The sequence below is a fragment of the Mus musculus genome, chromosome 7 (assembly GCF_000001635.26).
Source record: "Mus musculus strain C57BL/6J chromosome 7, GRCm38.p6 C57BL/6J".
Classification (NCBI taxonomy): Eukaryota; Metazoa; Chordata; class Mammalia; order Rodentia; family Muridae; genus Mus; species Mus musculus.
The window spans coordinates 137609557-137681645 of NC_000073.6; the positions used below are offsets into that span (position 1 = coordinate 137609557).

At 45.7% G+C, this 72089-nt stretch overlaps 2 long non-coding RNA genes across 2 annotated transcripts; both read right to left on the reverse strand.

The window, feature by feature from the left end:
• Positions 1–20959: 20959 nt before the first annotated feature.
• Positions 20960–44477, reverse strand: 4930570E01Rik. Its single transcript, XR_001778308.1, has 3 exons — positions 44421–44477; positions 39722–39819; positions 20960–22084 (listed from the first exon to the last, which is right to left on the reverse strand). It is a non-coding gene; the product is annotated as an RIKEN cDNA 4930570E01 gene (long non-coding RNA).
• Positions 43224–44336, reverse strand: Gm51411. The gene is made up of 3 exons (XR_003946893.1): positions 44144–44336; positions 43682–43753; positions 43224–43476 (listed from the first exon to the last, which is right to left on the reverse strand). It is a non-coding gene; the product is annotated as a predicted gene, 51411 (long non-coding RNA).
• Positions 44478–72089: the final 27612 nt, after the last annotated feature.

Consider the following 72089-nt stretch of genomic DNA (forward strand, 5'->3'; position numbering starts at 1 on the left):
CATGAGTCCCAAGATGGAGACGAGAGAGAGAGAGAGAGAGAGAGAGAGAGAGAGAGAGAGAGAGAGAGAGAGAAGGAGGGGTGGTGTAGGCTAAGATTTTTTAAAATCGACTTTTAATAAGGGTTCTCAAATGTTTTGACCCTCCCCCCAGCTCACCATCCAAAGTTAGGGGAGAAAAGAAGATAAATAGGACAAGGGAATATGGACCTATTTACAAGTTGTTATGAGTCAGCAGGAGCCACCAGGACCAGCCAGAAGGCCGGGAAGTTCTCTGCCGTGCTTCTCTCAATGAAGTGAAGATGAGCAAAGATAAAGACTCCAGACTGATGAGGCACTGCAAGGCCGGCTATGCAAGCACTCTGTCACTGTCCACTAGGTCCTATTTATACTCTCTCCAAACATCACGTGTCGTCCCACAGGTCTTGCCTCAGCAAAATACCATGTGAATCTGCATCACATGACCCACCCAGAAACTTCCACTTCAGAGAGTGGTACACACCAAGCTTCATTTAGGGCAGAGGGCTGGGTCCTGGGCTAGTTTGAGGGGGAAGGGTGGGAGGGAATGTCCCAGAAGGAAGGCTGGCGCTTCAGGGGAAGCTCTCCAGGCTGCCTGGGACCCAGCAAGGGCAGTAGCTGGAGCTCTGTGGACTCCTGAGCTCTCTCCAGAGGATCTGTTTTCTAGTTGAGGATTCTCCCCTCAGCACCTTGCTCTCAGCCTAACCATAATCTGAGTCAGGCATTAAGACCTTGGCATTTGCGCCCCCCACCCCTACCCCGTAGCCACTTCTGTGGCCTCTGCCTAGCATCTCAGCTGTGCCTTCCCAGTGCAGAAAGGACAGAAAGCCACAAGGCCAGCCTTTCCCCCTTTAGTATAGGAAAGCTGCTTACTGTGGGTCCCAGGAGGCAATGCTCATGTATGGTATAGGACCTCCTGGCCTTTTCTCTATTCACATCATTAGCATTGCCATTACAATTAAAATTAATATTATTATTAATATTTATGGACACCAAGCATTTTTATTAATTGCTACTGTATTAACAACTAGTTTAGTTGTGACCATTATGCAATTATTTTGAATTAACATACTAGTGGAAACAACCCATATTAATGCTGCATAAATACTAGTGACTGTTGGTCTGCTGTCCTGGGGTCTACTCAGCCCACTTTGTGGAAGGACTGAAGGTGACCATGCCTGTCCTGGAGCCTCAAAGGCACAGCTTTCTCTACTGTGAAGTAGAGGTCCCCTCCTCAGTGTCGTTGCTGTTCCTGCTGTTACTTCAGGTCCTTCCCACACCTGTGTCTCTACCTCCCCTGTAAACTATTTACTAATTACAAACGACTTCTACAATTAAATAAACTGTTTCAATTGGGAGAACATAGGCTATTACCATGTAAAAACCTGAAGAAGAGGAGCGGGTATGTGAAGGTTCCCTTGCCCTGGAAAGGTCATAGGTCATGACCCCAGACAGCTAGGGTCAGTGGGGGAAAGTTCAGGGTGGTCTTGGCTTCTCTTCTCCTGTGATCCTATCATAAAGGTCACAAAGGTTCCTGTGCATTGAGAGTAATGGCTGCTTGACCACCCATGGCCAGCTCAGGGGACACACTGACCGCAGGACCACAGCTTAGACCAGAGGTTCTCAGCCCTAATGCCGTGACCCTTGTTGCTACTTCATAACCCTTATTTTGCCATTGTCATGAATTGAAATGTAAATATCTGTTTTCCAACGATTTTGGCGACCCCTGTGAAAGGTCACTTGACTCCCAAAGGGGTTGTGACCCACAGGTTGAGAACTGCTGGCTTAGACTTTGCTGGTGACAGCACTTGGCTGTCTGTCTTGCTTGTTCCTGGACTCTGGGATACAATTGCAGGTGCCACAATACTGTTGAGACTCTGGTCTCCAGAGGGTTTTACCAATTGTAACTCCCAGGACCCTCTAACAGTGTCCTCTCACACTCTGACAGCTGTGCCATAGGAACCACAACCGTGGGTGGGGCAATGTCTGGGACAGGCGCTAGCCTTCCACTGTCCTCCCAGCCGTCTGCATTGGATCATTCTCCCGGGCCTCCAGCTCAACCAGCTTCAGGCCCCAGCCCTAACATGGAAACTGGAAACTGGTGTGTGTGTGTGTGTGTGTGTGTGTGTGTGTTGCTCTACCCCCCACTCTCCAGTTTTGGAGGCATGGGGCAAGCAGGCGAGATGACCGAGTCTCTGAGTTAACCAAGCACAGCAGCCATTCAGTCCCCACTCAGCGCAGCACCAAGCAGTGCTGGTTTTGGTGTGCATGGTAGGCACTGGATAAACAGTTGTTGAATTAACAATCTAACGAGATAAAGGGCTATTTTTGCTTCTGATTCTAAAACAACAGGGATTTTTAAGGACAATTAAAGTAGTTTATGCTGGAGGCTAGCTGCCTCTTGGAAGGTTGCCAAAGATAAGATTAAGGACAAAGCAACATGTCCAGGAAGCTGGACGCTGGCCACTGCCACCTGCTTGCTGTCAGTCACCTTAAGGAGGCTTCCAGTGCGGAGTTGAGGGCAAGCAATGGTTCCAGGATGCTGGATGCTGGCCACTGCCACCTGCTTGCCAGTCACCAGGCCCCAGCCGTGGGTGTCCACGCTCACACATGTATGACAGCTTCAAAACAGCAACAGGATGATGTCCAAGCTATGGTCTCCCTGATAGACCTGCCACAGGCATGTGAACCCTGGACTAGGGCAGCTTTGTAACAGCACGGAGGGTGTGACCAAGCTGGGGGGGTTTCTTTCCACTTGACTTGCCATACCCCACTGAACTCCAGAGCTTTGGTACAGCTCTTATCCGCATCCATGCAGAATTGGAATGCCTTTGCCTCCATGCCAGCATCCACACTGAAACTGTGTGCCTTTTCATGAGAAGTGCCAAGCTTGGGGGCTGCCATGCGCTGGTTCTACCTCCCTACCTGCTGTTTGTTAAGGAGTGGTGGGGGCTCTCTGCTCTTGAACCGAGGGTGACTTGTTCTGTCAAGACTTCCTCCTCCCTCCTCTTTTCAAAACTTCACTTCTCTGAGCCAAATTTGGATCTTTTGCTAGAGGAAGAAGCCCCGTGAGCTGGTGTTCTCAGGTGATACCCAGCCTGTTGCTTGCCTGGCAGGAAGGGGGTTGATGGTGGCAAATACAAATGATTCTTGAAAAAAGACCTTGCCTATTGGTCTTAACTTTCGACACAGCCTAGAACGACCTGGGAACCGAATCTTCCTGAGGATGTATATATTTCAGGTTGGCCTGTGGGCATGTCTGTGGGGGACAGTCTTGACTGTTAATTGTGGTGGGTAGTGCCACCCGAAATATGGGCAGCACCTTCTGTAGGGTCAAGTGACAGGACATGGAGGAAGGCAGGTTTTGCTTCCTTGCCGCCTGGTTTTCACTCTCACTGGTAAAGTTCCTTTACCCTGCTGCTGCTGGCTGCTTCATTCTCTAATATTGGAGCCAGCTTCTTTGGGCTTCCAGTGTGGATGTAAGAAAACAGATCTCCAGGAATTCTCTGGTCCGTCAGCACTAGGTTGAAATAGCTGAGGTAAACAGCCCTGTGAACTGAGCAACCACAGGGTGCTCGGCCTCTCTGGCATGAAACAGATTGTTGGACTACTCTGAGCATATTGTGTAAATAAACCGATGAATTCCCTATTGGTATATATCCAATATTCATCCTATCTGTTCGGTTCCTCTAGAGAATCCTGACTAATGCACTTAGGATGGAGGTTGAGCGCACCCTCACTTCTGTGTGGAGGACAGCCAGGGCCATTCAGGTGCTAACAAAGGTGCTATGTGCAGTATGAAGCTTGAGGAAAGCCAGAGTGCTGTGCTTGAGTCATCCGTGCTTGCAATGACGAGTCCAGGACCAGGGTTCTGAAAGGAAGGGCAGCTCCTTGGTAGTGCAGCTGCACCTGTGACAATGAGCTCCAGCACACAGGCCCACGTGGGTCCTTCTCAAAGACTGACTCACCTACTAGATCCAGTGGAGACCCTTTGATCTTTTCTCCTTCTTCTGGTCCTGATCCCAACCATCACATCCCATGGAAGGGAGAGGGTGAGTAGGAGGGTCAGAGTGGGAGGAGGCTAGTGATGTGTCTCAAGGAATCACTGGGTTGCATCAGGGATCTCTGCCTTGTGGGATGGCTTCGGAAGCTCCCTGACTGGGGACAACCTTGGGCTGTTGTTCTTTTGAGTGTCACCTGGGAAGTATGGTACCTGGCAAGGTTGTCTCTCTTGAGAAGATGAGGACTGACTGGAGAAACTGCAAACCTCCCTGTGAGGGACAGATATTAGTGTGGGTCTAAGGGACTAAGGGTCAGCAGGGACTAAGGATCCAGTAAGCAAGGAGGCAAAGATGGGGCTGCTGCCTGCATTGAGAGAGATTGATTCAATCCTCTGATTGAGAGAGAGAAGGAGAGAGAGAGAGAGCGCAGAGGAGCAGAGGCAGAAGGGACATTCAGCAAAGAACACAGCTGTCTCTAAGCGGGACAGCTTTGACATTTGTCAAGAAAGAATCAGACTGAAACCAGCTGGTCACAAAGAGGGGAACTGGTTTTTTGGTAGTATTCTTGTTTTGTTATTTATGGTTGCATTATGCTTTTTCCAACCAATCTTTAGAGTCACACAGCACAATTTATAAACTTGTGAACATATGAATATGTTATGCATAGGCACAAAATTAACAACACAGAGCAGTCATGGTCACACAAAACCCTCCTCAAGCCAGCTCCAACCACTGTCTCTCCTGGCTGGCGCCTCTTGCATAAGCAAGAGCTTGGGGCCTGCTCTGTGTGATGGAAGATCTATTTGGCATAGGCAGTGCTGTAGCCAGCCTGGAAGCTCTGGAATCGACTGGAAATGGCCTGTGTTTGTGGCTGCAGATCCTGCTTATTTGATTACCCAGGTGCTTTCTGGCAAGTAGCTACGTTGTTGTATTGGGTGGGTAATATCTGCCTTCCCGATGGCATGCCATACCTCAGACTGAAAGAATCATCAGTTGCCACCTGGGATGTTCATGCAAATGTACGGGGCAGAGGGTGGTTAACAGGTTGGATTGTGGCTCCCAAAAGTCTTGTCTGCTTGCCACCTTTAGATGAGTTGATTTCGGTTAGCCAGGGAACTCAAGATGAGCTTATCCTGGGTTACCTGGGCTTTCCATTTATTGATGAGTCCTTGTGAGGGGGAGAAGGAGGGAGAAGAGGAAGAGGAGGAGAACTGGGTACAAATGTAGAAGGATGGGTCATGTGATAATAAAGATACCCTGGAGTGATGGAAAGGGACACTGAGTTCTCTCCTGGAGTGTTCCTCAGGAGTGTGACCCTAGGAGGTCCCACCAACCACAGTTTTGGCTTATCAATTCTGAATCCATGAGAAATTTGTCATTAAATTCTAAGTTTGGGCTGACAAGATGTCTAAGGTAAAGCTTTTGCCATGCAAGCAGGAGAACAAAAGTTAGAATCTCCACTACCCACGTGAAAAGCTGGGTAGGTTTGGGGACCTGACCAAAAGGACAGCACTCAGGAGGTGAGGACAGGGAGACCCCAGAGAAAGCTGCCTAGCTAGACTATTTGGATCTATGAACTCTGAGTTTAAAGAGAGACCCTGACTGAATAATTAAAGTGGAGAGTGACTGACGATGACCCAGCATCAACCATTGGCACCACATACACGTATGTGTACATACATATGCATGCCCCAGCACACATAAACCTGAAAACAATGGACCCTAAGTTTGTGGTGATTTGCAATGGCACCCCTCAGAAGCCAATGCAGATGACCAGTGTAGGTAAAGTTCTCAGAACTCACACATTTTCTCCCACCTCCCTGCTTGTGGTCCCCTTTCCTGCCTGGGCTTCTCTTCTCATCTTGGTTTCTGAGAAAGCCACTGGCAAAGTTGAGAGTGAAATCGCTTCTCAGCAATGAGCAAGGCAGGCAGAAGGAGAGAATGCTGTCATGGGATGAAGGGCCTTATCCATAAACTGGAGGACAGTGACGGCTGAGACAGGAGTTCAGAAATGGCTGAGGGATTGGCAGGAAACTCTGGGTTGGGTTTTGGATAGGTGGGTTCATGCACTTCACTGAGGGGTTGGCTGTGGGCAGCTAGTATGACCTGGTGGATCTGAGAGAGAGACTCAATGATGTCCTGCTAACCCATCTTTCCAAATAGGCATCAGGACTTCGCAGCTGGCTTAAGACCAGAAACGGATACTGATTGATGCCAACTGAAACGGGCCTGGAAGCTAATCCTTACTCAAACCCTGTGCAGAGCAGACTGCAGCAGCTCTACATGTCTGTCTGTGTCAAGTGCATCTGGACCTGGAAAAGAGGCAGTCAAGCACACATCTGTTGACTCCTCAACTTTTCCATGAAGGTCGGACACCTAAAAAGTGAGTTTGGTCTCAGGTTTCTCATGATGTACATTCATGCTCACAGCAGATGCTCATCGGATGCTCATGGGGTCCAAGGCTTTGCTGTAGGTGGTTGGAACACAAAGCTCACTGTAGAGGTTTATAACACAAGGCTCTGCCCTAGAGGCTTGGAACACATGTGCAAATGTCAGACAAGCCGGTGCCTGGCGTTCACATAATGACTGTCAGTGGCAAATACATGACAATCAAACAGGATCAATGTGGGAAGCCACATGTGCCATTGCAGAGTGGCGCTGACTACTGCTGGCCACCACGCATAAGTTTGGACAAACAACCAATGTGTACATATGCAGTAAAGTTTTTTGCAAAGACACTGCCTGGCCCGGGCATGATAATGAGGCTTTGAGAGTATAACCAATCAGATGTGAGACATGCAAATGAGGTATGATAATGAGGCTCTGTGAGGTACACAGAGAGAGAGTAGCCAATCAGATGAGGAACATGCAAATGAGGCTTAGTGCATAACCAATCCGGGGGTGAGACACGCCTCTCCTAGGCCTATATAAGCAGCACCAGTTCTGGGCTCGGGGTCTCTTTGTCTCTGCAATTAAGCTTTCCCAATAAACGTGTGCAGAAGGATCCTGTTGCAGCGTCGTTCTTGCTGGTCGAGTCCGGTGAGCGCAAGAGATCAATATCACCCCCCACACCCCAACCCCCACACATGTCAATTACAGGGAAGCCAGAGTAGTGATACTCAAGCTGTGTTTGCAACCAAGTCAACTGAGAGAGCGACACCTGGACACGGACATGTGTGAAGTGACAGAAATAGCTGTGCAGAGACCTGGAAGAACAGCATCCCCTGAGACAGAATGACACGGTAAAGGCCCTAGTTTCTGGAAGGTCTATGGCTGGGATGTCATCTGGTGATGTGCTAGGTTCAGGGGCAGGGATGCCGGGGGCGGGGGCATGTAGCCTCTCTGCTGATAGGATTGCTGGTTCTGTTCTATTGGGGGAGCCATCCCAGGAATCTGTAGAGAGTGGATGATACAGGAGCTACAGGGACGTCCTTTGGGAAGCTAAGGCAACCAGATAGGGAAGACCTGAGAGTATCTTGAGTGATGGTGGGCTGTGGGGCAATGGGCTATGCATAGACAGCCTGATCTCCAGTCGAGCTGAGGTCTTGAACACTGGTGGTAACCAGTGGGTGGTAATTTCTATCTACATGGGATGGTAGGTGTTCGATCACGTCTCCTGGACCCTGGCTCCTGTCAAAGTTACTGTCCCCAAAGCCCCCCACAAGAGAAGCATGTGGCTAGTAGTCACGTAGACAATGTCTCAAGCTTCTGGCATTCTGGCTAGACTCCTCCACAGTTACCTAGCAACAGCAAGATAGCAGCCCACTATAAGAGGGGCTGCTTGGCCCCTCCTCGCTCTCTTAATCTTTCTCTGTTCTTACTCTCTAGCTCTCCTTCTCTCTCTCTTTTCCCTTCCCACCTCTTGCTCTCTAAGCTTTTACCGGGCTTTCTCTCTCTAAGCCTTCATCTTTCTTACTCTCTAGCTCTCTTTCAATCTATCCCTTTCCCCTTCTCTCCTCTCAGCTATGATCGGTCTCTCTCTCTTTTTATCTTCTCTCTTTCCCCCTGCCTTTCTACAATAAAGCTCTAAAACCATAGACTGTCTCTGTTCATCAAAGTCCGGACTAAAGACATTTGCCTGTGTAGGAACCACCCAGCATCCCCCCTCTCCCTCTGCCCTCTTCCCTTATCTCCGGGGTCTAGTGCCACCTTGGGGCCCCTTTTCTGTTCTCAGGTCCTCCACTGTATCCAGCATGGGATGTTGGAGACTAAGAATCTGGTACCAGGGGCTGCCCCTTGTCCATCCCCCGCCGTGTGGGGTCAGTGGCTTCACACAGCTAGATGCTCACCCGGGGCCACGTGGAAAGCATCGGACAGTCCTCCCGGGTCCACCTGCCCAGAGCACCAGAACTCTGGCCAGACGTGGGCTCTCTCCCTCCCCCCTCTTCCCACACACCCACGCCCCGCAGTGGGCAGCTGGTAGAGGATGGGGAGGAGTGGGAATCAGATGAAGGAGGGGAAGAGAGTCACTTACTGTAAGCCATGTTGGTGCTCTGTACTTTGATGGGGAAGGCAGAGTCTGAGGAGGTGGAATCTTGGGACAATTCCTTGGGGAATTTCTCCCCAGGCACACAGTGCACGGAAGGCTTGCTCATCTTTCTGTGATTACTTCATTTTGAAGGCAAGAGCCACATTCCTTGCTTTGACAGACTTTCAGGCAGCATCTGAGCAGGGCCCCACCTTTTGCAAGTAGCACTCGCTCCCCTGTTCCAGCTAGGCAGACCTCAGTGAGACTTGTAGCCTCCACAGAGTAAAGAACGGAACCGGTGGCTGAGTTTAGCAACACTGGTGCATGTTTAAGGGACAGGCAGATGATTACTGCAGCTTCCCCAGGGAGGAGGACAACCTCCTTTCCCAGGAGGGGCTTGGAGGCAGCAAGGAAAGGTGGTTGGGTTTCCAGGGCAAGTGATGTGAGGGTGTGGAGGGCACAGGACAACAGTTTACCACAGCTGGATGCTGAGACAGACGCTCAGCACTCTTCACTGTGTCCTGGGCAATCCTCTCATTTTTTCCAAGGTCCAGTCTCCTTGGCAGTGATCCAAAAGGTACAGCCCTCATGACTCGCAGGCAGTTCACGGCAGAGGGGAGATGGAGGAGGAAGAAAAGGCCAGCCTGAGGCAGCCTGAGGACTCTGAGGATGCAATATAGCCACACACCTTCCTTTGGCTCCTCAGAAGCAGAGACTGTATGACCTGTGGCAATGGCAGGTGAAGGCGTTGGCCATCACAGGGGCAGACGTACCTACTATGTGCTTTATAGTGTCCAGGGCCAGGATGCACTGCTCTTAACCAGGCACAGAGCCAGCAAGATGGGCCCCCTTAAGATGCACAACTCTGAGCTTCCCTGAGAGTGGGAGTGTTAACAGAGCCTTCCTGGTCCACAGCAGCTGAACATGCTGTGCAAACTTATGCACTTATGCAAATTACAGTAACCTAGATTTCTGCCAGTGCAGACCTCACTGCCCCATCTCATAGTCTTCCCTCCACAGTTGATGCTGAGAGAGTTACAGACCCACAATCTCTCAGCCTCTGGACCCTCTGTTGGCCTCTCTGGTTGGGCCTCTGGGATTCCTGAGGAGACAGTGTTCCTACATGGCTGATCCCTGGTTTAGAGAGCTAAGAGAAAGCCTGCTCAGGGGACTAGACCCCCCTTTCTTTCAGTGTTCCCCATTCTCTTCCCAATTCATGACGTACCCCGTACTTTGTTAAGTATCACATCTTGAAAAAAAAAAAAAAGCTAAGTTTCATTCAACAAACAGGGTGGATTTCCCATGAAGTGTTTGATTGATAGGATCCCTTCTTGGTTTTACAGGGGCCGTTCCTCTGATACCGTCCTCCCACCATTCATAATTTCTTACAGAGCCCTAGTGAGCAGTGACTCAGGTTACAAATCCCATTTCCAGATGAGAAACTGTGCCATGAGGGGCGTGTTCTGGAGTCTTGCTGGAGTGATCGACTGTGGTGTGACCTGAGATCTGTTTGGTTTCATTGGCCATAGCTCCAACACTGGGCCTAGTCCAGAGAGACTCTGCCCCTGTGTGTGTGTGACCTGTGTGTGACCTTCATGTAAGAAGGGAGAGAAAGAGAGCATGTTCCAGGGTTTGAATGTGCTGAAATGTACTCCCGTCCTTGTCCTCAGACTAAAGGGACATGGCTTTGCGTTCCCATTCTCACCAGCCAGCAGTGGCTGCCTCTCCCTAAGATTATGTGGAGCCATGGGCCCTGTGCTATTCATTAAGGTGTTAATGGGGACAGGAAATAGAAATTTCCAAGATTTGATGAAATTAAGACTTTGGCATTAGCTCAGAAGGGGGTAGGAATACATCAGCCTACATGTTTGAAGAATTGGAAGCAGAAAAGCATTGTGGTCTATGCTAAGGAGACTTTGGGGTATAATATTATTTAAAACCAGCTAGTTTACTGTGGTGTCTGGGCTGAAATCCCCGCTCTTCGAAGGCTAATGAAATCAGGGCTCCAGAGCTGACTAATCTCTCTGTTCTGATTAGAATATTCAAGTGCTCTCCTCAGAAGCAGGTCAAACCACTGCTGCCACAGAGAATCCGGACTGGATCCTGCTGAGCTGATGTTGGGGTGTGTGGGGGCATAATCAATATTGGCAGTGCACAGGGGATGGGATGGGATGGGATAGGAGGTCACTAGTTGGACAGGGGTAGAGTACAGCTTCCTTTGCTGGAAGGGCTTCATGAGAAAAGCATGTCTCTCATTCTGTATCCTCCTCCAGGCTACACCAGCCACAGTGATGGCGGGAGTCCAGCTTATTACCTGTATAATTTATCTCAGGTGCTGTAGAAGTATCCAAGACACAGATCCACACAGCTTCTCTTTGATTGATGTGGAAGATTTAAGGAGACAGGCAGGCTCATCACAGAGGGGTCTAATGGAGAGGTGAGATAATTAGGAAAGAAACAGGAGAGCCCAAATTAGAAAAGAGGCCAGAGTGAGGAGTTATTCAGTTGGTGTCAACCTACATAACAGAGAGATTCTCTAGGTTGGGAAGAGCAGAGCGTTTGCAGGGGGTTGGGAGGGGAACACGTGCTACAGCAACCCATGCACGCGTTCAAGGGGGAAGAGGCAGGCAGACGTGTTTAAAGGAAGAAAGGAGAGGATTACATCAGATATTTTGAAATAATAATCCGAGGCCACAAGGAATCCCTGGTGCCCAGAGAAAAAGCCACACAGTGTTAAGCATTCTAGAGCGATTGCTGACTGGCTACAGAGATCTGGAGAGTTACAGGCTGGAGCCCAAATAATCCTGGGATATCTTTGAATAGCCACTCATCGCTTACTTTTTTGTACGACATAATGTCCTATGACCTTTAAGCAAATTCTTTGGGATGTACAAAAGATCCCTGGCTTCCACCAATTCAATACTAAGAATGTCATCAGGTGGTAACTGAGACTATAACAGAGATTTATCTGCTTGGCTGCGTCCTGCCTGCCTGATATTCCCACCAATGCATCTGAAAAATACCTTGATTTATGACTTTTTCTTGTTCTGTGACTATTAAACAAAATCTTTATGACTGTTCCCACACTGAAACATGGCATTTGGAGTAACCAAAATCTACGTTCCCGAATCACTATAGGAAACAGGGCTGTAAGGGCTAGTTTATATTCAGATTACATGTTTATATAGTATGGAGATCTGTCACAGGCCAGGATGGCTAACACTGGACATCTAGGGGCCTGTGAGTCAGTTAAAAAAAAAAAAGATGGCTGATACTGGATATGTGGGTAACCCAAAAGCAAATAGTGATGTGTTATATAACAAGTGTGTAACCATGAGGCTGGGGAATGGCCTATATTTAAACTGTAACACAGGTTAAGGAACAAGCAGAATGGCCAGCAGCTTCCAAACAGAAGAGGGTCAGGGCCAGACCTCTGGGACTCCACAGGGAACCAGTTCTGCCACCAACTTCACTTTGGACTTTTGATCTCTGGTGGTGTCAGGATAAATTCTGTGGTTTAAAACCACTAAGCTCTGGGCTCTTGGTTAGGGCAACACCTGGGAACTGAGAGCCAAGAAACACCCAAGCACTCTGCAGCTCCCTCTGGACTCCACTGTTCCTGGAGTCAGTGTGAGGGAGGTTTCTCTGGGAAATAGCCCCTCGTCTACCTCATCTGCCTAGTGTGAGTCTGTGGCGAGGTGTGGAGACCCACGCACACACTTAGTGAGTTTGCACTTAGTATCATCTCTACATCGTGTTCTTGAGACCCTGTGATTTCTGAGTCTTGGTGTGAGCCATTGTTGAGTTTAATAATCAGAAACGACCAGGGTAGGAACAGTTCTTAGCACTGTCATGACTTGGTGAAAGGCGGGCAGGATGCAAGCGTTCTGCCTCTGTGGACGCAGCTGATGACTTCCTAACTGCAGCAGCTTCTACAGCTCCATGGGAGTGACTAACAGCCAACCCCAATGCAAAGGCTCCATGTTGCCCCAGTGGAACAGGAGAGTCCAGCACCAACTGTTTAAATGAAACAGTTGTGGTCATTTATGAATGGGCATTACCTTACGCTGGTGGCGTCTACTCAGCCACCAGCTAGAAATGTCACACTTGATGCCATTCATCAGAGGTGGCTGTGGCATGTCCTCCCTATTCCTGACAGATATACTGTATCTTAGTAAGGGTTTCTATTCCTGCCCAAAACATCATGACCAAGAACCAAATTGGGGAGGAAAGGGTTTATTCAGCTTACACTTTCCGCATTGCTGTTCATCACCAGAGGAAGTCAGGACTGGAACTCAAGCAGGTCAGGAAGCAGGAGCTGATGCAGAGGCCATGGAGGGATGTTACTTACTGGCTTGCTCAGCTTGCTTTCTTATAGAACCCAAGACTACCAGCCCAGGGATGGCACCACCCACAATGGGCCCTCCCATCCTTGATCACTAATTGAGGAAATGCCTTATAGCTGATCTCATGGAGGCATTTCCTCAAGGGAGGCTCCTTTTTCTGTGATAACTCCAGATTGTGTTAAGTTGACACACAAAACCAGTCAGTATGAACAGTGACAATGTGGAGCAGACTGTTCTCTGGAAACTAGGACGGAAGGTTTCCAGGTGCCAGACCTTGGTGTGTTTCAAGTCACCTGAGTGTGACAGTCAGCTGCTTGGGGGATGCTTGCAGCATGAGTTTTGGCCAGGAGTATTGAGCAGAGTGTGGAAGGGATTCCCCTCCCTCTTCTTTGCTGTCAGAGAAGCCTGCGCATCCCTCTCCACTCACCATTGCTGTGGGTGAATAGGGGAGCCTGTCTGTGCTGGAAACTGGAGCAGTGTATAGTTCACAGTGGAGACCAACAAGACATGGTCTGGGTGTCCTGGAGAAGTAGTTTCTGAGGCCACCTTAGTCTCATGTCTATGCTAGGGAAGGCAGATATGGTGGCTGAGTCACTGTCTCCTCACGTATGTTTGAGAAGCTTCTAGAATCTCAGCTTCATCTCAGGTAAATCAGAAGAGAAGGTCACACCTGGGCATTTTAAACAGAGGAATGTGCCCTCAATCACCAGCTTCCTTAAAGACAATTTTTATTATTTTGTATCCCTGTCACTTCTTTGCCTGCTGCACCTCTCACTGCAACTTCGTGGCAGCTCCATCCACTTATCCAGCCCGGTAGAGCTTTCCCTCAAGCAGCCTTGCCTTCTGACATCCCCTCAGCTTCTCCCACCCTCTGTGGTCTGATGGCCGCCACTTGCAGACTGGAGTGTTTGCCTTCAGAGGTTGTCATGACTCTGGTCTGCTGCCGGAGCCCTCTACACTGCTCCATGCACTGGAGGTTCTTGATGACAGGTCCCTGCAGGGACCCAGGCTGCCCTCCACAGTGGGAGAAAGTTTCTTGTTTCCTCCTGTTCCTATTACCATCTTCACCTGTCGTCCACCTGCAACATTTATTCTATTTCTCCTTCCCAGGGAGATCCATGGAACACTTCTGACTTTCTAGGATTTAAAGACATTGAAGTTTGTCTTGCTGTAGATACTCAGTGATACAAGAGTGATGTAAGGATGATATAAGGTAATATAAGAGTGATGTAAGGGTGATGTAAGAGTGATGTAAGAATGATGTAATGGTGATGTAAAGGTGATGTGAGGGTGATGTAACATCTTCTTGTTTTGTTAATTTTTTTTCTTTCACTTGTATTGTGACTTTAAACAGGACTTTAAATCAGGACTTCAAGCATACAAAGGCAAGGCTTACATTTGACTGCAACTCTTCTTAGAGGCCTCAAATGTGAATGTCTTTGTTTGTTGCCAAGAGATGAGAACATCTGGCCTATTTTCTAAACAGAATTCTCTGGAGTGCACTCCTTGGAACCCATAGAAACAATAGAGACAACCCTAGCCCATAGAGACATGAGTACAGTTTTGAGTGACTTCCAAATATCTACCTACCAACCAACCAACCAACCAATTTACCAACCAATCAGCTAACCAACCAGCTACCAACTTACCAACCAACCGAGCAACCAACCAGCCAATCACCAACTAACCAACCAACCTACCAAGCAACCAACCAGCCAGCCACCAACCAACCAACCCATCAACCAACCAATCAACTTATCTACCAACCAGACACCAACCTACAAATTTACCAAGAAGTATATCAATTCCTAGACATAACAAGCATACGTAACTAATCCACTTACCAAACAACAACTGATGTACCCCTAGCCCATTAAGCAGCCAATTAGTTAACCAATCAACTAGTTTACCAACCAATCAATTAAGTAGCTAAGTATCCTCCCAACTAGCCAACCAAAAACCAGTTCTACCAACCTATAAGTCTATGAAATAACCTACCAGTTCATCAACCCATCTAACAAATGGTTAATCAATGTGCCAATCAACCAATTGACTTATTAACTAGCCAACTAGCCCATCAAAAGTCTTACCGATAAAGCAATCAACTACCCACCAACCTATATATCAACCAACCAATCAGTCAATAACCCAAAACCTATCAACTATTCTACCAATCAGCCAACTTACCAATCTACCAACTGACAAAATAATCAAGTAGCTAATTAGTCAGCCAACCTACCAACCAAAATAAGTCCAGCATCTTCAGAGTTTCTGGTCTTACATTGTTTTACAAAAATTTTGGGGTTTGGTTTTCTTGTTCTCATTGTTCTAATTTACCAAATGCAGTTTGGGAGCAAATTCCTTGCGACTCACGAGCACCTAATTCCCTGGTTTTCTAAGGACAGCATTTTGTGAATTGGCTTAGGTTTCCAAATCTGAATTTGACTGAAGGCTCCACCTTGGTGTTTGTTGGGACTTCTCTTCTGACATACTTGATGAAATTTGAGATTTGTCTCAAGAGATAGTTGTGGTCTGAATCCACATCTGATCTCCAATCTCCTGTCAAATCGAACCTCTCACAGTTACTGTAGGTTAGCTGTCTGTTTTCTGAGCTGTGGTGTAGTGACCTTGGCAATGAAGCTTTAACAAATGCCAAGTGACCCTGTTTTCTTATTACCCAGTGTCCTTTATTTTCCAAAGTTTCTGCCTCCCCGAACAATCTGGGTAAATATCTCATTGTGATCTTTCCTGGGGGCTGAGTGTGTGCATGGTTTGTTGCGTCTCCCATTGGCCTCAGTTGCATATGGTGTCTCCCTGTCAAGTTTTAACCCCCCTGGAATCTTGTAATTCATTGAAACTCAAAATTTGTTCCTCCTCTCTCACTATAACTTCTGCAAAGATCTCAGTAGAAATTGAAAATGGGCAGATGAGTTGTTCTAAGGATGTGTTAAGCTTCTTCCCTCTAATGAAATGTGTTTCTTTTTCGACAATTTCTGTTTCATGACATTCAATTTCTTGTCAAATGTGATAAACAACAGAATGAATGGGTTTTATATTAGCCTTTCAACACTCCGTGGACTATTTACTCTCACACTGCCTCTCTTACCATCTCCTGATGCCTCATTTAGCTGAAATGGGACAACAGGAGAGCCTGGCTGTGACTGATCTATGCAATATAGAGCCAGCACACAGACGCTCTTGATTCTCCAGTACTAGTGGGGTTCAGTCGGGTAGTTTCCCTGTGTGCTGTGTAATTTGGTTAATTGCTATGGTAACTTTGTCTGGTTTCCAGGTTCATCCCAAGCTGAGCATCAGTCCTCTAAACTCGGGGCTCTGTTATCATCTAGGCCTTCTCACACACTGTCTCTCTTCCTTTCTCCGAGCTGCCGTCTTGGTCTGTTTCCATGTTGGCCTCCTATTTATTTGCTGTCTCTCTAGATTATGCAGTTTTAGTGGTATTTTACAACTAAATTGTTTGCTTAAATATAATATTTATCTGTTGAATTATTTGTATAAACTTGAAAATATCTGTGAATTCCAAAGATAATCTTAGCAATAGTTTTTGCCCTTTGTTTAAGTTGTAGTTAGTCTGTCAATAAAATATCTGTGGTTGGTCATGACAGCTGAGGGAACCTAACCCTGACCTGTAGAACCAAAGGAGAGTCTGTGGTGGGAGTATGTTGATCCATTCTGATCTGATTACTGAGAATATTTAGCAAAGACAATTCAAAAAAAAAGTGCCCTCATCACTCTTATCTTCTCTTCATCGTGTCTCTTCTTATCAGGGACATAGAGATGTAATTTTTCTGACACATTGATATTTCCTTCTTCTTGTGGAAATTGGTGTTGACAGTTTTCTATAAAAACCCTGAACTTTAATGTTCTTAATACAAAGCTCAAGTGAGCTCTTCAGAGAATTCATCTGTTTGCTTTTTTTTTTTCTTTTTTTCTTTTTTTCTTTTTTTTTTTGCTTATAGCACGGAAGCCAGAGATAAGCTTATCAATTTCTTTATTAGACACTCCTGGAAAGCTAGGGTTGAATGGATCTTAATTTATTCCTTTGCTAGACTTTAGTAAGAAAGTATGTTGTTATTTCCTGGTGTTATTTGTTTGAAGTTGCCTCTTAACTATATTCCTTGCAGGGCCTGATGTGATTGCATGTGTGTGCAGATGTATGTATGTTTGTACAAGCATGCATGCGTGTGTGTGTGTGTGTGTGTGTGTGTGTGTGTGTGTGTTTGGATGAAGCAAAGATAACACTTTTCAAAAGGGCTATTTCTATATGGGGTCGTTTAAAAAGGAATCCACATTAATGCAGAGGCAATTTTGAAATACATAGCCATGTGTAAAGAGTTTGAGTTTGGTTCTTCAACCTCAGAGGCAGTTTCTAAAGCTCCTGGGCAAAGCTCTCTTTCAAATTCCATGTCTTACAATTATGTTGGAAGAAATGTCCTGCTAAACCTAGCTCTTTCAGGATGAGAGTTTACTTGGCTCCCCAGACTTTCTCCTATGCTGCTGTGGAGGCTCCCAGCAGGGAGGAGGCCAGACAGAGGAGTGCCCTGATATTGCTGGTCTTCACACTCCTTCTGGGGACATTGCCTGTTACCTTGCAGCCCTTCCCTCTGGGTTAGATTGTGACCCTCCCCACAACCAATATGTCAGCATTGTTTCTGACACCCATGAATGGGTCATTACTTAGTAATAGGCTCTTTGCAGATTTTTTTGTTTTTTACTTTACATAAGTATTCAGATGGAGTGGTCAGAGCGGGTGTACTCTTAACAGAACATAGCTGCTGTCCTTATAAGCGGAGACTGGTGTAGATAGAGGGATGTTTTATGGAGAATTTTTCATGGAAGATGTTGGAATGATGCTGTTGCAAACCAGAGAATGCTGGCAATGGCCAAGAATTAAAAGACAAATAAGGATACTTATCTAGCACTCCCAGAGGGACTGTGGCTCTATAAAAACCCTAGTGTCAGACTTTAGGTCTGTGGGATGGTGAGAGTCCAAGTTCTTTTGCACAAACCATCCAGCTAGTCATCAGTTGTTATAGGAGCGACATGAACATAAACCTCAGCAGCTACCTGAGCCTCTCTAAAGCCAGCGGGGGCTGGGACTAGATGCCCATGTAAGTAACAGGGCTTAGTACAGTTAATTTTCCTGAACCAGGAAGGTAGGAGACCACATGCCTATTGCTTCCCCAGTGTGCTGTGTATATAAGTGAGAGGAATCTCTTCACAGACAACACATGTGGAAAACGAGCCTAATAGATCTGAGACCTGACTGTGGTATGAAATTCAAATGGCTGTTATGCACACGGAGAACTAGCCCTGATGATATCAGCTAGAGTTGGCCCAGTCCCCTAGAGGGACTATCTCTGTAGTATGGCCTGGTGGTCTGGTGGACAAGAGCGGGAAGACAGACACTCTGGCTTGGCCCACATTTGGGAGATGGGGAATCCCAGGTTGCAGGGAGCTGATAGATTATCAATTGTTCTCTTCTGGAACTGTCAGCCTCCTGACAGCCCCTTATCCTTAGAGACTCCACAGTGGGGTGCTTACAGTCAGAAAGTGCACAATGCCAGTCTATTATCATCCTCTGCGAGCACCAGGACACCCATCCACATTTACTTTAAAACCTAGGAAATTTTACGACATTAAGACTTTCTCAGTGTTAAGTGTGAACACCACCACTCAGTACCCCAGCAGGAAAGAGCTGGTGTGCATGACGCTGCTTGAGAAAATGGAACTTAGGCAGAGACTAGAAGTTGTTGATATTCCAGACAACATAGAGTACCACAGCCTGCTCTCTCCATTGGAACCTACAGGAGTGACAGGGGCCTGAAGAAAGGTAGGATGAGAGAGACGACAGGGAAACTGGTGGCTGGACCGCAGGAGGGTTGGTGCTCCCACAAGAAAAAGCAGCAGCAGCTGACTGGAATGAGCTTGAGAGGAAAGCTTGGAGTGTGTTGATACACTCCAGAGGCATTGACAACAACGGAGCTCCTCCTTGGCTCTGCTTCTCTCTGTTCTGTGCACAGAGGTGGAGTAAACTCCCTTGCCCAGAGTACGGCTGGCTTGTGTTATGTGCATGCTGTGCCACAAGATGCTGTGATTTTTAGTGACAGCACACTTGCCAGACAGTCCTGCCTACCTTGGTAGCCTGGCTGAGGTGAACACAGTATCTGCTAAGTACCTGATTGTCTGTCTATCCATCTACCCATCTACCCATCTACCCATCTACCCATCTACCCATCTACTCATCTACCCATTCATCCATCCATCCATCCATCCATCCATCCATCCATCCATCCATCCAATCTATCTGCTTATTTCTTATCTCTCTCTGTATAGTTATGAGTTGTAGAGTAAATGCAAGTTAAAGAGGCTACAGAAAGGTCCAACAAGTTCAGAAGTGAGATGATGAAAACACATATAGAGACTGTATTGATAAGGAACTTGAACCAGTGAAGAAGCCTCTGCTGTTGGTGTTCAAGCCCAGGAGAAGGAAAGCAAAGATGTAGCCAGTGGCAGAGTTGAAAGAGCAAGACCAGGTCCCAATGGGCAAGCAGTGGATGGTCAGACAGTAGTTGAAAAAGGACATCTATCCCAGGGGACTGAGCTGAGCTGAGTTCTTGGCCTTTGGTCTTTGATATACACACCAGAAATGCAGTCATCCTCCACCCTCAAAATGGAGTAAAAAACTGTGAGCGCCCGACTCGCCAGCAAGAACAATGCCACAATAGAATCTTTCTGCACACATTTATTGGGAGAGCATTGACTGCGTATGTGAAAAGACCCTGAGCCCAGAAATGGTGCTGCTTATATAGGCCTAGGAGTGACGTGTCCCTACCTGATTGGTTATGCTACCAGTACCTCATTAATATGCGTCGGGCCAGGCAGTGACTTGGCAAAAAACCTCTTATGCACATGCGCACATTGGTTGTTTACCCATAATCATGGGCGGTGGCCAGTGGTAGCCAGCGCCATCTTGTAATGGCGTTTGCGGCTTCCCACAAAAAACTTGTAAACTTCAGGCCAATGTCCAGCCTGAGAAACCACTGTTTAGACAACATAAGGTAACTTAGAGCAGGGCACTGCATGACATTGATACCATGTGCCTCATTCTGACCCCTAAAATGCAGAAGTGTCTGTGTGACATTAAGGAAACCATGCAGGACGGATCCAGGTCACCCTGTGTTTTATGGAATACCAGTGTTCAGGCTGGGCCCAGCATAGATGACTCCATTTGAGAATGCAACAATTTTGACCAGAGTTACTGTGTTCTGAGTATGAATGCCAAGAAAGAATGAGTCTATGTCTTATTTATACGAGTAAACAGCCACCATCTGCCACCACAGCAGGCGGTACAAACTTGCAACGTTTGCCAATGTATGTATAATAGCTAAAAAGATACCAAATCACACCAAACCACCAGTCACATGGGCTTCTCAATCACACCAGATGGAACCCCATCACCCGGAACTATAAGAAGGAGCACCCCAAGACCCACACTTGCAGGCACTCTGACTGGTTGCCTGGTCACCCATCAGACGTTTCCAGGAAAACTGCTGCAGCAAAGGGCAGCTCCCTCTGGGCCCTCGGCTTGAGCCTTTGACACTCAGCCCACTTTAGAGCTGTGTCTGTACCCAACACTTCTGTGCCCAAAGAGGTCAACACCCTGCTTCTACGACTCTTTATATGGTACCCTACAGATCTCGACTTGAAGAAACACACTCTGCACTCTGCAGACTCTTTAACCCTCAGTCATTTTATAACTTGAATATTTACGAATTGTAGTGGGAAGTGCTAATGGGACCGGAGAGTATCAATAATAAAGTTTGGAGTAAAGGAAGCCAAGTCCACCAATGGCCAGCTGTCATGGGAAAGTTGCTGCCAGTGAAACCTATATAGCCAGTGAATTTATTGGTTACTCCTGGAAAGATGCAAACATGCCTGCCTATGTTTCTCATTGTGACATACTCATGGATGCCATCAGAACTCCAGGGGCTTTGCAGTCTCTGGTCTTTCTGTGTTAGAAAAAGAAATCCAGGCTAGCCCATGGGGATCAGAGCCATTCATATGTAGCAGAACACTGTACAACCAAGTCTTCCAGATGCATCAGCCCAGGAAGCATCATGATGGCAGAGTTGCCTTCTTAACTGATGGTATTGTCTACCTGATACCTACTGCAGGTTGATTTACAAGATAAGTTAATTGCGGCTGTGGTGTGAAGAAGCCAACAATCAGGAGGCAGTGGCTGCTGGAAAGATGACTTTGTATTCGTCATTCTCCTGGGGAGGTGAGTCACACAGAGGAAGGCCCATGGGGGAGCCTCAGCTGGCTCAGAGGCAGAGGAGGTAGTGTCTATGGGGACTGATTGGTGAGATGATTGGGAGTCTCCATCATTTCAGAGGGCTCTGGGGCCCTGAATGAGAGCTCACTGAGGAGGTAGCTGGGACTATGGACTAAGGATTGGCTTGTTTGCATATGACAGAGATGCTCTAGTGGTCATTGGCTCTAGGGATTCGGCCTCCAAGTCCTGGGAAAGACCTCCAGCTCTGGGATGGCTTCACCAGAATAAGAGGCCAGCTTAATGCATGATTTAATGCTGACTCTAGAGGTTTGGCAATGCCATATAGGAGGGTGGAGGCCTAGATGAGACCATGAAGGAAGCAAAGAAATGTCTGAGGTGTGGTACTGAGGATATACAATGTGCAGGGATCATACACAGCAGAAGCTGGGAGCAAGGACCTTCAAAGGGGCATAGAGAACTCTAGGGAGGAAACAAGGAGTCAGAGGAGCTTCAAGAGCTGCTGACCAAGGATCCAGAGCTTTGTGCGGATCCGGGAGAAGAGGGGGACATTGCCATTAGACAGACACGACTCCTGGAATAGGAGCAGACCTAGCCTCAGGGAGTATGCAGGAGAGAACTTCCCCATCTGTCCACAGGCCAGTGCTCCTCCCTCCCACCTCTCTAGCTTTCCTTCTTGCTTGAACTTCTCTCCTTGGTACACCCTGCTGTCCAACATGCTACCACGGCTCACTTCTCTGTTGTCCAAGCCTTTGTTGCACAAGTTTCTTCGAGGCTTTGAGTTTCACAAGGATTCTGTCTCTTACATTACAGGATGTCCTGAGAGTCAGAGCTCCAAAACACTGAAAGACAGATGAAGGACTCAGAGCTTCTCATCTGTAGGGTATCCTGGAGCCAGAGGCCATGGCTGCCCACAGAAGAGTGACAGGACTCCTGCCTCCTGGAATAGATAAAACCCAACTTTAGGAAGGCACTTTGTACTGTCTTACTTATATTTTACACAGTCTCTGATTAAAATCAGCTTTTCTATATATAAGAAGCACTTAGTAACTAGCCACTGAGGGACTAGTCATCTTAGTCACCTTCCTGTCATGGTGACGAGACACTGGAGAGGAAAGAGTTAAAGAGTTATGGTGTCAGAGGTGTCAGTGCGTGTTAGTTAGCATCATTGTGTAAGTCTATGACAGTGAGACATAAAGCAGCCAGGAAGAAGGGGAGAGGCAGAAACAGAGACAAAGGCATACAGAGGAAGGAGAGAGAGGGACAGGGAGAGAGGGAAGAAAGGGAAGAGAGCGACATAGGGTGGGGTATGCGATGAAGGAAGGATACACCCTTCAAAAGCACACCTCTCACGACTGGCATCTTCTAGTTACCCCCATTTCTACTTCCCACATCTCCCAATGATGTCACCCAACCATGATCACCAAGAGAGGAACCTCATTGTCTAGGCTAGAGTCCTCATAACCTGATAACTGCTTTAAAATATTTATATGCTTAAGTTGTGTGTGTGCATGGGTATGTGCACATGTGCACGTGCCTATGGAGATCAAAAGGGAGCAGAGGAACCCCCGAAGCTGGAGTTACAGGTGGTTGTGAATTTCCCAATGTAGGCTCTGGGAACCACACTCAGGTCCTCTGTAAAAGGAACTGCAGAGCCATCTCTCTAGCCACCCCTAATAACTTCCTAATACCACTATCAGCTAGTGCTCAAGCCTTCAACCCGAAAGCCTTGTGTGGGGCATTCCATATTTAAACCAGAACAGCTAGATAAATAAAAGAAGACATTTTGAATTACCCATTAATCTAAAATTGAAATGTGTCACATCTATTTCATAAAACACAAAAACCTTTAATGTTCAAATCTGAAGGCATTTAGTAGAGTTCGTCCTCTAGGATTGTGAACTAGTTAAGGAAGAGGTATTAGCAAAACCCTCAGAAAATCACCGGGTGTGGTGGTACATATCTTTAATCCCAGCACATACCAGGCAGAGACAGGAAAATCTGTGACTTCAAAACAAAACTTGTCTTCAGAGAGAGAGAGAGTTTCAAGACATCCAGGGATAGATACATAATGAAATGGTCTAAAAGATTTTATGAACTTATTCGGCTACTATTTGTGGCTTAAGAACGCTGCACCCCTTTGGCAAGCAAAACTTAGTGTGGGTGACTGAACATTGACAAGTGTCTTCTGTGTTGACTTCAGCAGGGCATCAGCAGGCCCACAGCTTGATCTGTCTTCAGCATAGAGGGAGCCAGGCACTCATCACACAGGCACAAATTCACACCCAAAGGCATGATGGCATCCTGGAGAGGACTGGAAGCCACCAGAGTCTGGGCTTCTAAGAGAACTTGTCCTTGCTAGAGGTTAACGTACCTGAAGTCAGGGACAATTTGTAACCCTTGGCAGGCCTCTTAATATTCAGTGACTCAATGGGACAGCTGCTTCTAAGCATACCCACTTAATCTCATGTGAAGGTCTGAGTGAGAATGCCCCTCATAGGCTCATACGTTCAAATACTTAGTTTCCAGTTGGTAGAATTGTTTGATAAGGATTAAGAGGTGTGGTCTTGTTGTCATAGGCTTTGAGGCCTCCACAGCATCCTACCATTTCCAGTGTGTTCTCTGCCTCCTGCTTGTGCACTGAGATGTGATCTTTTGGCTGTTCTTGCTACCATTCCTTCACTCAACCTTCATGGACTCTAACCCCATGACACTATACAACCAATTAAGCACTTTCTTTTATTCCTTGGTCATGGTATTTTGTTACAGAAATAGAAAAATAACTAAGACACCTTGGTAGTTGGCTAACATTTACTCAGAGGGTTAAGTGTGGGCACAGAGGAGATGCCCCTTGGAGCCTCTGGTTCTCAGCTTAAGGAAAAAAATTGATGTGTTTGCACATAGCCACACTCCAGAGCTGACACAGGCCAGGAGAGGCTCTTAATTCACATTAGGGACCAAGACAAGTAGTTCCACTCTCCCTTGGACCTTGAAATCCTCTGTCAATATGGGAATCTGGAAAACATGAGAATCCCATACTGGTGTTGGCATTCTCTCTCCAGAGTTGATTTATACTGTTGTCCCAGTCAGAGCCAGTCACACAGTGTAACCCACGGGCAGGTTTTAAGAAACTAGAGGACTTATCGGTCTCCAGTATTGTTGTGGTCCTGGTCATTGAGTGGGTGTGGGCCTTTGAATTGCCTATGTAGCCCTGGATAATAGGACTTTTGTAGCATGATTAAGGACAGGCTTCCAGGTGTGGGACAGAAACACATGGAAGTTTCCCTGAGTTCATTCCATGTGAGAGGCAGTTGGCTTTGCCTTGAGGGTTTACAGCAGGGCTCAGTGCTGGGCTTGTCACAACAGATACTCATACTCCTCCTATCTGACCCTCTCTCCCAACACATGCCTCAGAGTCTCTGGAAAAGGGACCCACATCCTGAGTCTGAATAGTTCTCATGGCACTCTCGCCTGCCACCAGGTAGAGAACCGCTAAGCTGGTTGAAGGTGGAATGGTGTGGTTCTTTCATTCTACATCCAGTGAGTTGTCTGGCGCCTTCTGGTAGTGGTTTCAGTTCTGAATGCTGATACTGATGATGACAAATGTGCTTATGTGGGAGTCTGCTGGTGATGCTGATAGGGTGTGTTAATGCTTGATATGTAGTTCTGATGTTGGTGCTGATGTTGGATGCTGGGGCTGATACTTAGTCATTCTAACACTCTAATGTCTCCAAGGGCACTGCTTTTCTCTTCATTCAGGAGAACTCAGGGATACCATCATGTTGACCTGGCCTGCCCAGCCTTTTCCAGAGAGGTGACATGGTTCTTCTAGTGTGACACCATGGTACAGTCTTGATCCCTCTTAGTTCACACACTCTCTTTAACTCCTAAAAGTCCTGGTCTCCAAGCACTAGTAGCCAGCTGTAGACTTATCTATCAGAGAAGTGCTACCTCCACAGACTGCTTCAGAGTCAATGACCCGATGAGTACTATATGGGCTTTGATGGTGTCACAGGAGATTATGGATGCTTCACAAGGTTGTATTGTATGGGAGACTCAAGGGTCCTCAACAGGAGAGCTACATTGCTTAGCTAAGATCAGTAGATTTTTCCTTTCCCTCCCCTTCCCTTCTTTATCTTCCCTCCCTTTTCTCTCTCTTCCTTGATCTTATTGTTCCTCTTCCTCTTCCTCTTCCTCCCTCCCTCCCTCTATCTCTTCTGACCAACATAGAGAGGTCAAAAGTGTGTGCTTGCCTTTGGAGGGTGTGGGGTGTCGGGTGGTACTAGGAAGGCAGCTCTTTATGAGGTTCTTGGGTTAGCAGACATTTTAGGACTTGCATTCTAATGGGCCCTGGAATCCCAGGTCAGAACACATAGGAGGTGGGGTTCAGGTGAAAGCAGCTTGAGGCTTTTAGGGAGCTGGGATGTGCTCTTTGAGTTGGGCCTTGAAGAACTGTTGATCTAAACAAAAGCAGAATCAACCACCCTAGGTAAGCAATGGAGAGGACCACAGGAGTCCTGCAGGAGTCCAGCAGGTAGGATTCTCCTGGGAACTAATTAAGGCTTCCTGCTGAAGTGCAAGGTGTGGGTTTGGAATGTCTTCCCTGCACTTGGCGTAGGGCCTGCCAACCTCCTTTTCCTAGTGGCTTTGTCTTTTCCTCTTGACTAATTGCTGTTTAAGCTAAATGTTGTCAGATAAATGGTTTCTGATCCAAATAACCAAATGCCTCCCAGGTGCACCAGGGGCCTGCTCACCCTGGGCTGGGAGCAGGCTTCAGTTCAATTTTCTCCATCTCAGCTTGGGCAGTTTAAGCAACTGCTAGCGGAGAGATGCTAAATTAATTAAAGAGGTGATGGTAATGCAGAACAGGGCTGAGCACTGGAAATCAGCTTCTAATTGAAGAATGAAATGCCTCTTCCTCACGTCAGTGGTTAGACTCAGAAGGCTGGCATTTCATTAGCATAGCACTGGCTGTTTAATGAAACAGTGGGGTCAGGGGTGGGTCTTAGAGACCCAGGAAAATGGCCAGCTGTTAGGCTAGTTGACAGCCCACCTCACCCCTCCTTCCCAAGCCTGTGCTGAGTTGATTCTGGCTCTAGCTCTTTCCAAGGGTGAATGAAGGTGTGGGTGGGGCATAGTCTACAAGGAAGGCAGGAAACATACGCTAGTTAGAGGTCATGTCCACATTTTATTTCTATACTATTGTGATGGTTTGTATATGCTTGGCCCAGAGAGTGGCACTAGTAGAAGGTGTGGCCCTGTTGGAGTAGGTGTGGCCTTGTTGGAATAGGTGTGTCACTGTGGGTGAGGGCTTTAAGACCCTCATCCTAGCTGCCTGGAAGCCAGTATTCTGCTAGCAGCCTCCAGATGAAGATGTAGAACTCTCAGCTCCTCCTGCACCATGCCTGCTTGGATGCTGCCATGCTCCCACTTTGACCATAATGGACTGAACCTCTGAACCTGTAAGCCAGCCCCAATTAGATGTTGTCCTTATAAAAGTTGCCTTGGTTATGGTGTCTGTTCACAGCAGTAAAACTCTTAAGACAACTGTGATGAAATACCTCAACCAAAAGCAACTAAGGTAAAAGAGGGTAAATTTTAGCTCATAAGTTCAATTTATAGTCTACCATAGTGGCAAAGTCAAGGCAGGAACTGGAAATAGTTGAGGATGACACATCCATTGTCAAGAGCGAAGGGAAGCAAATACCTGCACACTTAGTGTGCAGCCTGCATTCTCTACTTTCATTGTTCAGGCGTCAAACTAGGGAATGGTGCCACCCATCTTCAGGCAAGGCCTTTCCATGTCATTTAACAACCAAGCAAACCCACAGGCTAACTTGATCTAGACAATCTCTTATTGAGACTCTTTTCCCTGATGATTCTGTTTACATCAAGTTGACAAAACTACTATCACAAGCCACTTAAGGCACAATCCATCTCAGGTGGCAAGGTTTCTTCAGGAGGGCTAACTTTATCTGTTACAAGTGGCCCTAGCTGGGCAGGAAAAACAAATGCATAGGCAAGCTGGCTGCTGACCAAGCAAGACTTTACATGCTCTTTGTTTTACCCTCCCCCTTTAAACAAGGAAACTGAGGATTAGAGAGGAAACCCAGCTGAGTGGCCTCTGTTATCAGTGGCCAGTTCTGCAGTCTTGGTCATTGTTCTGGTGCTGTGAAGACACACCATGACCACAGCAGCTCTTACAAAGAGAAACATTTAGTCCATTGTCATCATGGTGGGAAGCATGGCTGTAGGCAGGCAGATATGGTACTGGAGAAGTAGCAGGGGTGGGGGTGGGGTGGGAATTCTACATCCAGATCTGCAGGCAGCAGGAAGACAAAGGTCCTGGGTCTGCCTTAGGCTTCAGAAACTTCCAAGCCAGTGATAAACTTTCCCCAACACACCTACTCCCACAAGGCCATGCCTACTCCAACAAGGCCACACCCACTCCAACAAAGCCACATCTACTCCAACAAGGCCATACCTACTCTAACAAGACCATACCTCATAATTCTTTCAAATAGTGCCACTCCTTATTGAATGAAAAAAATAAGGAGGATATGACTGCTCCTAGGTATGGTGAAGTTGAAGGTTTCTTGTAGATGTGAGGGATAGCATAGCCAGAGGCAAAGACATCTGGGAGAGTCCAAAGTGAACTCTGCCAGACTGAGCAGAGCCATGTAAGGAGAGATGGGAAAGGGAAAGGGGAAGAAGAGGAAGAAAGGAACTGCTGACCAAGAGGGGCAGCCTGGGCCAAGACACTAGCCAAAAGGCCAGGAGAGTAAAGGGTAGACAAAATGGTCAGGTAACCAAAACATTCTCCAACTAGAGGAAAGGGCAGCTGGGGGAAGAACAGCCCAGCCCCTGGGCTAGATATGCCAGCCAGAAGGACCCTGTAATAGGTAAGGAGTGATGGATGCTGGGAGAGCCTGGTGGCCAGCTCAAATTTGTTATGTTAAAGAGGCATATCAGTTAACCATTTGTCCAAGTTTGAGACCTAACACCTATGAGCTTATAGGGGACATTTTCATCCAAAGCACCAGACTGGCCTTCCCCCAACATGGCTCTCTTGAACCCTTCTGAGCTCTACATCTTTGTGTTCTCTCTGTATAAATGGACTTAGAAGCCACTTAACTAAAAGTTGCAGGGTCTTCCCTCCTGCCTGCACGGTAGCTAAAGGTAGATGAGAAGCTGGCAGCTCTGTTTTCATTTTGTATGTGTCTCCCTTACTTTGGGCTAGATTTCTGTCCAGTTTTGCACATAAGAATGTAATCATTTAAGGAAGATCAAGATTTACATGGGAAGTCACCTTTTACAGGCTTCCGATCCACCTGGAGTAGTGCCTACAAGTTTTCAGTCACTGCTCTAAACCTGCAGTCACCTTGAATTCCAATGAGCCTCACAAACAAATATCCATGTGGTGAGCTCACCATCTCATCATTGCCAGAACAATTTCCATGTTCCCCGGGGAACTGTGTCCCCCAGCCCTTTCCCTTCTCCTCAAGGAGAAGCCATTATCTCCCAGGAACTAGACGTTCTCCTCAGGCAATAAAAATAAGGACAACAATCATTGTATAAAAATGCATCCCAATCCAAAATATCTTGGAGAGCTGCTGTCACAGCCTTGCTGTAGGGGAAATAAAACAATACATCTTGGAGGCCTGGCATTGCCTCCAGAGTCTAATAAAGGGTCCTGATGAGCGGCCAGCCAAGATGGCAGCAAGCCACATGGTTGTTATTGATTCTAAGGTGAGCCTAGGTTCCCAGTCTAGATGGCAGTAGACCACATGGTACAACGTGAGTCCATCAGGCACATATCCTTTTTCTAAACACGTGTTGAATCCAAGTTACATACATGGTATGTCACAGCAAATTAAAACGACCTACACATCCTTTTGAAAACACACTCACTGCTGTCAGTATGTGGTGACTCAGGGCTCTGCTCATCAGCGGGAGGAGTCAAGAGTTGGCTTTAGCCTTCTTTGTCAGTTCCGTCTATGACGGAAACGATTTATTACAGATCTGATGTGACTGACTGCTTTCACCTTTCGTCTGATGGCTGAGTGTACGGAACGAAAATGTTGTAGAGAATTTTTAAAGGGCTCTGTTAACAGGGTTAATTCTAGAAAACTTTATAAAATGGATCATTCACTCTTGACATGTCAGTCACTCAGGCAGTAACTTAGGATGTTCTAGAATCATGCCTGTCGGGGAGAAATTACGGCAGCCACTGTCTCTGGGAGTATTTTCAAATTGAAAATTAAAAATTATTTCTTTTTAGGAAATATAAATTAGCACCAAGCTGACTCTTGGAGCATAGGCAAAACAATTTGATGTGAAGAAAAAATATGTTATCATGATTTCACACACTAGATATGGTCATGCAAAGTAGTAGTCCCAATTTTGAAAATTTTATTTTAGCAGATTGTTTCTAACCAAAAATTGTGTTTTACTTGAGAAACTCTGTTTTTGCTTATTTAATAATAGCTGGTATTATTAATATTTAAAACAAATATATAAAGTTCATGATGTAAAGTTCATGATATATGAAGACAAGAAATACCAGCTAGACATTTTCTGTTCAGATTTATTCCTTATATACTAACTTTAACTGTCTTCTTCACAAAGCTTCTGGGTGCCTGTTCCTTATTTATGAGTCTGATGTAAACAGTAAGTTACAATTGCCTTGTCCTGCTGCAGGACTCAGGTACATGGTCCAGCCAGTTGCACAATTGCTTTAGCCTTATGTTAACTTTATACCTTATGTTACATTGACTCATGTTAAGCTTAATGTAGACATTACGAGACAGGTAACTTTGTCTCTTAATGTTCCCCTCAGAGTTGCACAGTGATTACCTCCTGACTGATGTTCTGATCTTTGCCAACTGCTAAGTTTTATCCAGGCTCCTTGGATGGACCCTCTTCTGAGGCGCTCTGACTGCTGCTCCCCTTCTGTCATCCTTCTGTCAGCTTTGGGGCAGTTACGGAGAGACTGATACTTCCAAACCCCAAAAGCAGCTTGAGTGACCTCCAAAAGGGGACTGAAGGACCATGGGCCATCCAGCCCATCCCTCTTCTGGCCACTCTGGACATTGTTTTGAGGACTCAGACCTAAAACAGCTGGATTGGAACTCCTTTTGCATAAATTAACCTCTGTGTCTCAGCAGCTCAGGTCAGCTTAACATCCATCAGGATCTGCCCGTCCTCCCTGCAGTGCTCCAAAGTTAGAAAGAACTAGCGCTGAGCTCTGCTAAGGATGAGATTTGAACCCTCCCATGAGAATGATGCTGTTTCCAGAACATGAAATCTTTTTTTTTTTAAAGATTTATTTATTTATTATATGTAAGTACACTGTAGCTGTCTTCAGACACACCAGAAGAGGGAGTCAGATCTCATTACAGATGGTTGTGAGCCACCATGTGGTTGCTGGGATTTGAACTCTGGACCTTCGGAAGAGCAGTCGGGTGCTCTTACCCACTGAGCCATCTCACCAGCCCCCCAGAACATGAAATCTTAACTGGTTTGAAATGGGCCCTAAAGACCCAGGGATCAGACAAAAATTCTTTCTGGTTCCCTCCCACTTTGGCTCCTCCCCTTGGTCACTTTTCCCTCATTATCCCCACACATTTGTCTTTATTATCCCCACACATATGTCTTTATTATCCCCACATGTATGTCTTTACCTGATTATCCCCACACGTATGTCTTTATTATCCCCACACATATGTCTTTATCACCCACATGTATGTCTTTACCTGATGTCTTTTAGATGCCTTACTTACTGGACTTCCCTCTATACCCGAACAAAATGTTTCACATAAGCTCTCCCAGTGGCTCTTATCCTACAACAGCTCCTTTTGTTCCTGACACATCTGTGAAGATCTTTAAGATGCCATGAAGAAACTCCCTTTCACCCTAGGCCAGATATAACTCTTTACCCTGGTCCTCTATTTTCTCCCATTCCTCTCTTCTATGTACTGTAGCACCCTACTATTTCTGCTAGCTCATTTTGGTGCAACAGCCCTGCCAGTGAGATCCAGTGAGAGAGAGAGAAAGGAAGGATGGATGGCAGAAAAGAAAGAAAGGAAGAAAGAAAAACAGAAAGAAAGAAAGAAAGAGAGAGAGAGAGAGAGAGAGAGAGAGGAAGGAAGAAAGAAGGGAAGAAAGAAAGGAAGGAAGGAAGGAAGGAAGGAAGGAAGGAAGGAAGGAAGGAAGGAAGGAGAAAGACCCAGGTTTTTGTGGGATTGGCCACTGCCTTAGAAGTAGATATAATTTATTAGAAAAGAAGGAACTAGAAATGTTAGTGGGCTAGTGCCTGATGGCGAAGTCCCCAAAGCCCCAGGTTACAATGCACACGACTCCTCATGGAACAGTTCCACAGCACCACCTTCCCCAGTTGTATATGAAAGCTCCTTGCGCATGCTTTGTTCATTAGATGAAGTTCAGACATAGAAGGGCTTCCAGCCTTTCTGGAGCATGCTCTATTTATTGTACAAAGCCTCCCCCAGGAAATGGGGAAGGCTTCCAGGGCTTCTCTGCAGACTGGATTATTTCATCTGTTAATCTTGGAGCTGTAGTCCCCAGGTCCTCCTCTCCTGCCACACAATAGAGGAGTCTCTACCACCAAAGCACTGTGTCATATGACAGTCTGGGAAAGAGCCCGGCTGGAGATGCCCATCTGTAGAGACTTGGTTATTTCTCAGCCATCAAGACTGAGCATAAGAGGCTGTGAGACATCACAGCTGACTATAGCCTAGCTTAGTGTGAGGGCCCTGTGCTGAGTCTGGTTATAATGCTAAAGGATGAGGGGTGGGACTTGGAGGGGTGGAGACAGACTTTGATCACTGTCAGCTACCCCAGATCCTAGACTCATGGGGCTACAGCAACTCTGTCTGTTGCTGAGTCTGAATGATGCTCATACGAGGGCTTTGTGACCCGAGCTGCCTGGCTTTGTATGGATAGGACTACTGTTGGGAGCCGCCCCCACATTCGCCGTTACAAGATGGCGCTGACATCCTGTGTTCTAAGTGGTAAACAAATAATCTGCGCATGTGCCAAGGGTATCTTATGACTACTTGTGCTCTGCCTTCCCCGTGACGTCAACTCGGCCGATGGGCTGCAGCCAATCAGGGAGTGACACGTCCGAGGCGAAGGAGAATGCTCCTTAAGAGGGACGGGGTTTTCGTTTTCTCTCTCTCTTGCTTCTTGCTCTCTTGCTTCTTGCTCTCTTGCTTCTTGCTCTCTTTTCCTGAAGATGTAAGAATAAAGCTTTGCCGCAGAAGATTCTGGTCTGTGGTGTTCTTCCTGGCCGGTCGTGAGAACGCGTCGAATAACAATTGGTGCCGAATTCCGGGACGAGAAAATCCGGGACGAGAAAAAACTCCGGACTGGCGCAGGAGGGATACTTCATTCCAGAACCAGAACTGCGAATCAAGGTTATAAGGTTCCCGTAACACAGACTGTTGAGAAGGATTCAACTGCCGAATTCAGAACTCATCAGCTGGGGAACGACGGTGATAAAGGTTCCCGTAAAGCAGACTGTTGAGAAGGATTCAACTGCCGAATTCAGAACTCATCAGCTGGGGAACGACGGTGATAAAGGTTCCCGTAAAGCAGACTGTTGAGAAGGATTCAACTGCCGAATTCAGAACTCATCAGCTGGGGAACGGAAGTGAGAAATGGCTTTACCAGGTATGTTTGGCCTTGAACTTTTTCTAGTGTTAGGAGCCCTTTTGTTCCTTTTCACATGTTATATAGTGCTTAAGGCAGGGCTAAAAATTCTAGAGGAAATTCAGGACAGTCTATCAGAAGTAAAGCGGAGAGAGAGAGTAGGAACAAGGAGAAACGGTAAGTATACAGGCCTTTCCAAGGGTCTTGAACCCGAGGAAAAGTTAAGGTTAGGTAGGAATACCTGGAGAGAGATTAGAAGAAAAAGAGGAAAAAGGGAGAAGAAAAAAGATCGATTAGCGGAGGTCTCTAGGAGATACTCGTCACTAGATGAGCTCAGGAAGCCAGCTCTTAGTAGTTCTGAAGCAGATGAAGAATCCTCCTCTGAGGAAACAGACTGGGAGGAAGAAGCAGCCCATTACCAGCCAGCTAATCGGTCAAGAAAAAAGCCAAAAGCGGCTGGCGAAGGCCAGTTTGCTAATTGGCCTCAGGGCAATCGGCTACCAGGTGCACTCCCGCCCTATGCGGAGTCCCCGCCCTGCGTAGTGCGTCAGCCCGTAGTGCGTCAGCAATGCGCAGAGAGGCAGTGCGCAGAAAGGCAGTGCGCAGACTCATTCATTCCCCGAGAGGAACAAAGGAAAATACAACAGGCATTTCCAGTCTTTGAAGGAGCCGAGGGTGGGCGTGTCCACGCTCCGGTAGAATATGTGCAGATTAAATATGGAATCAATGCTAATTTTACCTTGGTGCAGTTAGACAGGCTTGCCAGCATGGCACTAACTCCTGCCGACTGGCAAATGATTGCAAAAGCCGCTCTCCCTAGTATGGCCAAATATGTGGAATGGCGAGCTCTGTGGCAGGAGGCGGCACAGGCGCAGGCCCGAGCAAACGCTGCTGCTTTAACTCCAGAGCAGAGAGAGTGGACTTTTGATTTGTTAACGGGTCAGAGAGCTTATTCTGCTGAACCTGATAAGAGGTATCAATGGAAGGTCTTACCACAGGGAATGTCCAATAGTCCTACAATGTGCCAACTTTATGTGCAAGAAGCTCTTTTGCCAGTGAGGAAACAGTTCCCCTCTTTAATTTTGCTCCTTTACATGGATGACATCCTCCTGTGCCATAAAGACCTTACCATGCTACAAAAGGCATATCCTTTTCTACTTAAAACTTTAAGTCAGTGGGGTTTACAGATAGCCACAGAAAAGGTCCAAATTTCTGATACAGGACAATTCTTGGGCTCTGTGGTGTCCCCAGATAAGATTGTGCCCCAAAAGGTAGAGATAAGAAGAGATCACCTCCATACCTTAAATGATTTTCAAAAGCTGTTGGGAGATATTAATTGGCTCAGACCTTTTTTAAAGATTCCTTCCGCTGAGTTAAGGCCTTTGTTTAGTATTTTAGAAGGAGATCCTCATATCTCCTCCCCTAGGACTCTTACTCTAGCTGCTAACCAGGCCTTACAAAAAGTGGAAAAAGCCTTACAGAATGCACAATTACAACGTATTGAGGATTCGCAGCCTTTCAGTTTGTGTGTCTTTAAGACAGCACAATTGCCAACTGCAGTTTTGTGGCAGAATGGGCCATTGTTGTGGATCCATCCAAACGTATCCCCAGCTAAAATAATAGATTGGTATCCTGATGCAATTGCACAGCTTGCCCTTAAAGGCCTAAAAGCAGCAATCACCCACTTTGGGCAAAGTCCATATCTTTTAATTGTACCTTATACCGCTGCACAGGTTCAAACCTTGGCAGCCGCATCTAATGATTGGGCAGTTTTAGTTACCTCCTTTTCAGGAAAAATAGATAACCATTATCCAAAGCATCCAATCTTACAGTTTGCCCAAAATCAATCTGTTGTGTTTCCACAAATAACAGTAAGAAACCCACTTAAAAATGGGATTGTGGTATATACTGATGGATCAAAAACTGGCATAGGTGCCTATGTGGCTAATGGTAAAGTGGTATCCAAACAATATAATGAAAATTCACCTCAAGTGGTAGAATGTTTAGTGGTCTTAGAAGTTTTAAAAACCTTTTTAAAACCCCTTAATATTGTGTCAGATTCCTGTTATGTGGTAAATGCAGTAAATCTTTTAGAAGTGGCTGGAGTGATTAAGCCTTCCAGTAGAGTTGCCAATATTTTTCAGCAGATACAATTAGTTTTGTTATCTAGAAGATCTCCTGTTTATATTACTCATGTTAGAGCCCATTCAGGCCTACCTGGCCCCATGGCTCTGGGAAATGATTTGGCAGATAAGGCCACTAAAGTGGTGGCTGCTGCCCTATCATCCCCGGTAGAGGCTGCAAGAAATTTTCATAATAATTTTCATGTGACGGCTGAAACATTACGCAGTCGTTTCTCCTTGACAAGAAAAGAAGCCCGTGACATTGTTACTCAATGTCAAAGCTGCTGTGAGTTCTTGCCAGTTCCTCATGTGGGAATTAACCCACGCGGTATTCGACCTCTACAGGTCTGGCAAATGGATGTTACACATGTTTCTTCCTTTGGAAAACTTCAATATCTCCATGTGTCCATTGACACATGTTCTGGCATCATGTTTGCCTCTCCGTTAACCGGAGAAAAGGCCTCACATGTGATTCAACATTGTCTTGAGGCATGGAGTGCTTGGGGGAAACCCAGACTCCTTAAGACTGATAATGGACCAGCTTATACGTCTCAAAAATTTCAGCAGTTCTGCCGTCAGATGGACGTAACCCACCTGACTGGACTTCCATACAACCCTCAAGGACAGGGTATTGTTGAGCGTGCGCATCGCACCCTCAAAGCCTATCTTATAAAACAGAAGAGGGGAACTTTTGAGGAGACTGTACCCCGAGCACCAAGAGTGTCGGTGTCTTTGGCACTCTTTACACTCAATTTTTTAAATATTGATGCTCATGGCCATACTGCGGCTGAACGTCATTGTTCAGAGCCAGATAGGCCCAATGAGATGGTTAAATGGAAAAATGTCCTTGATAATAAATGGTATGGCCCGGATCCTATCTTGATAAGATCCAGGGGAGCTATCTGTGTTTTCCCACAGAATGAAGACAACCCATTTTGGTTACCAGAAAGACTCACCCGAAAAATCCAGACTGACCAAGGGAATACTAATGTCCCTCGTCTTGGTGATGTCCAGGGCGTCAATAATAAAGAGAGAGCAGCGTTGGGGGATAATGTCGACATTTCCACTCCCAATGACGGTGATGTATAATGCTCAAGTATTCTCCTGCTTTTTTACCACTAACTAGGAACTGGGTTTGGCCTTAATTCAGACAGCCTTGGCTCTGTCTGGACAGGTCCAGATGACTGACACCATTAACACTTTGTCAGCCTCAGTGACTACAGTCATAGATGAACAGGCCTCAGTTAATGTCAAGATACAGAGAGGTCTCATGCTGGTTAATCAACTCATAGATCTTGTCCAGATACAACTAGATGTATTATGACAAATAACTCAGCAGGGATGTGAACAAAAGTTTCCGGGATTGTGTGTTATTTCCATTCAGTATGTTAAATTTACTAGGGCAGCTAATTTGTCAAAAAGTCTTTTTCAGTATATGTTACAGAATTGGATGGCTGAATTTGAACAGACCCTTCGAGGCTTGCCATCATTCAGGTCAACTCCACGCGCTTGGACCTGTCCCTGACCAAAGGATTACCCAATTGGATCTCCTCAGCATTTTCTTTCTTTAAAAAATGGGTGGGATTAATATTATTTGGAGATACACTTTGCTGTGGATTAGTGTTGCTTCTTTGATTGGTCTGTAAGCTTAAGGCCTAAACTAGGAGAGACAAGGTGGTTATTGCCCAGGCGCTTGCAGGACTAGAACATGGAGCTCCCCCTGATATATGGTTATCTATGCTTAGGCAATAGGTCGCTGGCCACTCAGCTCTTATATCTCACGAGGCTAGACTCATTGCACGAGATAGAGTGAGTGTGCTTCAGCAGCCCGAGAGAGTTGCAAGGCTAAGCACTGCAATGGAAAGGCTCTGCGGCATATATGAGCCTATTCTAGGGAGACATGTCATCTTTCATGAAGGTTCAGTGTCCTAGTTCCCTTCCCCCAGGCAAAACGACACGGGAGCAGGTCAGGGTTGCTCTGGGTAAAAGCCTGTAAGCCTAAGAGCTAATCCTGTACATGGCTCCTTTACCTACACACTGGGGATTTGACCTCTATCTCCACTCTCATTAATATGGGTGGCCTATTTGCTCTTATTAAAAGAAAAAGGGGGAGATGTTGGGAGCCGCCCCCACATTCGCCGTTACAAGATGGCGCTGACATCCTGTGTTCTAAGTGGTAAACAAATAATCTGCGCATGTGCCAAGGGTATCTTATGACTACTTGTGCTCTGCCTTCCCCGTGACGTCAACTCGGCCGATGGGCTGCAGCCAATCAGGGAGTGACACGTCCGAGGCGAAGGAGAATGCTCCTTAAGAGGGACGGGGTTTTCGTTTTCTCTCTCTCTTGCTTCTTGCTCTCTTGCTTCTTGCTCTCTTGCTTCTTGCTCTCTTTTCCTGAAGATGTAAGAATAAAGCTTTGCCGCAGAAGATTCTGGTCTGTGGTGTTCTTCCTGGCCGGTCGTGAGAACGCGTCGAATAACAGACTACAACCACTACTGTCTCTGAGCTCTCTCTGTGAAACCATATTATGGGAAGGAAAGGTGAGTCCCTAGACCCACCCTGCTTGAGTAATTTATAGTTGAAAATATCCTGGCCTCCTCAGTCCCACTGGCTGGTAACAGCACAGACAAGAGGCATAATTGCATTCGGCATGATTTTGATGCCACTAGATTTTGGCTAATGGGGTAACTTACAATTTTAACACTTCAAAATATCAGCATCCGTTCAAACTGAGTACATTAAGAGCAATTATAGGAGATTATGGATTTGAAATGAAGAAGGAGATACATTAATATGTCTAATTACTATGTTAATTAGACATCCGGGCCATAATATTTCATACATAAATGGTAATGTTGATGGAGTTGTAATTACTATTATTGGTAGAAATATTATGGAGTGCTAAATGAATCTCTGCTATTCTGCTCAGCAGTAAATAACAGCCCGGTCCTTGGGGGATCTATGTGTAAGTCTGGCAACTCCCTGCCTTCCAGGGGCCCAAGTGACTTGGGAGTTGGTTAATAGAAAACTTGAGGGTGTGTGTGTGTGGTATGTTGGCATCCCTGTCATATGCTGTCTGCCTGTGAATGCCTGATACATTCATAGACCGAATGTAGCTGAGGAATTTCAAGGAAGTTGCTGAACTCTTGCCCTTTAATGCCCTGGGAAGTCAATGTCTTAAATCACATGTCAGTTTCTGCAGTTTTCCAAGGCTAGCCTGGGCAGAGAGTGTTGAGAGAGGGCCAGCTTGGGCTGCCTAGGATGCCTGGGTCACAGAGAAGAAGCTGTGCTAATATTTTTTTATTAGATATTTTCTTCATTTACATTTCAAATGCTATCCCAAAAGTCCCCTATACCCTCCCCCAACCCTGCTTCCCAACCCACCCACTCCTGCTTCCTGCCCCTGTACTGGGGCATATAATCTTCGCAAGACCAAGGGCCTCTAATCCCATTGATGGCTGACTAGGCCATCCTCTGCTACATATGCAACTAGAGACACAGCTCTGGGGGAGGTACTGGTTAGTTCATATTGTTGTTTCTCCTATAGGGTTGCAGACCCCTTTAGCTCCTTGGGTACTTTCTCTTCTAGCTCCTTCATTGGGGGCCCTGTGTTCCATCCAATAGATGACTGTGAGCATCCACTTCTATATTTGCCAGGCACTGGCATAGCCTTACACGAGACAGCTATACCAGGGTCCTGTCAGCAAAATCTTGCTGGCATATGCAATAGTGTCTGGGTTTGTTGGTTGTTTATGGGATGAATCCCTGGGTGGGGCAGTCTCTGGATGGTCCTTCCTTCCGTCTCAGCTCTGAACTTTGTCTCTGTAATTCCTTTCATGGGTATTTTGTTCCCCATTCTAAGAAGGAATGAAGTATCCCCACTTTGGTTTTCCTTCTTGAGTTTCATGTGCTTTGCAAATTGTATGTGTTAAATCCATTTGTTTTATAACTTCTGTTAGTTTCACTGTGTCTCTGTTTAGTTTCTGTTTCCAGGATCTGTCCATTGATGAAAGTGGGGTGTTGAAGTCTCCCACTATGATTGTGTGGAAGCTGTGCTAATATTAATGTCAGGGGTGGATTAGGGAGACCACGTTGAGTGCCTGGGGTTTGCCAAGAGCTTTAATGATTCTAAAGCTCATAGTCCAAGCCAGATGTGATGATGTCTTAAATCTATAATTTTAGTGCTTGGGGAGCTAAGGCAGGAGGATTTCTCTGAGTTTGAGGCAATTCTGGATTACATAATGAATTCCTGGCTAGTCTGAGCTAAGACGCTGTCTCAAAGAATCAGGAAAACAAAACAACCAAAGGAGCCTCACGTGCTGGGATCCTATCCTGGCTTAAAGAGGGAATGTGAAGTCATACACCCTAGAAACCCGATCTGCCCCAGGAAAGTCACATCCTAGCCCGCTCTTGGCGCTGCACACTACACCTCCAGTGAATGAGGGGTTTCCTCTGCCTGTGGGGTTGGTCACATGGCCAGCCACCCTAGGATACAAGACCCCAGCCGCATGATTCAGGTTTCTGTTTGCAGAGTAGCTTTGTGTTCCACAGCAGCAAGAAGGACTAAATGAAAGATCTTAGAGCCTTTAATTTTGCTTTATTTTAAAATTATGCTTTAATTTTTGAACACGTGTTCAAAAAGTTCTTATCAGGTTTTTAAACATGGCTTTGGGCTTTTCGTGGCAGCCCTCATGCTGTAGAAGACAAAGTGGGGACACCCTGCGTGAGAGTCCTTGAACTCCAGGAGCCTCCCAGCCAGGGGTGGGAGGCCCTCAGTGGCTCACCTGGTGTCCACTCTGCTTCCCGTTTGTACGTCATCCAGGCCACACAGGCTCAACTTCAGTCATTCTTCAAGTCCCAGGCCTGGGGCTGCTTACTTCCCCTGCAGTAGGAAGGACTTACCATTTTAGATAATCTACCCATCCCCAGGGGATACAGGTGGGGGAGATAGATAAAGTGACCTGATTTTTCTGGGCCAATATAAAAGTGTACCAGCTTGGTGCAGGTGAAGCCCCGGAGTTCCATTTCTTTTATAGACTTTGTAAAGGTATCTTTTATTGTAATTGTTGTCTCCAAGGCTTTCTAACTCTTCCTGAGCTCTGGCTGGCTGGTTCAACTCAGCTATTCTGGCTCAAATTCCTCTCCAAGTTGACCGATTCAAACCAGCTTCTCTTAGCTTCTGACTTTTTGCTTTGCCTGGCCTCAAATTAACTATAATGATCTCTTTTAATCTTCTTGCTCCTATTCTCTGGCTCGTTCAGTCTTCACTTGTGCCTAGTTTGTTCTCTCTGCAACCTGTCTCTGTAAAACCGGCCTAGTAAAATCTGCTTCTTGAACTGCCGCTCAAATCGCTGACTCAGCTGAACTGACTTACCAGAACTCAGATATCTGCATGCCTGTGTCTCCCGAGTCCTGGAATTAAAGGTGTGTATCGCCATGCCTGAACCTGAACTTTTCTTTACCTGAAATTTGCTCTATACCATGCTAGCTTTGAACTCAGAGATTTGCTCACCTCTGTCTCCTAGGATTAAAGGTGTGTACTCAGGGTGTGTCTGTATTCCAGTCAGAGCAGCCATGTTGTTGGATTAGAATTCCTCTACAGACTTTGACTACACCACAAAGTAACAGGAAATAAAGCCCAGGGCTGGCCAGTTCCTCAGTTCCCGGGATGTCTCTGCTGTTGCCTGGGTGATGGCTAATCTTGCTGAGCCCTGGTCCTTTCTGAGAACAACTCCTTGGTCTTTTGTTTGGTCCTATGAACTTCTTCCACATCCCTCAACTCCCCAACTGCTCAGATCTCAGGTTGGTTAAAGCTATCGTCAAAAAAAGACCCTTCCAATGTGTATCGTTTCAGCTTTGCAGTGTGTCAGGGTCAGGCAAGGTCTGACTGCACCCTTGCCATTAAGGAGCCCTGTTCTTTCCAACCTGCTCAGGAAGTGAATTAAAGCCATTAGAATTCAGTGCTAAACAGACTCTGCATGTAGTTCCCAGCAATCTCTGCCCTGCAGAGGATGGAGAGTCTCATGGCTTCTGGAGGTTTCTAGGTGACTCTGCCTCCAGGCGGGAACTGAGAGACTAGACTGCTGTCTTAATGTCACTTCAAGCCCCCATGCCCTCGAAAGTCCACCTTATGTTTCCCTTCCTGCATGTACCTGTCTGCAGGGAGTGCCAGGCCTCAGGACGCAGGCTCAACTTGAGTCACTCTACAAGTACTGGGCCCAGGGCTGCTTCCTGCCCATGCAGCATAAAAAGGCCTTTAACTAACTGCTCTCCTGCCAGCTCGGCCAGATGACCCAGCTAAAATATTTCTTATTTCCCAGAGGGCTCTTACCTGACACTGTTTTTAATCTGACAACTGCTTTTAAAACAAAAACAAAACAGAAACTAATTCTGGATAAATGTAAGCAAAGGAGAAGGTTGGGGGAATAAGGAGACAGAAAGAATAAAAACAAAACCTGAGCCCGGGCTTAGGAAGGCTGGGAAGCCAGGCAGAAGGAGCTCAGGCCAATCGTCCAATCTGAGAGAGGCTTCCATGCCTGCCTAGCATCCTCATGACCAGTGGGCATGTAACCACACCCTAGCTCCTGTGAGCTTGAGTCTCTCTGTAATTTGGACACATCCTCATTTCAAGACTCATTTGAAAGGCAAAGGAAGAGGGACAGGATATTTTAGTCCCAGGCAACTTGGAGGGACTTTTGGGCGTGCGTGGGGATGCGTGTGCTTGCTGTTGTTACTAGGTAGTTGGGGGTGTTAGTGGTCTAGCTGAATATTAGACAGAAAGTGTGTGTAGCTTAAAAGGGTATGGTATTTGAGAATTCTAGCAATTTTGTTTGATACCTTAGGATAATGGATTATCTTTTCATTGAGACTCTGGTTGGAGGTTTAATGTACCGGACTATCAATTGCGAAGGGGAAGATGGCCGTTGTCACTCACTTCTGTCTGGCTTCACATTCCTCAGAGATCCTAGCATCAACTTAAAAAGAAACTGCTCTCGCTGATTAATTGGGTGCAGGGAAATGATCTTTCCCCTTGTCTTTGATACTTTTATTCATTCTTTGAACACTCAGCTTCCCAGACAACGTGCATGTTATTATGCATGTCTCGGCTCTGCTCGCTGACACTCAGAGATGGATGGAGCTGGCTAGCTTACTCGTATAGAGTCTACTATGCAGCAAACATCCATTATTTTCCTCCAGAGAGCAGTGAGGAATGCTCAGCCAGGCTTTGGAGTCAGGGGTGCGGTCAATTACAGGATCCTTAGCAAGAAGAGCAGGTGGGCATTGGAGGAAATAAGATGCCTAAGGTCCGTGATTATCCCCTAGATCCAGTCTGCCAGGTGCAGGAGCCGGCAAGATGACATCACAGGTCCTCATGCTCTGACCGGCTTCCACAGCCTCACTGTCACTAATTGCTCCTTCTCCATGCACTGAAGAGTAGGCTTTCAGTTTCCAATATAAACCAAACATTGTCAAATTCTATGTAAAGGGGTTGGAGCATCCTGAGCATCCACTTTTCCAGATAGAGACTTCTTCCCAAGCAGTCACCTGCCACATGCTATTTATAGGCAAAGTGAGACTTCTGTCCACACAAGCTGCTTCCAGCAGGGCAGTCCTTAGAAAAACTTACAAGGTATGTCACTAACACATCAACAGTGGAGACAAAATTAAATCCCAAGGAACACTCAAATTATCCTGAAAGTGAGCAGAAAGTGGGTAAACAGAACAGAGAAGCATTGAGGGAACAAGGAAATAATTGGTAAATGGTGATCTCGAAACTACAACCCGATCAATAACCGTATTCAATGAGAATGTGGAAAACATTTTAAACCTGTACAGAGCACCCTAAAAGCAGAACTGGGCTGACTGGATGAAGAAGCAAGGCCTGCTGTGAGCTACGCTGAATGTGCAAGTGGAAATGGAGGTGGAAGATGAAGATGGCTGACTCAGTCCTATTGCTGTGAAGAGGCACCATGGCCAAGACGACGTATAAGAGAGAACATTTCATTGAGGGCTTGCTTACAGTTTCTGAGGGTTAGTCCTTTATCACTGTGGCAGAGACAGTGGTGGCAGAGGTAGTGGTGGCAAATAGGCAGGCATGGTTGTGCCCATGTAGCTGAGAGCTTTACATCCTGATCCATCAGCAGCAGGCAGAAGGATAGAGGGGCAAGGGAGACTGAGCCTGGTGTGTGGCCTTTGAAAACTTCATTGCCCATCTCCCAGTGACACACCTCCTCCAACAAGGCCACACCTCCTAATTCTTCCCAAAATGGTTCTGTTAGTTAGAGACCAAGCATTCAAACATATTAGCTATGGGGTTGGGGAGCACTGTCATTCATATGATCACAATGGGAGAGGAGGCAAACTCTGGCTTAAGGAACAACCTCCCATCTGTCAGTTAGGACACACCTCAGAACAAGAATCGTCCAGACGAAAAGGAATGCGATGTGGAAACAGAGGTCAATTAATCAGGAGCCATGATCCTGGGTGTGCAGGCAGCTAATAAAGCACTTTTAAGTATGTGAAGCACATACTGATTGGACTGAAAAAAGAGGAGACAGATCCATAATTACAGTGGGATGATAACCTTCACCTTGTAATCAATGCAGAGAGTAAACAGAATCAGCAAGGGCCTGAGACGGAGCTGCGCTCTGCCAGCTAGATTTGATGACACTCAGGACACTGATACAGCAGCAGCAGGGGTGACAGTGGCGTGGATGGCTTTGCTAAGCAAATGTGGGACTTACATCAGCGTTCACTAGCAGACATCAGCATCATCTCATGATATTGAAAGAAACCAAAGTTGCAGAAAGTGTACCCTGTAGTCAGAAAAGAATCGAATGAGAATTCCACAACCAAAGGATATTTAGAAAAAGCTCTCATTAGGAAATCAAAGAACAGTCTCCTAAGTAGCTTGGGGGTGGGGTGAGGATGGGGATGGGGTGGGGAGGGGAGTCAAAGAGGATGAGATAGTGTTTCTCATTGAACTGAAATGAAAACACATCTAAACCTTGGGTTCTATGGCTAACGTAACACAGGAGAGAATTATACAGCATTAAATATTTATGTTAAAAGAAGAAAGATTTCACATGAGAACAAAAGAGTCTTTTTTAAGCGACTAGAAAAGAACCAATCAATACCCAAACTATCAGAAGCAGGAAATAGTCAAGCTAAAGGCAGCAGGAGGGGACAGAGGATCGGATGGTCACCTTGGGAAGGATGGTGCTGCGGTTGGCTGCCTCCAGGACACCACCTGCTGCTCCGCAGGTCAAGGCTATGCCTGGCATCACAGCTACCCAAGGGCATTTTTCAAGAGGAAGGGAAAGTTTTGTTGAGCTGCTAGGTGTGGAACACAGGCTTGTCCTAGAAGGTGCTACAGGAAAATGATACAGTCCTCAGAAGAGGATATGGGAGAGAATCCAAAAGTCACAGACTAAGTTAAAAACAAAAAGGCAGCTAAAGAGGCAGGACAGCACAACCACTTACCTTGGGAACAAACAGAGTTTTGCTTCCTGGTTCTTTAGGCTGTTGCCTAAGTCCCCTGCTTGGGTCACATGTCACTTTCTGAGCCAATCACTGACCACGGGGGGAACGTGCGTTCTGATTGGACAAGCCAGGGTCCCAGTCCTGGCGCTTGAAGCACAGGGTTGAATCATAGCTAGCCATGAGGGGAGGTGATTCTTTTTTCCTCAGAGATATGAATGGTATGACTAAAAGAGAAGATTTTTTAAATCAGGAGGAAGCTAGGAAATAGGAATCATGATGAACTAGGAGTTTGTCCATCCACCATCTCCCCTCTATTTATCATGAGTTACTGTTGCCACTGAAACCAGTGGTCACAAAGCTAGTGTCTTAAAACAGCTGCGTAGTCTCTGGAGTTCTAGTAATCGAAGTCCAGGATACGTCTCTCTGAGAAGATATAGGGGAATCAGGAGGGCCACGCCCCTTTGAGTACTCTATGAAGCCCCTGCTTCCTTGTGTTGCATGGCTTCTGCAGGTGGCAGACCTCATCTTGTGATCCCAGCCTGCATCTTATATATGGCATTGTGGGCAGAGTCATTGCTCTACTGCGTCTCTAACCCTTTCTTCTCTCTTTGACCCTTCCTCTCTTCTCCTTTGCTCCTGGCCAAGACCCTTCACTGGCCAGTGGATCACTGGGATAGTCCTGGATAGTTTTGCTGTGTCAAGGTCTGCTGATAATAGCATACATAGTTCTTCAAGCTTAATTCCCTTTGTCAGGTTGACAGGTTCCAAGGATCAAGAAGACATGGGCATCTTTGTGAGTCTCAGCATTCCGAGGCCACATTTAGAACTGTCCTTGGGTTAGAAAGTGCGGTGTGCTGGAGAGAAGAGTAACTCTGGCCCCTGAGTCAAAGAGAATTTTAATGGGCCAGAGAAACGATAGTTAGGGTGCAGCATGCCTGGGCTTTGTTCCAAGCGTGTTGTCTGTCTGGGAATTTAGTCTGAAATATGGAGCGGGAAGATGGATCTTGAATGCCAGGCAGGGGAGGCAGACTACTTTTGGAAGGTACTACGCACCCTGGAAAGGGACTATTAGTCTAATTTGATTTGTTTTAAGCAAGGTCATCTTCAAATTTGTCTCTAAAGGCAGTATAAAAATTTAACCAAAATGGAAAGATGGCTCAGCAGTTAAGAGCTCTGGTTTCTCTTCCAGTGGTCCTGAGTTCAATCGCCAGCAGCCACACACATGGTGGCTCACAACCATGAACAATAGGATCTGACGCCCTCTTCTGGCATGTAGGCAATGCATGCAGACCGAGCACTCATACTCATAAATAAATCTTTAAAAAATGAGAGAAAATATTAAAAATAAAAATTGACTAAAGATTACAGCCAGGGAGCAAACTTATCTCACCATGAAGAAAATCTGCAGTCACTCATGCAAAAGGCAGGCCAGGTTTGGGAGCTGACAACACCAGCTTATGAGAAACAGGGAGCTGCCAGACCTGGGGCAGCTGATCCCTTCCTCACTGCGATCACTGGTGAACTGGGATGATAGCCCCCTACAAACCAGGAGGTGGGTAGGCCATGGCAACAAGCCAAGGAGCCACGAGCTGTTCTGATTTCCTCCCGGAGAGAAAGGGAAAAGGTCGGAAGGTGGAAGGTGCACTCGCCTCTGTGGCTGGGTCCGGCAGATCTGTAGGGAGCCTGTGCTCAAGATCTTCTGTTTGTTCCGTGACTAGAAGAGGAGCAGCGGATAGGTGGCTTGTTTCTGTCTTCCAGTGACTATCAGATGAAAGGGAGTAGGGAAGCTTTGAAGTCCTGGGGCTGCAGAAGAGGAGTTATAAGTCCTCTTGCAAACCTGCTGTTTGCTGGGCACGCTGCAACCCTGAGATCTTCAGACAGCATGTTGGACCTTGCAGAAATGTCTGACTGCACAATATCTCCTCCTTGGTTGACTCTCTTCAGGAACAGAGGCAAACAGTGGTATGTGGGACCCATGGCATTGCTTCAGTGGGCATAGCTGTGCTCTGAGGCTTGTTAAAGGGAACCCTATGCCCTGATTACCAAGCATGCACACTCACTGTGGTGCTGGGAGTGATCTCTTTCCTGTCTGACAAGTGGTTATAGTGAGCGAGCGCGCGCGCGCACACACACACACACACACACACACACACACGTGTGTGTGTGTGTGTGTGTGTGTGTGTGTTCGTCTGTGAACAACTTATGGGAGTTTGTTCTTACCTTTTACCACGTTGAATCTCAGGGACTAAACCCAAATGGGCAGACTTGGCAGCAAGCACTAAAACTCACCACTGAGCCATCTTGTCTGCCCCAGTGCACTGCTTCCTGCATGGCTTATTTCCCTTGCCATTGTGCCCCTCTCCAGTTCTCACACGCATGTATGTCACATCTCACTCCGTCTTCATGCAGCCCCCCCGGGCTATGTGAGCATTTGGGCACTGTTGGAACATCCTTCTTCCTGCTCTTCTCACACACGCTCTTGGTCACTCAGGCAGGCCTCATCCTGATCTCTTCTCCAACTGAGGTCCTTGTGTCTCCCTTGCTCTACCATTTTAAATCTTTTCACAGATTTTCTCACTGAGGGGAGTAAGAATAAAAATTTTCATTTTCTCTGTAACCTCCACATTTTTTTCAATGCAAATAAACAAAGACATCTCCAATGTACCACCCTGTTAAAGTGTCTTCATAAATCTTGGGACATTTGTTATGGGACAATATGGAGCTTTCTGCTGGGGGAGAAACCCAAGAACTTGTCTCTTACACTGGTCTTGTTCATGCCTTAAAACTATCACCAGCTGTTTATTATTGCACAGTATCAGACACCAGGATTCTTGGAATCTAGACAGCACTGCATCGTTCTAGAGGCTTCCAAGCAAACAAAGTCCATATCCTAGACTTTATTATTCGTGTGATTTTAGCTGCTGTAGTCCTTGGTACAGCCCTTGGCTTAGGGCTTCTTCCTTATAACACTCTGAGCTTCTGCTGTACCTCTTCAAGCTCTGACTGTGAGCCTCCTCGGCTCCTTTCAGGCCCCCAAGGATTATTCTAGGAACCCCAGTGTTATTCGGGAGGATAATCTCCCACCAGAGAGCCTAATTTAATGACAGATGCAATCTAAATGTCGTGTAAGGTCACACATACACACTTCTACAGATTGTGTTCTGGGATTAACTGTGGCTCTGTCTGCCCTTGGTAGACACTGTTTAGTTTTTATCTACTTAAAGATTTTTACATTTCCTTTCTTTCCTTCTTTTCTCTTTCCTCCCTCCCTCCCTCTCTCCCTCCCTCCCTCCCTCCCTCCCTCCCTCCCTCCCTCCCTCCCTCCCTCCGTCCCTCCCTCCCTCCCTCCCTCCCTTCTTTCCTCCTCCTCCTCCTCCTCCTCCTCCTCCTCCTCCTCCTTCTCCTCTTCCTCCTCCTCCTCCTCCTCCTCTTCCTCCTCTTCCTCCTCCTCCTCCTCCTGTTGTGGTAAATCTCCAACTCAAATATGCCCTGGCAATGAAAACACAGCTCAATTAATATGAATACATGCTGTGCGCCTAGATTGGGTAGATCTACTACTACACTACCATTTCTCTACACCTTAGAACTTGCAGTCTCTCCAGGCCATGTGCTTCTGCTCTGCTTTTCTTCTTCTTCCTCCTCCTCTTCATCCTCTCCCTCTTCCATTTTCTAGTTCTTCTCTTTCCCAACCTTCTGCTCCACTTTCCCTTTATCTGCCCAATCATCAGCTCTCCTTTATTTTATAAATTAAGGTGGGATGAAGGTTTACAGGAAATCACCTGAGTGCTGACACATTCCTTGTTTGCAACTCTTCACAGGAAAATGGAATTAACATTAAATATACTTAGCCCCAGGGCTCTCCACAACTTCCTCCTCCTCCTTTCTCTTTCTTTGCACACACACACACACACACACACACACACACACACACACACCTATAAACCAGATTGTACATTACTATTTTTTATTTGATCAGCCATTTATATTAAGTACATTTACATAGAAAAGATAATTGCCTTCGCATTGCACCACCTTCCTCATGTGATTGTGTGTGTGTGTGTGCATGGACATGTGCAGTTCCAGGCTTCCATCTGTTCTTATTTTCCTTTTGCTTGAAGAATGTTCTTTATAATTTCTTATCTTATTTTTAAGATTTATTTATTTTATGTATATGAGTACACTGTAGCTCTCTTCAGACACACCAGAAGAGGACATTGGATCCCATTACAGATGGTTGTGAACCACCATGTGGTTGCTGGGAATTTAACTCAGGACCTTTGGAAGAACAGTCAGTGCTCTTAACCACTGAGCCATCTCTAGTCCATGTGGTTCTATTAGAAATAATAGTTTTAGCTGTTTAATGTACCAAAAAATACTTTCTTCATATTTGAAATCTCTTCTTGCTAAGAAATGTCTGTAGATGGATCCTATATGTGTGTGTCTCTTTGTATGTGTGTGTGTGTGTCTGAGCATATGTACACTTGGCATAGTTTTTCCAAATAATTTATAGACACTGAGCTATTATCTTTCAGCTGGAGTAGTTTCTTTTGTGTGTGTATATCTATGTGCTAGCATGTATATGTATGTATACTTGTTCACACAGGTATGCTCATTTTCCAAAACTTTATAGACTCTGAATCACCATCTTTTAGGTAGCAAGTTTGTGTGTGTGTGTGTGTGCTTGTGTGAGTGTGTGCATTTGTGCAGGAATTTAATTGTACACATACACGTGGAGGCCAGATATTAACAGCAGGTGTCTTCCTTAACAGCTCCCCACTTTATTTTTTGAGATGTGGTCTCACTAGAACTATCTATGTGGCTGGCTGAGTAGCAAGCTCCATCGATCCACCTGTGTCTGCTACCCAAGTGCGGGGGTTACAGACATGTGTTGTTGCTCCTGACTTCTACATGGGTGCTGAGGATCTGAACTCGGATCCTCATGCTTATGTGGTAGGCACTTTACCAACTTTACATATATGATGGTAACATTATAGTATCCACTATATATCTATACCTATACCTATATCATCTATATCATATCTATACCTATACCTATATCATCTATATCATATCTATACCTATACCTATCCATATCCATATCCATATCCATATCCATATCCATATCTATATCTATATCTATATCTATATCTATATCTATATCTATATCTATATCATCTTCAACATTGACTTTTGAGGAACAGGTTTGAGCAAATGTCAACAATCTTGTTAGGAAGGCTTTAGTGATGGCTCAGAGAATAAGGGTACCTGATGCTATTCCAGAGGATTTGAGTCCTAACACCCATATTGAGAGGCTCACAACCACTTGTAACTCTAGCTTTGGGGCAATCATGTGTCTCTTGTAGTCTTGGCAGGTATCCACACACATATGCACATACATATCCACATATATAAACAGACAAAACAAATCCTCAAAGAATGTTAGAAAAGAACAAAATTCCAAATCAAGGAGCCAGGTTTTACTGGCAGCATTTATGTTCTTCTTTGTATTTTGATAAAACCATGTGTAAGAACTTTCTAGAAGTGCATGTTTCAAATACAGGCAAGCCTTTGATTATATAGAGATTGTCACATTTTGTAGAAGTCCTTGACCCGACAGATTTCAGGTATTTTGGAACCAGGCTGTCTTTGAAGTGGGTTCTTTTTTTTTTTTTTTTTTTTTTTTTAACAAAAATAACATCATTTTATTTTTTTTTCCATTTTTTATTAGGTATTTCGCTCATTTACGTTTGCAATGCTATACCAAAAGTCCCCCATAGCCACCCACCCCCTCTCCCCTACCCACCCACTCCCCTTTTATGGCCCTGGCGTTCCCCTGTACTGGGGCATATAAAGTTTGCGTGTCCAATGGGCCTCTCTTTCCAGTGATGGCCGACTAGGCCATCTTTTGATGCATATGCAGCTAGAGTCAAGAGCTCCGGGATACTGGTTAGTTCATAATGTTGTTCCACCTATAGGGTTGCAGATCCCTTTAGCTTCTTTGGTACTTTCTCTAGCTCCTTCATTGGGGGCCATGTGATCCATCCAATAGCCGACTGTGAGCATCCACTTCTATGTTTGCTAGGCCCAGGCATACTCTGACAAGAGACAGCTATATCAGGGTCCTTTCAGCATAATCTTGCTAGTGTATGCAATGGTGTCAGCATTTGGAAGCTGATTATGGGATGGATCGCCGGATATGCTAGTGTCTACATGGTCCATCCTTTTATCTCAGCTCCAAACTTTGTCTCTGTAACTCCTTCCAAGGGTGTTTTGTTCCCACTTCTAAGGAGGAGCATAGTGTTCACACTTCAGTCTTCATTTTTCTTGAGTTTCATGTGTTTAGGAAATTGTATCTTATATCTTGGGTATCTTAGGTTTTGGGCTAATATCCACTTATCAGTGAGTACATATTGTGTGAGTTCCTTTGTGAATGTGTTACCTCACTCAGGATGATGCCCTCCAGGTCCATCCATTTGGCTAGGAATTTCATAAATTCATTCTTTTTAATAGCTGAGTAGTACTCCATTGTGTAGATGTACCACATTTTCTGTATCCATTCCTCTGTTGAGGGGCATCTGGGTTCCTTCCAGCTTCTGGCTATTATAAATAAGGCTGCTATGAACATAGTGGAGCATGTGTCCTTCTTACCAGTTGGGGCATCTTCTGGATATATGCCCAGGAGAGGTATTGCTGGATCCTCCGGTAGTACTATATCCAGTTTTCTGAGGAACCGCCAGACTGATTTCCATAGTGGTTGTACAAGCCTGCAATCCCACCAACAATGGAGGAGTGTTCCTCTTTCTCCACATCCAAGCCAGCATCTGCTGTCACCTGAATTTTTGATCTTAGCCATTCTGACTGGTGTGAGGTGGAATCTCAGGGTTGTTTTGATTTGCATTTCCCTGATGATTAAGGATGTTGAGCATTTTTTCAGGTGCTTCTCTGCCATTCGGTATTCCTCAGGTGAGAATTCTTTGTTCAGTTCTGAGCCCCATTTTTTAATGGGGTTATTTGATTTTTTGAAGTCCACCTTCTTGAGTTCTTTATATATGTTGGATATTAGTCCCCTATCTGATTTAGGATAGGTAAAGATCCTTTCCCAATCTGTTGGTGGTCTTTTTGTCTTATTGACGGTGTCTTTTGCCTTGCAGAAACTTTAGAGTTTCATTAGGTCCCATTTGTCAATTCTCGATCTTACAGAGCAAGCCATTGCTGTTCTGTTCAGGAATTTTTCCCCTGTACCCATATCTTCAAGGCTTTTCCCCACTTTCTCCTCTATAAGTTTCAGTGTCTCTGGTTTTATGTGAAGTTCCTTGATCCACTTAGATTTGACCTTAGTACAAGGAGATAAGTATGGATCGATTCGCATTCTTCTACATGATAACAACCAGTTGTGCCAGCACCAATTGTTGAAAATGCTGTCTTTCTTCCACTGGATGGTTTTAGCTCCCTTGTCGAAGATCAAGTGACCATAGGTGTGTGGGTTCATTTCTGGGTCTTCAATTCTATTCCATTGGTCTACTTGTCTGTCTCTATACCAGTACCATGCAGTTTTTATCACAATTGCCCTGTAGTAAAGCTTTAGGTCAGGCATGGTGATTCCACCAGAGGTTCTTTTATCCTTGAGAAGAGTTTTTGCTATCCTAGGTTTTTTGTTATTCCAGATGAATTTGCAAATTGCTCCTTCTAATTCGTTGAAGAATTGAGTTGGAATTTTGATGGGGATTGCATTGAATCTGTAGATTGCTTTTGGCAAGATAGCCATTTTTACAATGTTGATCCTGCCAATCCATGAGCATGGGAGATCTTTCCATCTTCTGAGATCTTCTTTAATTTCTTTCTTCAGAGACTTGAAGTTTTTATCATACAGATCTTTTACTTCCTTAGTTAGAGTCACGCCGAGATATTTTATATTATTTGTGACTATTGAGAAGGGTGTTGTTTCCCTAATTTCTTTCTCAGCCTGTTTATTCTTTGTGTAGAGAAAGGCCATTGACTTGTTTGAGTTAATTTTATATCCAGCTACTTCACCAAAGCTGTTTATCAGGTTTAGGAGTTCTCTGGTGGAATTTTTAGGGTCACTTATATATACTATCATATCATCTGCAAAAAGTGATATTTTGAATTCCTCTTTTCCAATTTGTATCCCCTTGATCTCCTTTTGTTGTCGAATTGCTCTGGCTAATACTTCAAGTACTATGTTGAAAAGGTAGGGAGAAAGTGGGCAGCCTTGTCTAGTCCCTGATTTTAGTGGGATTGCTTCCAGCTTCTCTCCATTTACTTTGATGTTGGCTACTGGTTTGCTGTAGATTGCTTTTATCATGTTTAGGTATGGGCCTTGAATTCCTGATCTTTCCAAAACTTTTATCATGAATGGGTGTTGGATCTTGTCAAATGCTTTTTCTGCATCTAACGAGATGATCATGTGGTTTTTGTCTTTGAGTTTGTTTATATAATGGATTACATTGATGGATTTTCGTATATTAAACCATCCCTGCATCCCTGGAATAAAACCTACTTGGTCAGGATGGATGATTTCTTTAATGTGTTCTTGGATTCGGTTAGCGAGAATTTTATTAAGGATTTTTGCATCGATATTCATAAGAGAAATTGGTCTGAAGTTCTCTATCTTTGTTGGATCTTTCTGTGGTTTAGGTATCAGAGTAATAGTGGCTTCATAAAATGAGTTGGGTAGAGTACCTTCTACTTCTATCTTGTGAAATAGTTTGTGCAGAACTGGAATTAGATCTTCTTTGAAGGTCTGATAGAACTCTGCACTAAACCCATCTGGTCCTGGGCTTTTTTTGGCTGGGAGACTATTAATAACTGCTTCTATTTCTTTAGGGGATATGGGACTGTTTAGAAGGTCAACTTGATCCTGATTCAACTTTGGTACCTGGTATCTGTCCAGAAATTTGTCCATTTCGTCCAGGTTTTCCAGTTTTGTTGAGTATAAGCTTTTGTAGAAGGATCTGATGGTGTTTTGGATTTCTTCAGGATCTGTTGTTATGTCTCCCTTTTCATTTCTGATTTTGTTGATTAGGATTTTGTCCCTTTGCCCTCTAGTGAGTCTAGCTAAGGGCTTATCTATCTTGTTGATTTTCTCAAAGAACCAACTCCTCGTTTGGTTAATTCTTTGAATAGTTCTTCTTGTTTCCACTTGGTTAATTTCACCCCTGAGTTTGATTATTTCCTGCCGTCTACTCCTCTTGGGTGAATTTGCTTCCTTTTTTTCTAGAGCTTTTAGATGTGTTGTCAAGCTGCTAGTATGTGCTCTCTCCCGTTTCTTCTTGGAGGTACTCAGAGCTATGAGTTTCCCTCTTAGAAATGCTTTCATTGTGTCCCAAAGGTTTGGGTACGTTGTGGCTTCATTTTCATTAAACTCTAAAAAGTCTTTAATTTCTTTCTTTATTCCTTCCTTGACCAAGGTATCATTGAGAAGAGTGTTGTTCAGTTTCCACGTGAATGTTGGCTTTCCATTCTTAATGTTGTTATTGAAGATCAGTCTTAGGCCATGGTGGTCTGATAGGATACATGGGACAATTTTAATATTTTTGTATCTGTTGAGGCCTATTTTGTGACCAATTATATGGTCAATTTTGGAGAAGGTCCCGTGAGGTGCTGAGAAGAAGGTATATCCTTTTGTTTTAGGATTAAATATTCTGTAGATATCTGTCAGGTCCATTTATTTCATAACTTCTGTTAGTTTCACTGTGTCCCTGTTTAGTTTCTGTTTCCACGATCTGTCCATTGATGAAAGTGGTGTGTTGAGGTCTCCCACTATTATTGTGTGAGGTGCAATGTGTGCTTTGAGCTTTACTAAAGTGTCTTTAATGAATGTGGCTGCCCTTGCATTTGGAGCGTAGATATTCAGAATTGAGAGTTCCTCTTGGAGGATTTTACCTTTGATGAGTATGAAGTGTCCCTCCTTGTCTTTTTTGATAACTTTGGGTTGGAAGTCGATTTTATCCGATATTAGAATGGCTACTCCAGCCTGTTTCTTCAGACCATTTGCTTGGAAAATTGTTTTCCAGCCTTTCACTCTGAGGTAGTGTCTGTCTTTTTCCCTGAGATGGGTTTCCTGTAAGCAGCAGAATGTTGGGTCCTGTTTGTGTAGCCAGTCTGTTAGTCTATGTCTTTTTATTGGGGAATTGAGTCCATTGATATTAAGAGATATTAAGGAAAGCTAATTGTTGCTTCCTGTTATTTTTGTTGTTAAAGTTGGCATTCTGTTCTTGTGGCTGTCTTCTTTTAGGTTTGTTGAGGGATTATCTTCTTGTTTTTTCTAGGGCGTGGTTCCCGTCCTTGTATTGGTTTTTTTCTGTTATTATCCTTTGAAGGGCTGGATTCGTGGAGAGATAATGGGTGAATTTAGTTTTGTCGTGGAATACTTTGGTTTCTCCATCTATGGTAATTGAGAGTTTGGCTGGGTATAGTAGCCTGGGCTGGCATTTGTGTTCTCTTAGTGTCTGTATAACATCTGTCCAGGCTCTTCTGGCTTTCATAGTCTCTGGTGAAAAATCTGGTGTAATTCTGATAGGCTTGCCTTTATATGTTACTTGACCTTTTTCCCTTACTGCTTTTAGTATTCTATCTTTATTTAGTGCATTTGGTGTTCTGATTATTATGTGTCGGGAGGAATTTCTTTTCTGGTCCAGTCTATTTGGAGTTCTGTAGGCTTCTTGTATGTTCATGGGCATCTCTTTCTTTAGATTTGGGAAGTTTTCTTCAATAATTTTGTTGAAGATGTTTGCTGGTCCTTTGAGTTGAAAATCTTCATTCTCATCCACTCCTATTATCCGTAGGTTTGGTCTTCTCATTGTGTCCTGGATTTCCTGGATGTTTTGAGTTAGGATCTTTTTGCATTTTCCATTTTCTTTGATTGTTGTGCCGATGTTCTCTATGGAGTCTTCTGCACCTGAGATTCTCTCTTCCATCTCTTGTATTCTGTTGCTGATGCTGGCATCTATGATTCCAGATTTCTTTCCTAGGGTTTCTATCTCCAGCGTCGCCTCACTTTGGGTTTTCTTTATTGTGTCTACTTCCCTTTTTAGGTCTAGTATGGTTTTGTTCATTTCCATCACCTGTTTGGATGTGTTTTCCTGTTTTTCTATAAGGACTTCTACCTGTTTGGTTGTGTTTTCCTGTTTTTCTTTAAGGACTTGTAACTCTTTAGCAGTGTTTTCCTGTTTTTCTTTAAGGACTTGTAACTCTTTAGCAGTGTTCTCCTGTATTTCTTTAAGTGAGTTATTGAATTCCTTCTTTATGTCCTCTACCATCATCATGAGATATGCTTTTAAATCCAGGTCTACCTTTTCAGGTGTGTTAGGGTGTCCTGGATTGGGCGAAGTGGGCGTTCTGGGTTCTGATGATGGTGAGTGGTCCTGGCTTCTGTTAGTAGGATTCTTACGTTTACCTTTCGCCATCTGGCAATCTCTGGAGTTAGTTGTTATAGTTGTCTTTGTTAAGAGATTGTTCCTCTGTTGATTTTGTTACCCTCTATCAGCAGGCGTGGGAGACAAGCTCTCTTCTCTGAGTTTCAGTGGTCAGAGCAGTCTCTGTAGGCAAGCTCTCCTCTTTCAGGGAAGGTGTACAGTTATCTGGTGTTTGGACCTCCTCCTGGCTGAAGGTGAAGGCCCAAAACAGGATCTTTCCCAGAAGCTGTGTTGCTTTGGCCAGGAAGGTGGCCAGTTGTCTGGAGTCGAAGATGTCGCCGCCTGAGAAGCTCTGTGGCTCTTGTCCGGAAGGAGGCCGCCGTCTGGAGCTGAGGATGGCGCTGCCTCAGAAGCTCTGTGGCTCTTGCCGGGAAGGTGGCTGGTTGTCTGGAGCTGAAGATGGCGCCGCCCAGAAGCTCTGCGACTCTCGCCCGTCCCAGAAACGGCTGGCACTCTGTATTCCACACGGTCACCCGTGCAGCCTGCCCTCCGCGGAGTCCCGGAGCCAAGAAGGCTCCCGCCGGCGCCTGTGCCACAAACCTCTCAGGCCTGGCAGACCCCCGTGCTCTCACCAGGAAGGTGGCCGGCTATCTGGAGCTGAAGATGGCGCCGCCCAGAAGCTCTGCCTGAAGTGGGTTCTTATTCATTAAGCTACATCTGAGCGTGGCGGGAAAGCACATGATGTGTGCTGGGACCCCTCTCTGACAGAGGCGTGCTATGGAGATTTGATTAAGACAGCTGGCATGTAAGTGCCACACCCTGGTGCACAGAACCCCGTTATTATACAGTAGAATAAAACAGCTTCTGCAAAAATACCACAATTTAGAAAGTAAAGGTTACTCAAGAGCATGAAATTATTTCAAGTTAATTTTGCACTCTGCCTTTGACGCTGATTAGTGTAAAACGTAATGAAATATAATTTTTGCTAAACAGCGTAACCAGAAATATAGCACAAACCCTGCAATTAGTGCTGATTGATACGGGGTCTTTCATGTGTCAAAGGAGACCTGAGTATACGACACTGGTTAACAAGGTGACCCTGACAGGGCCAGGCAGCCTGGCCTTGTGGAAGTGGGCTCATCTCAAGTTTCCTATTTATCATCATGTTAGGGGCCATAAGGACATTGCTAACCACTGTCAGTCTTCCTGGAGCAGGGCCTGCTGCCAGATAGCTGCTGTTCTTTTGTGTGAAGGTGTGTGTGCATATGAGACTGTGTGTCTACATGTGTGTGTATGTGTGTGTGTGTGTGTGTGTGTGTGTGTGAATATGAATGTACATGTGTGTAGGTGTGTGCATGTGAGAATGTGCAGAGGAGGGAAGGAGGTTTCTGGTTTCTGGGGTAAGTTCAGACTTGCTGTCTACTCAACAATTAGCCATTTCCTCTTTGTTGAGGGCTTTTGGTGGTTCAGTCATGTGCTTGGCCAACCTCGTTTTGAGGGTCTCAGAAAGGAGGTGTCCATTCCCAAGGCTTAGAAGGGGACTGTCTGTGTGCATATGTCCAGATGCAGTGTGGCTGGTGGTTGTTCAGAGAACTTCTGATTTGGCTACTTGGTACTTTGAGTTATCCTGGAAAAATTGTTTTCTCTCTCTCTCTCTCTCTCTCCCTCTCTCTCTCTCTCTCTCCCTGTTCTGTCTCTGTTGCTCTTCTCCCCTCACTCCCCATTTTTGTGTGTGTGTGAGAGAGAGACAGAGAGACAGAGAGAGACACAGAGAGAGAGACACAGAGAGAGAGACACAGAGAGAGAGAGAGACAAAGAGAGAGAGACAAAGAGACAGAGAGACAGAGAAACAGAGAGACAGAGAGAGAACAATATACATAAAGACTTCTGAGGAAGGAAATGATTCCAGGGGCCAAGCAGGCAGCAGTAGGGTCTTCCCTGACTCAGCCTTTTGGTCCAGCTCTTCAGCAGCTTGGATGAGGTCCACCCACACTGTGCGACTGTGCATGTCACTCAATTGGCGGACTCAAATATCAATCTGACCCTGCAATGCCCTCACAGATGCACCAAGTACAGTACTTGCCAAATTCCTGGGCAGGAATTGACATGCAGGATTAACTGTTGTTGGAGTCACCATGACAGCCAAGAGTGGAGAAAATTGGTACAGAAGGTACCTGCTGAAGAAGCCCTCTACTTTAGCACTGAGAATTTGAAGATTTATGAGGTGTGACTATCTCCTCTACCCACCCAGCACCCAGCATCCTTCTGATGGGTGTGCTTCTCTCTGGTGTCCAAGTCAACTGGTGTTTTTTGATTTTTGCTTTGTTTTTAAATATCATAGTCTACAACCATCAATAACTGTCAAGTGTTAAATAAAGCCCATAAGCTCAGGACAGTTTCTAATGATCTTTCTTCAATTTCTAAAGACAAAAGTAGTTTATGCATACATCTTTCAAAGCAGAGAAGAGTAGTGTAGAGAGTGGAGGAAACCCTGAGTGTCTTAGTTGGGGTTTCCATTGCTGTGAAGGGACATCATGACCAAGGCAACTCTTATAAAGGACAGCATTTAATTGGAGGTAGCTCATAGTTACAGAGGTTCAGTCTATTATCATCAAGGCTGGAGCATGACAGCGTCCAGGCAGACATGGTGCTGGAGGAGCTGAGAGTTCTACATCTTGTTCCGAAGACAAACAGGAGAAGAGTGACTGCCAGACATCTAGAAGGAAGGTCTCTCAAAGCCCGCCCCCAAAGTGACACTTCCTCCAACAAGGTCACACCTCATAACAGTGGCAGTCCTGGGGCCAAGCATATTCAAACCACCACAGTGCATGTGTGTTGTTGTCCTGGGCATGGTGATATCAAGCTTCCCATCGTTTCAGACCCATGGGAAAATGGCAAAGCCTTCAACTGCCCACACCCCCTGGTGATGGCAAAGTCTTCCTTTGGTTTATGTGCACATGCTGATAGTATGTGCGGGAAATGTCCACCATTGCTTTTTCATCCCAGATATTTAGGCCCCGAAGACTGCAGCCTTCCAAAAACACTGCTCCTACCAAGGTTACCTAAATAATACTGCCTCTTTGTTCTTCTGTGTTCAATGGTGTACCTCTCTGTTCAACTCTCTATAAAATACACTGAGCTTTGGAGGTACAGGGGCTTCTCTATCAGAGAGAAACTATGTGTGCATATGTGTGTACATTTGTCTTTTCTTCATTCTATTGATGCTCCCAATTAGGTCAAATCCCTAAGGCCTTTTAAGGATGCAGCAATATTGGTCTGAAGCCTTGAACATCCAAGAGAAGCCTGATAGGCTATAAGGGGAGACAGCATATCTGATAACCTGCAGGCCTGCCTTCCATACTAGCATGAGTGTGTCTGGAAAGGAGGCAACAAATCATTTCTTTTTGTCCTGTATCATTCATTCGGAAGGTTCCCAAAGCAGGCAGGTGATGAGCAGTGCCCATTTGTTTCTCAGGGCTAGACACTGTTGTTTGCACTCAAGGCTCCCAGTGCCTAATACTCTGTTGGCAGATCTTCGTCTATAGATCTTCATTTTGGTAGGCAGTAGGGGCAGCAAACATCTGCTTCACACTCAAGGATATTAACAGGTGTTCTGGCAGGGGGAGAGGCAGAAGAGATTTTCAAATTTGCTGGCGATGACACTTGCTGGCATGTCTGGACTCTAGTGTCTACCCACTTAAAGAAGCGAGACTCTTGTGAAGTCAGATTATTCTAAAGTACAGAAATAAAAGTTTGTGTAGTGGCTTCCCATGTCCCTGCCCTACTTCCACCTGAGAGTATGGCCCAGTTATGTGTATGAAGCTTCCTGCTGAGTTTTCTCTAGATCCATGACTCCTCCCTCTGAATCACAGAGTAGTCTTCTTTCTAACCTGTGGCCCAGGCCCAGAGCTTGGTGCCCAGGATTTCTCAGATCATGCCCTTCCCTCCACTCATGGCTGCCTGGTCCAGTAGCCCCCTCTGAACCTGTCTTTGTATTCTTTGTCTCAGATCTGAGGTTGTTCCACTTAGGTTAGGTATCCCCCTGGGTCCTGGGTGCTCACTCAGGAGCACTTTGGGGAGGAGAAACGTAGCTGTATATGAGTATTTCAGGGCCCAGGGGGAGCCTTAGAGAGCATTTCTGTGTCTTTTCTGTGGCTGGGTATTTCAAGCAGGGCTCCTGCTTCTAGGGGGCTCACACATATCTTTGAGCTATTGCTCTTCATTAGCCAAGTGAGGGCTAGTGGTGGTCACAACTACAGTCACTTTTCTGTCACATTGCCTTTATTTCTACCACCCTTTCATGGTGGAGATCTCAGTCATGAATCCTGCTTTGGGACTTTTGCTTTCTCCTTTGCATCTTCACACTAGCTGCCTATGTCAGTCCAAGGTGAGCACCCCTTGTTGAGAATCCAGCAGTCATTTTGTCACCAGGATGGAATCCAGGACCCACAGACTAGTATGGAAAACATTACTACATGTTCAGAGCGAGCCATTTCTTTCTACCTAGCTGTGACATGCTGATTCCCCTCAAGTCATCCACAGTATGGATGACAAGGACAGAACCAGCCCCAGGGTGTCTGTCTGTCTAGCTATCAGCCTCCTAAGCTTGTAATTTGAAGTTGTTTAACCAGCACGTGCATGTGTTAGTGCATGGCTTTATTTCTAATTAACTATTTGGCACACGGTTTGCGTTCTAATGTTTTCAATTACTGCATGTAATTATTTAGATATACATTTTAGAAATGTCAAGTGAATAGTTTCTTGGCAGGAGTTTCTTGAAAACTATCAACCAGCCATATTTCAAACTGTTACTGAAATACAAGGCTTCTCAGAACATAGTGGGCATGCCCTTGGGGGTCTGCAGGGCAGGTGAGGGTTGAGGACCAGCATCCGTGATCAATTTTATTGATGAGTAGCACTTTTAATCATGATTATTTAAATCTCTTCCAAGATATATTGCAGGAAGGATATATATGGTTCATACATTTGAAGACAGTTCAAATGTCTCAGTGTTCTCTGTGGACATGATTTTATTGTGTTATCATTATTGTTATTATAATTACATGTATGTATGTATGTGTGTGTGTGTGTGTGTGTGTGTGTGTGTGTGTAGGGTGTGCACATGCATATGTACAAGTTGTGGGTGTTGGTTCTCTCCTTCCACCATGTGGGTTACAGGATTCTAACTCAAGTTGTCATGCTTGGTGGCAAGCACATTTAGCCAATGAACCAAACATCCTACTGACTGGAGGACAGAATTTATACAAATCTCCTTCCTTCATGATGCTAGGCCACCCATCCAGTTTATGGTTTTTGCTTGGGTGTCCTCATGCTTGGCAGGACACAGGGATGGGTTTGCAGGAAGACTGAGTGATTTTACTCATTGCTATGACAAAGCAAGTTAAAGGAGGGAGGGTTTGGTTTGGCTCAGAGTCTGAGGATGAAGTCCATCATGGAGGGGAAGGTATGGTGGCAGAGCATGGCAGCTGGTCACACAGCATCCCAATAGGAGGCACAGAGGGATGCTGCCAGTGCTCAGCGTGTTCAGCTTGCTTTCTTCTTTTCTTTTGCTCTGGGATTCCAGCCCCTGGGTTGCTGCTGTCCACATTTGGAGTAAGTCTTCCTTCCTCAATTAACCCCATCTGGGAAATCTGTCATAGACTTGCAAGATATTCATCTCCTAGGTCACATTAGGTCCTGTCAAAATGGCGATCAATATGATCCATCACACCAATGATCTCTAGGCCTGCAGATGTTTGCTGTCAGCTGGAAGAACTTCCTCTGTGGTAATAATGGTCAGAAGACAGGCTATCATTCTGAGGATGAATGATGCATAAGAGAAAGGGATGTGAGGTCTTGGATCAAACAGTCAAGACTTCTGCTGTTTGAGAATTCAATAGAACATATACCTTTAGTACACAAGACTGTTCAATATTGGTTGAGATATGAGCCTTAGGCCAGTGGAGCTGGGCAGGCTTCTAGACCTGGGGCTGAGTGAACTGTCCGTGGTCCTGCCCTGGGAAAGGACTCGGTGGCTCCATGGCTCGAGCTCATAGATCTGCTTGGTGCATATGGTGCTCATTGGCAATCTTCACCCAAACAAAGATCTCAGTCATCCTGAAAGAAAGTGCCTTCTACCATCCCTTGTCCCTGGAAAGGATTTCACTGGAGAAGAGTGGCAGCCATACGACCTCAGTTGGGGTGCTTGCTTCAGGCAGCAGGGGAAGAAAGATTGTGCCCAGAGACCAGGAGTGGCTTGGAGCCTGCGATTTTGTCCTTTTGTTAAGGTGCTAGGAGCTGTGGCTCATATACTCTGGATCTCCCAGGTATACCTAAGAGGTATGTCCTTCTCCAGAGTCCAATAATTCCAAAGGCTGTCTTCTAATTATCAACAGTTTTAAAAGAAGGGTGGGGGCCACTCTATAAACCATACCCCACTTTCTAGAGTCTTTTAGGATCATAGGAAATTTCAGTTATGCTTGTTGGAAGATTCAGTACCTAATCTCACCAACCATGCTGGGTAGCTACTCGCTCAGACTACTAAGATATGCAAAGACATTGGAGGGGGGAGGGCTTTTGTTATGTTTGCATTGACTTTTCTTAGCCAAATTTGTAGGATGGCAAGGACATTGAAGAGGATTTATCTGCTCTGTGAAACAATTTCTCCACGAGGGACAAAGCAGGGTCTATGGGGTCCCTAGTACCTAGCATGAAACCAGGTGCATGGTTTGCTTTCATATGTTGTTGTTGCTCACAACAAATACATACATGGATGAATGGAGGGGTGGGTGCATGGATAATGGATGACAGATGATGGATGCATGGATATGTGGATGGATGGGGAGATGGGTGGATGAGTAGACAGATAGATGGGTGATGGATGAATGGATGGATAGATGATAATTACGCATAAAAGCCTGGGTTCTTCACTTGTGAGTGGAGCTAAGGGGGTGGGGCAATGTTTCAAGTGGGACAATGTCTCAAGCTGACAGCACAGGCGAGTGGCTCATGTTGGAGCAGCTGGGTGAGCAGAGACCCCGGGCTGTGAATCCAGGCAGGGAGAAGGTTCTTTGGGAAATGGTGGTGCTGCTGCCTCTGTGGGGCTTTTGGAAAAAGTGGATTTGGGTCAACTGCAAAGCAATCACATTTGAAAAAGATGGGATGAGAGGCTACCTGATGGAGAAATGGCATGTGATCTGTTTCTATGGGAACCTGTGCTCTGTAGAATACATGGGACAAACAGTACCAGGCCTTGAAGTTCAGAGTCCCTGTCCTTGGGGAGAGGGAAGCATCATGTGGAGCGATTAAGGGTAGATTGTAGACAATCTCAGAAGATGTCTTTTGGAAGCTAAATCCAGAATGACTCGAAGAGGAAGAGGAGAGGAGCTACACATAATGAGAGCCACAAAGTCCCTAGGGTGATGTGTGGAGCAAAGGCTGTTAGGGTCCTCCCTCCATGGTGTTCCTAGGCTTCAGTACAATAAAGTAAGAATCTAAGATGAAATTTAATCCCAGGACATCAAGGCCAACACACTGGTTAACAGGCATGCAAGCATGTGTGTTTGCTGACAGGCATGTGTATACAGATGTGTGTGGATACCAAACCCAAGATATCAATCTTTATGTGTCATCCATCTTGTGTTTTGAGACATGGTCTCTTACTGGCCTGGAGCTGGTCAAATAGAATAGACTATCTGGCCAACAAGACCTGCCTCTCTCTGCCTTCCCAGTGCTGAGAAGGCAAGGGTGCACCACCACACCTGGCCATGTTACAATGGCAAACATTTTACTAACTGGTATACGTATCCATCTGTTCCAACACAGAATTACTAGTTTCAGCTTGGTAGAGGCTCTGTCATCAGAACAAACTGGTCAAGCCTCCAGATATTTGTCCAGAACCTAGTATAATCTCCTGAGTTGTAATTATTGCTTTCCTTACCAAATTATGGTCTCTGTAAGGCAGGGATCCTGTTTGGTCTATCCTTGCCCTTTGTCACTTGCACAGTCCCTGTCACTTAAAATCAATATTGGCTGATGAGTATAATTCACCAGATACCTTTCGAGGAAGAGCTGCTTCCAATTAAGCTGAAGGAAAACACTTTGGAATGACACACATGGTCTTGCATCCTCTGTGCCTCTCAATATTAAACAAAGTTTTGTGTTCTACTTTGTTAAAAATAGATGTTTATTCAAGATATCGATTCTCGGCAAAATCTGATTCCCTCATTTTCTGTAATGAAGGCAATCATTCTCCATATCCTCCCCCACATGATTCATTACAGCCCTGAGGTGCTGATAACTATAATCAGGGGGGATGTGGCCCAATAATGAGTGGTGGGTTCCAGTGCTGAATGAAACACTGCATCTATGACCCCAGGGATGTACATAGATGTTTTTCCAGTGGGACTTGAAGATCAATCAGACCAAGGGACAGACACATTAACTAGAAGGAAGGACAAGGAGGAGACAATGTCCTGATGAGACACCAAGGCTTTCTATAGCCTACACACAACTCACACAGAACCATTAGGGTCCAAGTAGGGTAAGACACTCATAGAGGGCACCTGGTAATTTTGGCCATTTGGAGAAGCCTTGAGTGGTAACTCCCAAGATAATCCTGGCTCTACCCACTAGTGTTCTGCCTGATCCTTGCATTGTCTGAAGGGCAAGTCTGTCAAGGTGCTTCACTATCTTGGTCCCAAGTCATTGAGGCATGAGGTCAAGGGGTCGAGATGAGCCAGTGGGGCAGGTGAACAAAGTGACTCACCAGCTGCGAACAGTGCTCTGGCCATGCACTATGAGGCTGAAGATTTTGTGTGGTAGGAAAGAATCAGTAGTGAAAACCCTATTTACTGTTTGATTGGAAAGCTCCTCCCTCTAGTGCAATCTGGGAAGCTAACTCTCAAAGGAGACATCGAAGGCCTTCCTTGGCCCCCTCTTCACATTTTGCTCGGAGGGCAACCCGGTCACCCCACCAGAGACCTCAGGAGTCTCTGAAGTTTATTCTGCTCTCGACTGATGGCTCCCTGCCATTTTGCTGGTCAAGTGCTCAGGGAATTCTGAACAACAGGAGCCGCAGAGGCCAGAGAACATCTGAAGCAGGGTTAGCTTTCCATTCTTGTTTCTTTTGAGCTATGAGCACTTTCAGGTTCATTTTGGCCTTTAACAAAGGACAGACATTTCGGGGCCAAGTGAAAACCTATCTATTTCAGATGCCTCAGAAAGGAGCTTTGTGTAACTCAAAATGGAAACCATAGCTTTCCTGGAACACCATGATTGGAAACCTTGGCTGTACTGGATTCATGAGGCCTAGTAATTGTTATCTGACATTTACCTCTGAGACTACCATAGATATTCATAATGCAGCATGAGTAACCTAGTAGTTCCCACATTGGGCATGCTTCCATCCCTGATCTAAAGATGGATGGAGATGGCTCTTTTCCTTCTCCCGGGCTGTGGGCCAACCCTCTGCATAGCCAGCTGCTACATGGAGTCTTATATTTAGGTAGAGGGCAGACATGGTGCAAAGGGGGCTGAGATGGCCCTTCCCAGAGCTCAGGGTCTGGGCTCAGATGTCCACAGGAGATGCCCACCTGTCTTTCCCTATGAGCTAAATAGAGGAGGACCCCCACACAGTATGCAGGCTCCTTTCAGAAATGGGAAATTGGGGTCCTTGGGCTTCTACGCAGAATGTGTGGAGAAGCTCTTGCTGAGCAGAGGAGAGATGCTGGGGCTGGAGGTTAGAAATGAAGAAAGAATGGAAGGTATACCCTATGACTTCAAGGTGCTATATGTCTCCATCGAGCTGAAAGCCTGGCAGTGGCTCTTCTTCCTCCACCTCTCTGTTCCCATATTGTCACCCATGGGTAAGAAGGGCAACTCTTCCATGACGCAGGTGTTTTAGGCTTGACTGGAGGGTCAAGTGAGATCAGATGGTTTCTGTCAAGCATGAAGCACAGCCTTGGCACTCTGTAGTGACATCCAGGTGTCAGCACCTGTTTCTAACACACAAGGCACACCAGCATTTCCCCATATGCCTCAGTGGGCATATTAACACACTGACATGAGAGGTATTATCCACCTCACCCTAACTGAGGTGAGGCTCCTGCAGGGCAGGCCCCAGGCCCGTGCATTCACCCAGCCAGGGTCACGGTTTTCCCACACACAGGGGTTCTTATGCTGCCAGGCCTTGCCAATCTGTCTCTCCCAGCTCCTTTTTGTTGAAGATGTGCCAGGCTTGGAAATATGTGTTGGCTTTGTTCATGGCAGCTCAGTAGCAGAAGTTTGGCCATGCAAAAGCAACAGATGATCGCAGAAAGAGAAGTCGTGGGCTGGTGGTCTCAACAGAGACTGGGCATGGGCTCTTCCTTGCTGGCTCCTCTGTTTTCCTCTGGGCTGACAGCAGTAAGGACACTTGCCCGTGATCTCAGCACTGAACAGCTCTAACACCCACCTAGGACAGAGGACACCAGCATCCTGTCTCCATGTGGAGCATGAAGACACACGTGAGGATAAGGGCTGAGCTCCTTTTAGACCCCCACAGTACTTCCACTGTACATACTGGTGGCTGGCAGTGCCTCCTCAATTCCTGATATCGATACACATACAGCATGCCCCAGACAAATATCCTAGATTTCCTTCTTCGTCCACCAAATTCCCAGCCTTTCCTGATACCTCTCTCCGTACTCCATCAACTGTTCTCTGATATTGCCTGCTCTATTCCAACATTCCTATGGAGTCATACCTTGACTTCCTTCCTTCCTCCCTTTTAATTTAATTAATTTTTTAATTAACCAAATCAATATAATTATTAATTATTAATTAATGATTGACATTGTGGCCGTACCACACATCTGTCTATAAAACAGCTCTACTGCTGTCTTCCTGAGTGTGATGGCATACTCATGCTCTGTGCTACAGCCCCAGCCAGCCTCTCCCCTCCCCACTCTGAGCAGGCAGCTTTCAGGACTTCGCAGCTTTGGATTTCAGAGTAAACTGGAAATTTTACTAACTTCAGGGCTTCTACAACAGAGAAGTCCCTTAGATCGAAGCATCGGGAGCCCCCCTCCTCCCCACTCTCCTGCTGTGTGTGCTCCCATTCAGATACTAGTAGAATGAGGAGGTGTCAATCACATTATTGAAGATTGACAAGTAGTTTGTTAAATCCATTTGCAGAGGACCCATACCAGGCCCCATTGTTCCTGTAGTGTCTTCCAAAGCTACCATGCTGATGCAGGCTCTTCTTGGTCCTCATATAGTCTCTCAAACCCACCAGGCTACATGACCAAAGGAGCACTACCTCATGAAATGGACTTGTCTACATTATGAAAAACCCATTACTGCAGCTTCTTTTTTTCCTCCTAGCCAATCAGAGACACTCACCCCAACCCTCCCTGAGGAGTGGGGGTGGGAGCGATGCCCCTTTCTTCTTATCCAATGCTAGAGTCCTTAAACTAGCCATGTGCCATTGGCTATCTCCTTTCCCCGATCCAGAGGCAGCCTGAGTATCCTTGTGGAGTAAATAAACCTCCTTGGTGCTAAGCATCTGGTGCCTGGCTGTGTTCTGTGACTCTGAGGCCCCTTTGGCTCTTGTACTTTTTTTTCCATCTCCTTCACATTCTGTGAGAGTCTGAGGGCCCTCATCACATACTTTCAGGGACACCCCTTCCCAGTTTTCAAGGATAACAGAAAAAAACTAACTAACTCAACCACCCACACAATTCTTTTTTTTTTCTCTTTAGTTTTTTCGTTTTTTTTTCTTTTTTTAAAATTAGGTATTTTCTTCATTTACATTTCCAATGCTATCCCAAAAGTCCCCCATACCCTCCTCCCAACTACCCCCCCACCCACTCCCACTTCTTGGCCCTGGCTTTCCCCTGTACTGAGGCATATAAAGTTTGCATGACCAATGGGCCTCTCTTTCCACTGAGGGCTGACTAGGCCATCTTCTGATACATATGCGGCTAGAGACACGAGCTCCAGGGGGTACTGGTTAGTTCATATTGTTGTTGCACCTATAGGGTTGCAGATCCCTTTAGCTCCTTGGGTACTTTCTCTAGCTCCTCCATTGGGGGCCCTGTGATCCATCCAATAGCTGACTGTGAGCATCCACTTCTGTGTTTGCTAGGCTCCTGCATAGTCTCACAAGAGACAGCTATATCAGGGTCCTTTCAGCAAAATCTTGCTAGTGTATGCAATGGTGTCAGCGTTTGGAGGCTGATTATGGGATGGATCCCGGGTATGGCAGTCTCTAGAAGGCCCATTCTTTCGTCTCAGCTCCAAACTTTATCTCTGTAACTCCTTCCATGGGTGTTTTGTTCCCAATTCTAAAAAAGGGCAAAGTGTCCACACTGTGGTCTTTGTTCTTCTTGAGTTTCATGTGTTTTGTGAATTGTATCTTATATCTTGGGTATTCTAAGTTTCTGGGCTAATATCCACTTATCAGTGAGTACATATCATGTGAGTTCTTTTGTGATTGGGTTACCTCACTCAGGATGATGCCCTCCAGATCCATCCATTTGCCTAGGAATTTCATAAATTCATTCTTTTTAATAGCTGAGTAGTACTCCATTGTGTAAATATACCACATTTTCTGTATCCATTCCTCTGTTGAGGGGCATCTGGGTTCTTTCCAGCTTCTGGCTATTATAAATAAGGCTGCTATGAACATAGTGGAGCATGTGTCCTTCTTACCAGTTGGAACATCTTCTGGATATATGCCCAGGAGAGGTATTGCAGGATCCTCCAGTAGTACTATGTTCAATTTTCTGAGGAATCGCCAGACTGATTTCCAGAGTGGTTGTACAAGCTTGTAATCCCACCAACAGTGGAGGAGTGTTCCTCTTTCTCCACATCCTTGCCAGCATCTGCTGTCACCTGAATTATTGATCTTAGCCATTCTGACTGGTGTGAGGTGGAATCTCAGGGTTGTTTTGATTTGCATTTCTCTGATGATTAAGGATGCTGAACATTTTTTTCAGGTGCTTCTCAGCCATTCGGTATTCCTCAGGTGAAAATTCTTTGTTTAGCTCTGAGCCCCATTTTTAATGGGGTTATTTGATTTTCTGGAGTCCACTTCTTGAGTTCTTTATATATATTGGATATTAGTCCCCTATCTGATTTAGGATAGGTAAAGATTCTTTCCCAATCTGTTGGTGGCCTTTTTGTCTTATTGACGGTGTTCTTTGCCTTACAGAAGCTTTGCAATTTTATGAGGTCCCATTTGTCGATTCTCAATCTTACAGCACAAGACATTGCTCTTCTATTCAGGAATTTTCTCCCTGTGCCCATATCTTCAAGGGTTTGACCCACTTTCTTCTCTATAAGTTTCACTGTCTCTGGTTTTATGCACCCACACAATTCTTTGAGGTCTACTCCATAAGGCTTCTTAGTTCCCCTTTGTGGCAGTGATGACTGCCTTGTACTCAGCCCCCATCATGGCTTTTGTAGTGGGAGTCTGTCCTGGCCTGCAGACTCCTTATTTCATAGAGTCTGCTGTAGGAGAGCAAAGCCTTTCCTTACCCATGGTTCCTGTGGTCAGTTATGGGGTGAACATGTTAAAGGAGAGAGGAAGGGAGAACATTCATATCAATTTTAAGATTTATTTTTAAGAGTGTGTGTGTGTGTGTCTGTGTGTGTGTGTGTGTGTCTGTGTGTGTCTGTGTGTGTGTGTGTGTGTGTTTGTGTGTCTGTGTGTCTGTGTGCCTATGGAGGCCATAGTACCATATTCCCTGGACCTAGAGTTACAAATGGTTATAAACCATTCAATATGAATGCTCAGAACTGACCTTGGGTCCCCTGAAAGAGCAATATGTGTACTTAACAGCCGAGCCATCTCTCTAGCCCTCCCATGAGTTTTAGCACAGCACACTTTAACTGCCCTGCTCTTATATAGCTTGCTACGTGTTATCATGAGAAACTACAGCAGAGACACATTCCAGTCCCATGAGTGATGTCAGGATGGAGGCACCTCTTGCATTTGTAGATGGGTTAGTGCTCACACAGCTGGAAGGGCACTCAGCTGTCTGCAAGCCGGGAAGTTTTGTGTAAATAGTTCTTTTTCTCGTTAATCCCTAGATGTTAGATGAGTAGAGATACAGAGCACAATACAAATAAAGCCAGAAGCATCTTTCTTAATTGGATTTGAAATGCTGGTAATTATATCCATTTAGAAAGCCCATATGATCTACCTCAAATGGATGATGGGATCAGAGTTGGAGGCTAGAGCTTCCTCCGCATGGATGGAGCCACCAACACACAGCCAGGATGACATATTGAACCATGTCTTCTGGGATTCTTCTGCCCAGAGTGTTTATGCTCAAGGAGGACTAGGGAGCACATTACCAGGTGACATACAAATGCCCCCGGAATACTGCACACGAACCCATAGGGGCCTCAGCTGTGACTCTGGCAGGGAGTGAGTAGACTGACCAACTAATGACCGACTAGTGAGTGCTACCTCCCAGTTTTAGTGCTTCTGCCATTAACAAGGACACAATTGCCTTCTGCCTGTGATGCAGGGAGTTTGGGGGAGTGTCAGTGTATGGCTAGAGGAGGAACTGGGGATTGTATCTAGGGACCCTGGGTGGAGATCTATCACAAAGAGGCAGGTGTGAATGATCCAAAGCCCAAGAACATGATTGTGTGTGTGTGTGTGTGTGTGTGTGTGTGTGTGTGTGTGTGTTTAGGCTTGTATTTTTCAAAACCTACTTTAATAAGGGTTCTTGAATGCTTTAACCTACCTTTTAGCCCACCACCCACCAGAGGTCGTAGAAAAGAAAGGTTAATAGGGCAAAGGGGGACGTGGACCTGTTTAGAAAGAGTTCTTTTGGACGACTCCAATCTTCATTGTCAGGATAGCAGCAGTTCAGGTCACATGGCTCAGCAACAGTAGCTGGATCCACTCACAAGCACTATTCATGAATCGGCAATGGCAGGTCAACTCAGAAGAAAAACGGCTCTGCCAATGGGTCCAAGTCCATGGAAGCCGCCCAAATACCATGAGAACTTCTTTGGTGTGTTTCTCTTTACAAAATCACAGCAAACAAAGATCAGCAAAGAGTGGTAAGATGAACCAATGATCAGCAAAGAGTGGTAAGATGAACCAAATGCCACAACATCGTCCACTGTCTGTTGGGTTATGTTCTCTCGAGTGTCCACTCCAACAAACCATCACATACTCCCTTTTCAGACAACTTCTAGAAAAACACCACGTGTCTGTTCTCAATAAAACATCCTCTCGTGTGTCTGTTTCAGCCAAACAACCTCTCATAAGACAGTTTCCAGAAAAACATCACATGATACAACTGAGTGTCATGTGTGTGTATGCATGTGTGTGTACATGTGTGCATGTGTGTGTCCATATGTATATGCATGTGTGTGTACGTGTGTATGTGTGTGTATACATGTGTATGTGTGTGTGTGTGTGTGTGTGTGTGTGTGTGTGTGTGTGTGTGTGTGTGTGTGCATGCATGTAGGGTGTTTGGCTATGCCCTGATCACCACCCATCATTGCTGCAGATCCCTTCACAAAGCTGAATTCTTTACTTTCTAGCCTGGGAAGGTGAATATGGATGCTGCTGATGGTACTTCCAGCTTCAAGTGGAATCTTCCCCTGGCTCAGATTTCCTTACATGGGTGTCAGGCCAGCACTACCCTCAGCAGAGAGTGCATGGGTGAAAATGCCCATCAGAAACTGGACCAGCTAGGCACCATCCCTCAATTTTGTCCCCTCCCCTGTCTCCTCTGTGAACTTTGACAGACAGTATGTCTGCCTCAAGCAGTCCAGGCCAGTCCTTTTAGATGCTTGTGTATGAATTCATTTCCTCTGAGAAGCTGGGCAAAGTGACTCCTAGGGTGGCCCTCCAGCTGCACAGGGATAGGTGCAGGGCTGGCAGTGGAGCGCTTTTTCTCTGGAGTATTCTCCTTCCAACACTTATTTATGCCTTTTGAGTTCAGTTTTGGATAAGGATGGATTTATCTTGCTCATGCCTCGTGTGGTGACAGTATTTAATGAAGAGACATTTCAAGGCATCTTCTGAACTTGTGAATCTCGAGACAAGAATAATAGCTTCACCAAATTCACTTTCTAAAACAAGTCCTGAACCACAATTTACTTAATGAAAGGAAACCAGAAAGCATGGCGTTGCTGCTCAGCTCAATGTTCCCTTCAACATGTCTTCCCTTGCACACTTTAGTGAGCCCACAGATCTCGAAGCAAGTACTTAAAACTGCAGGAAATCGACTACCAAGAATGTGAAATAACTCATTTAGTTTCTGTCAGAATTCCAACACAG